This window comes from Rosa chinensis, chromosome 5 (genome assembly GCF_002994745.2).
Source record: "Rosa chinensis cultivar Old Blush chromosome 5, RchiOBHm-V2, whole genome shotgun sequence".
NCBI classification, from domain to species: Eukaryota; Viridiplantae; Streptophyta; class Magnoliopsida; order Rosales; family Rosaceae; genus Rosa; species Rosa chinensis.
The window spans coordinates 70,816,861-70,886,521 of record NC_037092.1 but is presented as its reverse complement, the minus strand read 5'-3'; the positions used below and the strand labels follow the sequence as shown (position 1 = coordinate 70,886,521).

The 69,661-nt window shown below is 38.8% G+C and overlaps 7 protein-coding genes, 1 long non-coding RNA gene and 1 other non-coding gene across 14 annotated transcripts; 5 read left to right on the top strand and 4 right to left on the bottom strand.

The window, feature by feature from the left end:
* The first annotated feature begins 7,619 nt into the window (after positions 1-7,619).
* On the top strand, positions 7,620-10,783 carry LOC112202014 (serine/threonine-protein kinase PCRK1). Of its 4 annotated transcripts, none has more exons than XR_002937066.2 (5): positions 7,620-8,103; positions 8,468-8,728; positions 8,987-9,109; positions 9,414-10,262; positions 10,512-10,783. XR_002937066.2 is itself a non-coding variant. In XM_024342919.2 (4 exons), exons 1-4 carry the CDS (start codon positions 7,708-7,710, stop codon positions 9,981-9,983), a joined length of 1,350 nt encoding a protein of 449 aa, XP_024198687.1. In that variant the 5' UTR covers positions 7,620-7,707; the 3' UTR covers positions 9,984-10,406. The 4 variants fall into 4 exon arrangements, 1 of the variants encoding a protein (XP_024198687.1); XR_002937065.2 differs by having other exon boundaries at positions 10,509-10,783; XR_002937064.2 differs by having other exon boundaries at positions 10,459-10,783.
* A 183-nt stretch (positions 10,784-10,966) lies between these two features.
* LOC112202015 (probable serine/threonine-protein kinase PBL9) lies at positions 10,967-14,453 on the bottom strand. Of its 3 annotated transcripts, XM_024342922.2 has the most exons (8): positions 14,019-14,452; positions 13,652-13,751; positions 12,780-13,087; positions 12,378-12,513; positions 12,144-12,286; positions 11,918-12,041; positions 11,338-11,716; positions 10,967-11,271 (listed from the first exon to the last, which is right to left on the bottom strand). In XM_024342922.2, the coding sequence occupies exons 2-8, from the start codon at positions 13,701-13,703 to the stop codon at positions 11,190-11,192; spliced, it is 1,224 nt and encodes a 407-aa protein (XP_024198690.1). In that variant the 5' UTR covers positions 13,704-13,751; positions 14,019-14,452; the 3' UTR covers positions 10,967-11,189. The 3 variants fall into 3 exon arrangements, with proteins under 3 accessions (XP_024198690.1, XP_024198689.1, XP_024198688.1); XM_024342921.2 differs by having other exon boundaries at positions 10,967-11,716; positions 13,856-14,453; XM_024342920.2 differs by having other exon boundaries at positions 10,967-11,716; positions 14,019-14,453.
* Positions 14,454-22,369: 7,916 nt separating this feature from the next.
* LOC112166323 (triosephosphate isomerase, cytosolic) lies at positions 22,370-25,634 on the bottom strand. The gene is made up of 9 exons (XM_024303142.2): positions 25,481-25,634; positions 25,224-25,299; positions 24,965-25,088; positions 24,789-24,873; positions 24,548-24,680; positions 24,292-24,386; positions 23,328-23,406; positions 22,710-22,792; positions 22,370-22,616 (listed from the first exon to the last, which is right to left on the bottom strand). Exons 1-9 carry the CDS (start codon positions 25,517-25,519, stop codon positions 22,566-22,568), a joined length of 765 nt encoding a protein of 254 aa, XP_024158910.1. The 5' UTR covers positions 25,520-25,634; the 3' UTR covers positions 22,370-22,565.
* Positions 25,635-27,965: 2,331 nt separating this feature from the next.
* Positions 27,966-29,464, bottom strand: LOC112167642 (putative inactive glutathione hydrolase 4). Its single transcript, XM_040507321.1, is given in 7 exon segments — positions 27,966-28,156; positions 28,159-28,264; positions 28,363-28,445; positions 28,448-28,493; positions 28,581-28,845; positions 28,954-29,169; positions 29,291-29,464. Coding segments are annotated over 7 exon segments (945 nt in total). The 5' UTR covers positions 29,356-29,464; the 3' UTR covers positions 27,966-27,992.
* A 5,013-nt stretch (positions 29,465-34,477) lies between these two features.
* Positions 34,478-35,762, top strand: LOC112167612. Its single transcript, XR_002923863.2, has 3 exons — positions 34,478-34,650; positions 34,760-35,083; positions 35,472-35,762. It is a non-coding gene; the product is annotated as an uncharacterized LOC112167612 (long non-coding RNA).
* A 6,123-nt stretch (positions 35,763-41,885) lies between these two features.
* On the bottom strand, positions 41,886-45,612 carry LOC112201974 (methyl-CpG-binding domain-containing protein 5). Its single transcript, XM_024342901.2, has 3 exons — positions 45,052-45,612; positions 42,640-42,744; positions 41,886-42,544 (listed from the first exon to the last, which is right to left on the bottom strand). Exons 1-3 carry the CDS (start codon positions 45,418-45,420, stop codon positions 42,311-42,313), a joined length of 708 nt encoding a protein of 235 aa, XP_024198669.1. The 5' UTR covers positions 45,421-45,612; the 3' UTR covers positions 41,886-42,310.
* A 647-nt stretch (positions 45,613-46,259) lies between these two features.
* Positions 46,260-46,413, top strand: LOC112168570. Its single transcript, XR_002924331.1, has one exon. It is a non-coding gene; the product is annotated as a small nucleolar RNA snoR135 (small nucleolar RNA).
* A 3,077-nt stretch (positions 46,414-49,490) lies between these two features.
* On the top strand, positions 49,491-52,405 carry LOC112167506 (pentatricopeptide repeat-containing protein At4g11690). The gene is made up of 2 exons (XM_024304526.2): positions 49,491-51,451; positions 51,788-52,405. Exon 1 carries the CDS (start codon positions 49,597-49,599, stop codon positions 51,301-51,303), a length of 1,707 nt encoding a protein of 568 aa, XP_024160294.1. The 5' UTR covers positions 49,491-49,596; the 3' UTR covers positions 51,304-51,451; positions 51,788-52,405.
* A 585-nt stretch (positions 52,406-52,990) lies between these two features.
* Positions 52,991-54,611, top strand: LOC112167507 (glucan endo-1,3-beta-glucosidase). The gene has a single exon (XM_024304527.2). The coding sequence runs from the start codon at positions 53,075-53,077 to the stop codon at positions 54,200-54,202; it is 1,128 nt and encodes a 375-aa protein (XP_024160295.1). The 5' UTR covers positions 52,991-53,074; the 3' UTR covers positions 54,203-54,611.
* The last annotated feature ends 15,050 nt before the right edge of the window (positions 54,612-69,661 follow it).

Sequence of the window (69,661 nt, the reverse complement as noted above, 5' to 3'; positions counted from 1 at the left end):
AATCAATTGTGATAGGAAGGAGAGAGGATCAGATTGGGAAAGGGGGAGGGAGGGAGAGAGAGAGAGAGAGAGAGAGAGAGAGAGAGAGAGAGAGATCTGTTTTTTCTTTTCTTTTCTTTTTTTAAATTAATTAGTATAGAAAGACAATTTTACCTTTGATAAAAATATCACATGGGACCCACGTGCTTGCCACATCAGCAAACAGACGGCGCCGTTAGAGATTTTTTTACATAAGTATCACGTTGATGTCAAAATATGTCTTTGGATATCACATTGATACTTTTGAGAGTTCGGGTATCAAATTGACCTTAGCAACATAGTTTGGAGACGGTAGCTGGATTTTTCTCTTATTCTATTGTATAGCAGTCTTTCTTAACTCTTAAGGAGATATGGTTGGACTAGTTCAACATCCCTCCAAGTTCAAAGTATTGCTATTATGTACTGCCAAGTTTAAGTACAGAGGAACTATATTTGTATGTTGTCTGGCGGTATTGAGATACGATGTAATAGAAGGCGAAATTGAAGTTGGCTATGAGAACTTATTGTCACTCTCAAGATTCGTTTTCTCACAATGTAGTCTGAGTAATTTGTCGACTTTAAGTGGTAGAGATTGGCTAAAATGAGGATTTGAATTTTAAAGTGTTGAAGAAAAAGGGAAGAGTGGAATAAGTGGTTCTCCTGGCGCAACGGCCCTGGTGGCTGCTGCCCTAATTATATGTTTTTGTTTGCTGTCCTAGTTACTTAGGCCCCATTTGGGATTGCTTCGCTTTGAAAAAAAAATCAGCATTTGTTCAAAATTTTAGATTTTATTGTGTTTGGTAAATAAATAAAAAAACAGCTCAATTAATCATTGGCAGCAGATTTTAGAAGCAGCCCAGAGGTTGCTTTTAGAAGCTACTGTAGATCAAAACACACTCTGCAGTTGTTTTATGTACTGACAACACTTTTAAAAATATTATTTACCAAACACGAAACTGTTTTAATTCACAGCTGATTATTCTTACAATACAGCAGCATCAGTTTTTTTTAAAAGTCACAGCAATCACAAACTAGTCTTTAATAATATACTAATATTGATGCTTGAAAAGTAAAAGAAAAAGAAAAAATCTTCTGTCCAACCATCTTAAGATGGCTTGCAAATATGGGTAGTAAGAGTGCGGGACTTGAATTCCATAATCGTTGTTGTCAACATCGTCGGCATCAATTATGCTCATCATCATCTTACGCTTTAATAGTCAGCCATATTTAATATTTATCTCTCATGTAATTTGCTCAATAATTAAATTAAACTATAGGTGGCTGTCTTATGTATATTTTTCTCTAACATGTGTTATACAGTAACATAAAAGAGCTGAGTACCTTTCTTTTCTTTCTTTTACATGGATTGATTAATTATAGTACTTGGCAGGAGACAGCATTATGATATGGCACTCCATTTTGAGGTGAATCGATGGGGGTAGTTGCTTGTAATATGGGGAAGATGGAAGAGTGGCGTCAATTTGGTTTGTTTCTGTCCTTGGTTTTTGGGGGACATCGATCGATAAGTCGTGTTTTGTTGGTTTTGGTTTAGACAAATTGTTGCTTACGAAGTTACCTTGTCCCTCTTTAAGTTACCTTGTTTAAAATTCTTAGAAAGTGTGTGAGTTACGATGAGATTGTTATGTTTTGGAGAAATTATTATCTAAAGAATACACATTTTTTTGATAATTTTTTTATCCTCATTAATGCTTTTGATTTATTATTAAGAGAATATGTTTTGTTAGTTAAAACTGAATTTTTTTTACAGATTTAACCTTAAAAGATTAAAAAACTTTGAAAATAAATTAAATCACAAGCTGGCTCAAGAGGCCAAGTTGGCCCTGTTTTCATCAGATTTTTTTCTTGTACCTCCTCCAAGTGTGGTGGAGAACATAAATCGTGATTGTAATGGCCATTAAGTCAATGAAATTCGTTTCATTCCCCTAATATATATATATATATATATATATATATATATATATATATATAACACATGCAGAGCATGTATGAAGAAAGCTAGTTATTATTAAGAGGAGGCTTTGTTAGCCAAAATAAAAAAATTTGACAATTTAAAAAATTGGGTTTTTGTCAATTTACCCAATTTCTAGGGATTTTGTTTCCCACTTACCTCATTAAGTTTTTTTAATTACCCCTTACCCAAAACACTCTAAGGAGGTCTTCCCTAATACCCCATTAAGTTTTTTTTTTAAGATTATTTTACCCTCACCCCTTTGTTATTTAGAGAGAAAGAAAAAATTGAAGAGAGAGAAACCATAAGAGACTTCGCTGGAGCCCGATTACCAGCAGCAGGATTTCAGTCACTAGTCGCTGGATTCCGGTCACTTGCCGCCGCCCACCGAACTTTTCTGAAAACCTCACCGGAGGTTGTCAAAGAGGTTGTCGGAGATTTCATAGGTCGCCGGAAAGATTTATTGTCCCCCAATAGACTTATATTGCTCTCAATAGTCTATTGCATCCCAATAGACATTTGTTGCCTCCTAATGTAACTTTCGGTAGCCGGAATGAAAACTAATCTCCCTAAATTTAGACAAATTAACTTTGATTAAAAAAAAAGAGGAGATTACATCAATTCAAAACTTCTATTGGTCCCCAATAAAAGTCTATTGCCCTCCAATAGAACTTTCAGTCACCAGAATGGGAACTAATCTCCCTAAATTTAAACAAATAAAACTTTGATTAAAGAAAAAAAAACAAGGAGATTAAATCAATTCAAAACGTCTATTGCCCCCAATAAACTTTTAACAGGCCTTTATTGCCCCAATAGAACTTCTTCTTTTTTCATTTTTCTTTTATTTTGGCCCTCTGCCCCAATTTACCCCAAAAAAAAAAAGAATTTGATTTGGGCACCCAGAGAAAAGCTCTGGGCACCAAATCCTAGTTCTCCTCCGCCACCGGCATACCATATCAACGTTCTCCTCTGCCACAGGCCTGTGTCGAGCGTCGTAGAGCTTGGGTCGAGCACCGGAGGTCGAGCTTGAGCGCCAAATCTCGCCGGAGATGAGCTCCTGTTTTGATTTCGTGATCGGCGAAGCCAAGTAATTGGTGACTTCCGTCTTCAACACCAACTCGCCACGGTGATGGATGGCGAGAACTCCGAGTTCGCTGCACGAACCGAAACTCTGACCTAGCTGCACGGAGGTGATGTAAAGGAACTCCGAGCTCGCTACACGAACTCCCCGCCGGCTATACTATCGATGGCACCGGCTGCATGAACTCGCCGCCGTCTTCTAGGCTCTACAAACTAGCCGCCGGCTGCACATTCACAGTTGTGTGTGTGTGTGTGTGTGTGTGTGTGTGTGTGTGTGTGTGTGTGAGAGAGAGAGAGAGAGAGAGAGAGAGAGAGAGAGAGAGAGTCAGATCAGAGGGGAGAGAGAGCTCGATGGCATATGGTGTAGTTTATTAATTTGGCTGAGGGTAAAATTATCTTTTTAAGTTAAATTGGGTAGTTGGCAATAAAAATCTGTTGTTGGGATAAGTGGGATAATTTTATTTCATTTTCGTGCTTTTGATCAAGAACCCTAAAAAATTTTGAGAATTAATTAAATCACATGGGCGATTATGACAATTATAAATTATATTTCTATCAAGAAAAATAAAACAAAATAAATCTCACAACCCATTTTTCTCTCCCACTATTTTTTTTTTTTTTGAAATAGGACGTCAAGCCTTTCATATAACCAAAAGTAGGAAATTACACAACATGACTTACCCCCGCAAGGGTCACGTAATATCAAGCTATGCAGGCCACCCTAAAGCAACCTACTGAAATCACCATAGTAAGAGCCCCAGAAGTAACCAAAAACTAGACAATGTTAGGGATAGAAAGAGAAAAGAAAAAAAGAAAGAAAAAAAACTAACTTGTTCTACAAACCCGGGACCTCCTTACGCAGAAGAGGCTTCCTCGGGTTCAATTATGAAATAGACCCGACTATCAGTAAAAAGGACCCGAGGCTTAGAGACAAACCCAAGACCCAAACCAGCCTTCATCATTAGCAAAGCCCGAAGCCTGGCCTAAGAGCTTGAGGAAGAAATCCCCAACCCAAAGCCAGAAGCCCTAGCTCCGCCTTACAACTCCTAACTCCTACAATCCTCTCAATCAGATCTCCACCACCGCCAGCTTTCCAATATGGCAAGCCCAAATCCACAACATTGTCAATGGCCCCCAGTACCCGCAACGCCACCATCACCAACCGTGCCCCTAATGAAAGAGCGTCTGCCACCATCACCGTCATCAGCGCCCTTGATCTGGCCCGACTCAACCATCAGATCGAACAGACCCATCTGCATCCTTGAGAGGACCTACGAGCCGAACCTGTGTTGAACCCCCATCACCACAAAACGTGGTAACAGAGCTCAGATAGAAAGTTCAACAAAAACAGAAGAGAAGGCAGGAGCCAACCAGTGACGCCAAGCGGAGGCGATGCCGGACAAGGCGACCCAAGAGGCCGGCAATCCCAAATCCATACGCGATCAATTTTACAGCTAGGCAAAACCATAGCAGAGCAAAAAGACGCAAACCCATTCCAGTACTAGCCTAATGGCTCTTTTTATCTCAAATTAGCCAAAGGGAAAGAGCTTTTCTCTCCCACTAACTTCTTTAAGCAATAACTGTTTTCTTCCATTATCTTTTCTTTTTTATCTTCTGAAAATATAATATTTACACATATAGAGTATGTTTGGAGGAATACTAGTTAATTATTTAAGTCATGTAAAAAAAAATACATGTAATCACTTTAGGTAAAAAAAAAATTTTGATCAAATAAGAACTTCATTAATAATGAAACTGCATACAATGAGTTATAGGCGACACCTCTTACTCAGAAATTGCCTCTAGACTTCACACTGAAAATCTATTATGACTGACTCTAAACTTGCACTACAACTGTGGAACAGACAAAAGCGCAGGAGCAGTGAATCCTTGACATCTCACCTCTCGTCCAGCCAGTAAGAACTCTAAACTAGACAACTTACTTGTGTCGACACTAAACTCTCCCACCAGAGTCCTCCTGACCAGCATTGGATCGACCAAGCCAACACTCATTGTGACCTAAACTCGACCAAAAATGTTGCCAGACAATCAGACCTGGGACTAAAAAACTCAACACCATCACCACCCTCTTGTCAACACCATCCATCCACCACTGCTCCAAATCGCCATCGCCTTCGACCCGATCTCAGACAGGAAGGACCCACTAGACGGCCAAGGATGATTGTCTATAGCCAGACATTTTCGCCACCGCTGCTGACCAAACTACAGAACAGGAATGACCTCTCGACCGGCGAAGAGAAGATTGTCTATACCAAAAATTGCAGTGCGACCCAACAGCTAAAACTAAAAAAACCTACAAAAGACTTATTGATGAAAATCAAATAAAGAAGCCAAACAGCAAAAACTCTCAGCAGGCCGCCACACCCACCACCACCTGCAAACACCACCACCTGCATCTGAACTCCCCAACCTGCATCAGATCGCCCTCGCCTGCATCGATCTCCCACCTGCCGACGACCACCTCTTTCAGCGCCCCGCCAACCTGATTGTCCCAAAGCCCAGCTACTCCGGCCACCCTATCCCAACCAGATCCGGAAGCAATACCCACAACCCCAATCCAAGAAAACCTGATCCCCCAACCCCGACCCCGACCCAATAAGGTTGGAGCGACTACCACCTGGCCGGCGCTACAACATGAAGAAGACGGAACCCCAGAACCGCAGATCGACGCCGTAGCAGCAACCACGCTAAACCTCCATCTCATCCCTCCAAACCCCCTGTCCCCATCCATCCCTTGCCAAGCACTGCTGCCAAATCGGCCATCCAACATACTCGACCTAAATTCAGATCTGAACCGCTCGGGAGCGAGTGGTTCGATCTCAACAGCGTCCCAATCTCGGCCACCACCATCCTCGCCCTCAGAGAGAAGCATCACCACGAAGGACAGATCCCGTCCGGCTGCACGCGCCATGCGTCAACGAGGCCAGAAGCCCCCGCCGGACGAGGAAAAGTTTTTTTAACAAGGAAACCCTAGGTCGAGAGAGAAAAGTTAAAAACCTTAGGTACCTAAATGCTTAAGTTGATTTACTTTAGGTAAAATTGAAATTGCTAGAGTTCGCATCATTCATTTATTATGTATACACCTATAAAAAATTTATTACGTTAAATGTGCAAAAAGTACTGTTGTTATTATTTTTTAATTCATCGTATAAGTGTAACAGTTAATGATAAGTGTATTTATAACTCTAAAAACTTTTCTGGTACTATGAATTGAAATGTTCACCGTATATGTTACGTAATTAAAAAAAAAAAAAAACCCTATAACTATCGACCAAAAAGAAGAACTAACTAGATTTTATATGTTTTGGAAAGGAAACTATGGGATGCTCATTGGTTCGCATGCATTTCTAGAAGATGTGACAAAATTGTGGATATTGACATGGTTAGGCTTCCAGGTGACCAATCATTTTGACCTTTTCAAACCATATAAAATTCCCCTTAAGCCCCTGTGCGAAGGGGCCCCACCCTCAGCCGTACTAACTAAGCAACAAAAATTTGCAGTCGCGCTCGTGATCCACTCCGACTCCTTCTCATATAACGACAATAGGCTCTCGATGGGCCTTCCCCATTCCAAAACGCATGAATACAACATAATCGCACCAAAAATATTAATATTAAACCAACCCCACTATTTTTGCAAAATACTATAGAGCTCGAGAGCATCATAGTAGCCTCGTTTTAATGAGTTATGTCTAGATGAGACGCCTTTTATTATTTATTATATTTTTTATGAGAATAATTGTAATAATTTTTATGTAATACGTGATTTAGGTTATATGTTTTTCTTGACATAGTAATGTTTATTTGAGCATTGAAATTTTAGAATTAAAAGTTAAGATTAGTTTATAGGGAGGCCAATTTTGTTACAGATAAATTTGCTATGGGTCATGATCTGTCCAATACTCTAATACTTCAGCTTGGTTCAACAGTCTTTCCCTCTGTGTGTCCCCAGCGTACGGTTGGATCAACTGGGAAGGGGCTGTGTTGTAGTTTTATTTTTTGTATAAAAAAAAGGTCGAATTAGTTATTTTCTATTGTAGTACTTTTCTTTTTTTTCTTTTTTTTGAAGTAAAAATTCATTGTTTTAGATGACCAACCAAAAAAATCAGAATCTACAGACACTTAAAAGACAGAAAGACAAGCTCTTATCTTAGCACTGCAAACTCATTACAAGTCAAGTTGAGCCTGCTAATAAAGCGAACCCATAAACAAAAAACAACTCCGTGTCTTTTGAGGAAAAATCATCTTCTAGCCTTACTTCCGCCAGACACGTAATCGTAGTACGAATAAAAACCTACTTCCATCCGCCGATTGTTGTACTTATCTATCGACTCATAATTTAAAATTTTTAATATTTTAGAGCATTCTAATACCCTGCTATTATTTATTAAAAATTATATCATAAAACAATACGAAGCTAAATTGATAATTTTAATATTTGAGACACTATACAACACGCCGTTATTATTCTATACAATTCTCGCAACAAATATGGCCGCCTAATTTTTCCAAATTCGTCACATTTAAATCAAAATTTCAACTCTTAACACCCAATCAGTTCCTCATTCTTGACCCTCTCTCTCTCTTTCTCATTCTCTCCGCAAAAACTTTTGGATGCGATGAAGTGTTTCCATTTCACCAACGGCGAGAGGCGCGACGACGACGACACCGAGCCCGGCGTCGTTTCTCGCGCGCCGTCCAAGGTCTCCTGGGCGCGCTCCCTCAGCGTCGCCTCCAGCAGCTACGACAACACCAACTACAATCGCCGCTCCGAGTTCGACTCCGACTCCCGGGACATGTCCGACTCCGCGGCCTTCTACGACTTGCTGAGTCAGCGCCGGGCCAATGATCTGAGGGTGTTCGCCTTCTCCGAGCTCAAATCGGCCAGCCGCGGGTTCAGTCGGGCCTTGCTGATCGGCGAGGGAGGGTTTGGGTGCGTTTACCGAGGGATCGTTAAAGACGACGAAGCTCAAATGGACGTCGCTATCAAACAGTTGAATCGTAATGGCTTCCAGGCATGCCCTTTAATCCCTTTGTTCTTCATTTTTTTTGGACTCTGTTTTGGTCAACCTTTTTATTTGATTCAACCTTTTCCGTTTTTCTGGGTGATATTTTTAGAGCTTTATAGCACTGTAGTTTCATTTATGAAATCCATTTGTAATTTTTGTGAATTATTCTTTATTTTATTTTATTTTTCTGTAAATTTTTGAAGTATGTACCTGATTAGTTGTGATTAAGACTGTTTTTAATTTCTTTTTCAGGGTAGTAATAGTTTTGTTAGTTTTTTTTTTTTTTTTTGTGAAAAGATAGTTTTGTTAGTTTAGAGGCTATGGAATTGGAATGTTGGTCTAAAAAGTATTTTGACATTCTAGTATTCAGGGGCATAAGGAGTGGATTAATGAGGTAAACTTTTTGGGGGTTGTCAAGCACCCAAATCTTGTGAAGCTAGTAGGATACTGTGCAGAAGATGATGAAAGGGGGATCCAACGTCTTTTGGTTTACGAACTTATGCATAATAGAAGCCTTGAGGACCATCTGTTGGTTCGATGCCCATCGCCCCTCCCATGGATGACGAGATTAAAAATTGCTCAGGATGCAGCACGCGGATTGGCATACCTGCATGAAGAAATGGATTTCCAGGTACATTGTTATGTTTGAATCAAAATTACCATTGTTTTTGGTGCGTTTGAAACTTTGAATAAATACTTGTGCTCATCTTTTCGTTATTCTAGTCTTTTGTCTTGTACTTTGTGTGTGTCTTTTCAAATGGCGATTGATATCTGGAAGTAGATACCTCCCACCACTTATCTCATATGCTCTGGCATATGTTTTTGTTTATGTTACTTGCTCAACTGCTTGATAGTCAAAATGATTTGGATCTGCTTTATATTGCTGCAGCTTATATTCCGCGATTTTAAACCGTCAAATGTTCTGCTAGATGAGGACTACAATGCAAAGCTTTCAGACTTTGGACTCGCAAGGCAAGGACCTCTCCAGGGAATGACTCATGTATCAACCGCAGTAAGTTTTATTATCTTTTAAGCACGAATCCTTCTTTTAAAATATATTGAGTTAGGCATATCAACGCCTTCAATTATTTGTATTGAATCGTTGGCTTTACTAGGGAAATATTAATAGCAAAAGTACAGCTTATCTGAACATTTTAGGCCTCTGGCGAGTTTGAAAATTTCTAAGAGTTAATTCATTGCCATTTATTTTGACATGCAACCTAGTATATATGTCATCTAACTTCTTTGCTTGTTGCTGTGAACCTTTTAACTGCTGTTACCTGGAATATATTACTTACAATGAACATGTTTCTTAGGTTGTTGGGACGGTAGGGTATGCAGCTCCAGAATATGTACAGACAGGGAAACTTACCGCTAAAAGTGATGTCTGGAGCTTTGGAGTGGTTCTCTACGAGCTCATCACAGGAAGGAGGGCGATGGAGAGAAATCTGCCCCGGAGTGAGCAAAAACTTTTGGAATGGGTCAGACCTTATGCTTCAGACTCGAAGAAATTCCACCTTATTGTAGACCCACGACTTGAAGGACAGTATTGCATCAAATCAGCTCAGAAGCTGGCATCGTTAGCTAACAGGTGTCTATCAAAACAACCAAAGTCTCGCCCGAAAATGAGTGACGTGGTTGGGATTTTGGGAACCATCATCGATGAGCAAACATCTCAAGATGAAGTTGTCCCTCAACCTGTTATCGAAACTGACGAGGCGAGGGAAGAAACTTTGGAGGTGGCTGAGATTGAATCTACAACCAAACAAGGAACCAAGAATCTGAAAAAGGTTTTCGATATAAGAGATATGGTAAACTTTAGAAACAAATCTATCGGGAAGTTAGATTGGAGAAACTGGACCCCTGGGTTGATACGAACTTGGTGATAAATTGGCCAGCTCGCGGCAGAAAGAAAGTGTAGAGGAGGCTGAGACTGAATCTAGCAAACAAGAAAACAGATATCGAAAGAGGGTTTTCTATACTAAAGCAATGGCAAACTTTAGAATCAGATCTATTAAATTGGCTTGGTTCATAAAGCTATCGGCCAGCTTGTGGTAGAGAACGTCCGTGTGCTTGGCTCCTTCGAGGAAATGGAACATGGACGCATATCTACCTTCGAATTGAAGACAGTATAGATTACTTGTCGTTCTTCAAGAGTTATGGAGGTACGGGGCTTTTCCCTTTTTTCTTTTTTGCTTGATGACTGTAAATAATTATGGACTGGGAAGCTGCACATTGGAGGCATGCATCCCTTCTGTTGAATACACAAAATATGACGCACAAATTCATTTTCTCCATGTATGTAACTAGTATCAGTCTTGTCAAAATGTGTTCCATTATTTGGTGGTTTACAAATTGCAGAGCACTTACAAATGTCAAATGACGAGCAAAATTGATGTTTATGCTTACAGCAGAAAGTTGTGCTCCATATTTGCTTTGGAAGTTTGGGTGATGATGCTTATCCTAGTTCTTGGTGGCGCTCATAGTGCATGGTGCTGATGCACTATATCAATTTTCGTCTCTTCTGCTGGGTCAATTTCTGGATCTGGGCTGCAGTAATTAAGACCTTAAGATTATTTTTAGATTTCACAAGGCATGTACAGTATTGAATTTTCACATTAGAGTTTTGCCGGGAAACCTGTGGAGAAAAAAGAACAGAAAGGCTTAGCAGTGCCACAGATTCAAACTACTTCCTTCTCATAGATTCAACACACAATCAGGCTTCACCAGGAGCACCAAAAGAAAAACGAAACAGAGCCCTAACAGATAATCTCAAAAAGCATAGTACAGCAAACCTATACTGATTAAGGAAGCCAAAGAACCCCACTTTATAAAGAAGTGAAAAAATGAAAAAAAAAACAACCCCATGCAAGAGAAAAATGGATGGCCAATCAGTCGTACAGAACCACTTTGCATCCTACTGTTACAATTTGGTGGTTTAGAAAACACAACATTCTGGGCATCGCTCATTTTACAAGCTCCGCTAGTAATTTGTCAAGAGAGGGTTGAATACATCAGCCAGAATAAACTATACAGTCACTGGATAAACAGTGGTATACTTCAGCTCTTGCTATTTTGTTCAACAAAACAGCTCAAGCATATAGGGGCGAAGCAGATGGCCGAGGATAAGCAACAGTATTCCTTGCTTTGTTAGCTTCTTCTATAGATGCACGCCTTGCTTTGCTAGCTTCTTCTATAGATGCACGCCTTGCTTTGCTAGCTTCTTCTATAGATGCACGCCTTGCTTTGCTAGCGTCATCTGCACTTCGCCTGCGCATCCTGTGTGCATGGATTTGATTGCTGGTGGGGACATTAGAATCCTGCAGTTGCTCCAGTGCTTTGACGACCTCATCCATGGTTGGCCTGAGCTTGGATTCTGTGGACAGGCATCGTAATGCGAGGGTAGCTGCCTTATAAGCTCCATCCATTGAATACTGGCCTTCTAGACGGTTGTCTATGACGCGAAAGATCTTGCGCTTGTTCGCCAGGAAGGGTTTAGCCCACTCAACTAGATTGTGTTCCCCAGATGGTCGATTCTTGTCAACTGCTCTCCGGCCAGATAACATCTCCAATAAGACAACTCCAAAACTATAGATATCACTCTTGGCAGTAAGATGACCTTCAGATAGTGAAAAGTGGAGCCATTAAGAGATAGAGGCATCAATTCTGATATATGGTAATCAAGAATAAAGAGCGAAGGCAAAGGGTAAGACTCTTAAATTTAATGGTCAAAAGCAACTGGGAAAAGAAATGTTAAAAAGATAACCGGAGATTCCAAACAAGCTTGAGCAATAGAATTCAAAGTAAAGTAAAATTATACCTGTGGCTAGATATTCAGGGGCTGCATATCCATATGTGCCCATCACCCTAGTAGAGACGTGGCTTTTATCACCTGTTGGCCCATCCTTGGCCAAGCCAAAATCTGACAGCTTTGCATTGTAGTTCTGGATGATACAAAAGGAATTCTCAGAATAGCTAACATGGAAGTCAGACAATCCCCTGAATCCTTTGAATAATTTAAAATAACAACATTGGTAGATTCATACCGAATCAAGCAGGATATTAGACGTCTTGAAGTCTCGATATATCACCCTTGTTTCAGCACTATGCAAAAAGGCAAGCCCCTTTGCAGCACCAAGGGCAACCTTCATCCGGAGGGTCCAAGAAAGAGGTTGAAAATAAGAACCTCCTGGTACAACAGTTTAAAATTGTTAATAACATTACATAATCAAAGCCATTCTGCTTCAAAGGTATCCAGAGATATCTCTCAAAGAACTTACTCCTGAACAAATGATTTTCCAGGCTGCCTCGAGGCATGAATTCATATACCAAAAGGCGCTGCTCATCTTCCAAGCAATAGCCAATTAGTGTCACAAGATTAGGATGATGGAACTGCCCCAAATAATTCACTTCTGCCTATCAAACACAAACGAAAACACATTATATGTCAATCATGAACTGAAGAGTAATTGCAGTTTACATGAAAATGCTAAACTTAGATTTGCCAGAAGCAAATGCCAAAATGAAAGTACCATCTTAGAAGACTTGTTGAAACTTAAGCACCAATGCCTTGATGTGGGCGTAACTCTACCTTAACCAACTATTAAGAGGTTCTCCATGAAAACAGAGATAAACAATCAAGTACAACAATGAGCTTGATGTATTAGCAGAAAAGAACTTACCAACCACTCCCTATGACCCTGGAAACTTTCTTGGTTAAGCCGTTTCACAGCCAAAACTATGCCAGTCCCAGGCTTTGCAGCTGTAAATGAATTTTCATCAATCCACCCTTTAAAAACAGAACCAAAGCCGCCTTCTCCTAACACACTATCAGGACGGAAATTCCTGGTGGCCAATTTGAGGTCAGAGAAACTGAAGCTCCTCAAATTGGTTGACTGCAAGATCTCACCCTCCGTCCGAGGAGTTGGAGGTGCTGAAAATGATGAGACCTTGCTGCTTGTACTGCCATCAGTACTAACAAACTTTGAACCTGCACAAGTATATGCATAATGTACATAAATTTTACAGTCACCACCAATGTATGGATCTAAGAATCCTCATGCGGGCCTAACTCAATCCCTCGTACCAGATTTGATAAAAAAAAGAAAAAATTTATTGAGAAGTGAAAGGATGCTAACATTTCCTCTTTTTATTTTTCTGTCTTTAAAGAACAGCAAAATCATCAGAGCAAAGGCAAAGGAAAGCAAACGAAACCCTTTTACAATTTGTATAACTGAACCTAGTAGCAACTAAACAGAGAAAGAGGTAATTATGAAACAAACAAAAAAAATTTCAAGTTTGGGGGCAATAATTTCCAAAACAGGGTAGGAATGAAAATGATGCTACTATTCTCAAAAGACCACACCCACCCAGTAAAAGTAGTAAACAAATAAACAAATTATAACTGAAATTGCCATAATTAGATAGAATCCAAAAATTCCCAAAAACTCATTCCCACCCAAAAGAGAAAAGCCATAAAGATCCATGAAATCAATTCATACTAATGGCCAGAGATATAAAAACAGAATGATCAGAAGCTGTGAAGTTTATTTACCTGTGTTTAACGGGCTCTCAGCTTTGATCTGGGCGCTCCAGCAGACCCCCATGAACACAAGAAAAGTAGAAACCAACAACCCTTTCTCTGAAATCTCTGCCTGCAGATCATAGATTGCCGCAGGTCACCAAGCTTGAAAAGTACTCACAAATTGAACAGTGAAACTTCAAACCAAAACAGATCTAGACCAATAAAAGCTCAAACCTTTCTAGCAAAACCCAACAAAAGTTGGGTATCATCCACAAAAGATGAGTCTTTCAAGTGAATCGGTTCCAATAAAGAAAGAAAAAGAAGTTGATTTTTATATCTAAACAAAGAATAAGCAGAAACCCATGAACGAGAGAACACAAAGAAATCGACAACCGACCTCTTTTTTCTGGTCGAATCAGAGAGAGACACAGGAGAGTGAGGTGGGTTTGTGCTTTTGGAGTTGGTCTAATAATGGCTGCTCACAATAAGCTTAAAGAGAAACAGAGCAAGTTGACTTAAAAGCTTTTGATTTGAGTTTGATACGTAAAAGATGGATAGGTTGGAGAGTTGGGTTATTGGAAAGGCAGAGAAGGAAGGTGGGAAAGAGAGTAGTGCATTAATGGCGGGTTGGTCCCGCTCTTGAGCTCAACGATTTCACTAAAACAACACTGTTTACGGTTGTGTTCTCTTTCTCTCTCTCTCTCTACAATTCTCAGTTAAGAGAGAGAGAGAGAGACGGAGCAGATAAGCCTCCTCACGTTGTCTGCTATTATCTCATTGGAGCCGTTGGATTTGCTTCCAAAAGAAACCCATATTCTTCTATGCATGATTATCAGTATCGGGGTAATGGCTTGGCTTAGCAGCTTGGGAAATCTCTCTCAACTCTGATATTTCTTTTTTTTCTCCGCCTTTTCTCTTCTTTCTTATTCGGGGATTAGTCATCTATGCACACGTACGACCTAGAATTATATAACTTTATCTTTAAAGAAAAAAAGTGTCATGCAAAAGCATGAAAATTTGGGTTTGTCAATCATATGACTAAAGTATTGACACAATAAATCAATTCGATATAGTGAGTAGTGACAGATTAGTTTTATAACAAATTAGTTCAAGATTATTCAAATTAGCCTACAATTACGAAATACTAATTTAGTAAGAGTAAGAATTGATCTGAATGTACTTTTGAAAGAAAAAAAATTATGAGAGAAATCAAATTATATATGGCTACTAGGGAACAAAGAGATGAGCTTTATTATAGTCTTTTTATCACATACAAAAGTACAGATAGTCCATAAATTCATATATATATATATATATATATATATATATATATATATACATGTATAATAGAACATGTGCAAATTCTTTCAGCAATAATTAAAAAACTCTTATTACTTGGTTTTAGTGGCCAAGCACACAATTCCTTAAGAGTTGTAGCTCAATGTGCAACTTCTAGAATTGCTTTGTACATCTTTTGTTTAAATTCCACACAACGGATCTAGGTAAAGTTCTTTTTTCCAGTAATTAATCACATACAATGAATGTATGTTAAAAAATTATTAAAAAATAGTTGTAATAATAACATGTGAGAAATGATATTACATATATCCGTCGAACAATGGAAATTTATTATAGGAAATGAGTCAATGACCAAACAAAAATAGGAAATTACTTCATTAAGACAAAACTCACAAAAGGATGCAGAAAACATTGCTGTCAAATATTCACAGGTACAATGACCCAAGCAAATGGAAAATTACTTGCATGGCTGTGATGAAAAGTGATGAAAATCATCCAAATTACGTGACTACATGTAGTTATCACATTTCAACTTTGTTTTTCAGAGATGGGAGCAATAAAGTTTCTTGTCTAGATGCTAGGGTTCAATTCCATTTTCCTATAAGGCTAGAAGAGAAGAGCTAGCTAGGGTTTCATTTCCAAAGTGTTCTTCTACAGGTCAATAACTAAATGAGTGGAGTCCGTCAGTTATATAGTTAAATTTTGTGGTTTGTAACCATTTTTAAGGGGTAGTTGATTTTTTTTTTTTGGTAGATCTCAGTTTTAATTTGTTTGAAAAGTTTTTGTCAATATTATCACTGTATGTATACAATTCAAGCACATTTGGAGAGACAAACTTTATTGCGGGTGCAATAACAATTATATAGGCCAAAATATGGGAATGTCAATTTAGAATAACTCTTTACCGTTATCAACTTATCAAGCCTATATAATTAGCTTACTATAGATTTTGAATGGAAAGACTCTTAATTTTACGTTCCTTTTCTTGTAATCAAAGGGAAAAAAAAAAATTTATTTTATTAAAAATAAAATTTCATTATCTTTTTTTAAATACCTAATGTCTTGTAAAAAAAAAAAAAAGAGGAGACTTTTGAAAATTCAAGCAATAACAATTCAGACATTCCTTCCATATAATTTTCATCTTATTAATTCTTCTGACCCGGACTTACAAAAGTTATACTATATATAGTTGGTCATAGGTTAATAACAGTCCATCAAATTTACACAAACATGTTGGTGTCAGTCTATCGGAAATTTAGACAAAAAAAAAAACAGTCTATCAGAAAGAAAAAAAAAATCAGCTCGATCTTTCTTATCTTGGATAAAAAGTATGTTAGTACAATAAGATTCATTCATGGTGATCATGCCTGCATATATTACTATCATCATTATTAATTGACTCATATGAAACCCACTCTACATTTTCGACTGATGGACTGGAATGACTAGGTCATCGCTATCTTTGGAAAGCAAGAAATAATTCCCAACCATGCAATCACTTCCCGTGAAACCCTAGCCTTTGACCACCATTTACTGCGCGCTTAATTAAATCCAAATTTTCACTTTTTCTCCTCCTGCCCTTGATGACGCACTACCGTTTGTGTGGCTTACGTCATCGCTCTTTGTCCGGCAACCGAATCACGGCCGTTGAATATGTTGACTTTTTCTTTTGACCTCATCTCACATGTTCCGTGCCCCCGGCAAATCTTAGCTGTGACCTTCAGCCCGCCACCCACCCTCTTCCAGACTTTGGGTCCACAAACTCTCGGGGATGGGACCCACCGGCCCCGCGCAAGGCATGTTTGCCAAGTGGCGTGCCACCACCGATTCTAATGTGAAGAAGTTGGCTCGGCTGTGAGGGGGAGTGAGCCGTTTCAGCCGGCTGTTGGAAACCCTAACAAGTAACAAGAAAAGAAGGGATCTCGCCCTCGCCTGTATCCAGTAGCTAATAGAGTTAGAGCAAGTTCACCGGTAGTCAATAAAAGACAAAGTCGAAAAGTCAAGAATTTGACCAGTTAAGTTACTATTCACTGTCACTGGACATTGGTTTCAACCCATTTTTTTTCTTGACCGGTCAAGACTGTTCATCATTTTCACTGTTTAATTGGGATTCTCTTCTTAATTGAAACCAAGGGCTGGGATTAATTGATCGTTGCTTTCATCTTTACTGTTCACCCCACGGCTTCTGCCACGCGTCCTCTCTGCAGCTTCTAACACAGCCGCTAGGCGACAAACTTTCCAACACAGCCGGTCAGCAAATGCCGCTGCTGCTCTCTCATTCGTGCGTCTCCTCCACGCGCAAAGCCCTCCTCGTCTCTCTCTGCTTTTCTGTCGCTGATGTCAACCAACTTGCATGCTTTCCTGAGGTGGCAGCCCAGTATGCTGGGTCAAGCTTTTAGTCAAGCTGTTGCCTTTTTTTTTTGCCTCAGTCAAGAAAAGCCAACAATTGGCTGGGCAAAGCAAGACCGGTGGAAGGCCAAAATTCCCTGTGGCTGGTCACCACATCACTTTTCCTTGCTGGAGCCTGGGCAAAGCAAGACCGTTGGACTTGCTCTTAGGGTTCATCTCTTCATTGTCATTCTAGAGTAAAATATTAGGTTAGTTATTGGGAAAATCAGAGGTAGTTGGCATGTCCTGATTTTCAAAGTTTTTTTACACATACAACTCTAATCCAAGTATGTCATTTCACTTCATCTTATTTTATAATGGATAATAGTTGATTGAGTGTATCCAGTCAGTAACTTCTAACCAACCATGACGGGTCTCTCCCATAGCTTAATATGTGTTTTTTTTTTCTTTCCAAATTCCTTCTCTTTCTCTGTGGGTATGGAAGCGTTGCAAAGTGAGATGTAAATTTCAAGTCTTATGACACGTTTACTTACTTGGAATGAAAATAATCATTAATCGGAGACAACTAGAATGAGAGAAGAAAAGAATTAGTATTGATTCCAGAAGAGTTGATTCCTAAACTCATCTCCCCCCATCGGAATCAAATTCCTGAGTATTCAGGAATCGATTCCTTATAAAGAGGTGAGACCTACACCCATTCCAATTCCTTCATGTGTTAGTAAACGAAGGAATACTTTTACCCGAAATCATTCTAATTCCTTTATGTGTTAGTAAACGCAGGAATAAATTTACCCCGTAATTATTCCCTCTCATTCCAAGTAAGTAAACATGCCCTTAATGCTTTATCAATCTTTGAATAAAATAAACAATAATTAAAAGCCGCGAATGCTAGATTTATTGAGAACTTTGTAATGAACTGAGCTACTAACATCTATCTCGCAATTATAGCAGATAGACACAAATTCACATGTTGTGTTGTTATAGGAAACTCTTGTGAGTTTGTAAGTTGGCTGGATTTTTCTCGTTAGGCGGAGGAGGTGGTTGGAGCAGTCACAATCTATAAAATCGGAATCATAATCAACATGAATCAAGTGAAATTCCGCCAAAAATGTTTTGGTACAAGAATGAAGACAACAAATGCCATTCAAAGAAAAAGGGATATGTGTTTAGTTTTGGGAGAGACACGATAGGCATAATTAGAAATGGTTTACCATTTCTGGTAACTAAGTATTATCATTTTATTATATAAGCAATCGTAATTCAAATGTTAATTTTTCAACATCATCAAATTAATTCATGTAGTGGGCACTTTGTGAAACGGGAAGGCAATGGCATTGCTCACCGATTAGCAAAGGAAGCCTTGAGAATTAGTTAGCCTTTTATTTGTTTGGAGTCGGGGCCTGAGTGGCTCCATCAGTGCGTCAATATGGACTTTCAGTGTGAAGTCTAGTTTGGGAAGTTTTTAAGCAATCTTCACTTGTTGGTGATTGATTGCTGAAAGCGTTTCCATAACTCGTTGTAATTGATTCATGTTCAATGAAGTTCTTCTTTGATAAAAAAAAATAAAATAAAAAATTGCAACAAATCTCAAATTTCAGTACAAAATCTAAAACCAATTTTTTTTTGTTGGAAAAGGTTGGTGAGGCTTACAAATTCTAATTTATGTGATACACACATTAAACTTGCCGATATCCTCTATAATTTAGCTATTGATTTGCAAACAACATGGCATTACAAACCTCATAATAATCTAAACCACTTCTCCAACGGGGTTGGGGAGTTCAAAAATAATTTCATTTTCAATGGAGGGAGTGAGTTCCTTTTTTTTTTTTCCTTTGATTCTGGACCGCAGTTTTTTTTCCCACCTCACTTCTAATGTCAGTGGTGAGATTTGAACTCATGACCTTCACGATGTTAATTAAGTTTGCTAACTAAAAGGCCACAGCTCAGCAACAGCAAGTGAGAGCGAGTTAGTTGAGAGAGAAGAAAATAAGAAAAGGAGTTAGAAGTAAAAAAGGGAGTTTGATGAAAGGTACATCTTGTAAGGTGAGGATGGATGGGGAATGCGAGGAACTTGTCATAAGTTTGTAGTACTCGTAAACGAGATTGACGGGGTAGTATAGCTATAGAGTCAAGATTCGGTACATTCTCACAATATATTTGAACTCCACTATGTTTGTCCCTATATGCTGCTAATCTTATTATATATTAGATAGTTATATATTTCGTAGTGGTTTTTATGGTTTGAATCTTCGATTGTTGCCAACCGCCACCGGCCCACCGCCATCAGATCTGATCACCGTCGGATTTTCCTCCTGTTATCCATAGCAATCAACTTGAATCAAATTTGGAACCAATTGAAACAGTTCCCAGTTCTTCTACCCAACAAATAAGTCACGCAATTCCCAATTTTAGATTTCCAATTGACACCCTCACCCCTTGATCTCTCGCTAATTCCTTCAGGAATGTACTTTCGACAACGATTTGAAGTTCTGGCAATCACTCTCCATTCATACTTTCAATCTAAATTTGAACCGTTTTGATTTATCTTTAATATGAGTTCAAGCTTGATAATTAATGTCATTTGAATGATAAGGAAAAAAATAAAAATAAAAAGATGTATGAATAGTTACACTAACCATATACACCGAAATTAATGTCAAAATATGCTTTTTTAATTGTTACTTTTAAGCCTGACAAAGGTACTTAGAAAAGGACTACGTACCCAACTTTTTATTTTATTAAATTAATATTAATGCTCAACTGTTTATACAAATAAGAAGACGAAGAAAAAGAAGCTTCCCTCTTTGACATCTAGTGAGCTAGGCTATCCAGCTGCCCTTTCATTGTTACATGTAGGCATAACTTAGTGATTAGCCCCCCAAAAGAATTGTTATGGAGGTATAGAGCTATAGGATCTAGTACTACCAAGTGGAACAAACCCTTTAAACTGCATGTGCTTTGAGTTGCTATTTCTGTTGGCCTAATTAAGCAGACAGAGGAGACCACTATCCACTTGGTGTTTGTTTGTGCTATTATTAGTAGTGTACTACTACTCTACTAGGACATTGACATTAGACCAAGGAGTTTCCCGCTTACTGTTGATGAGTTATTGATAAAAGTTATAATTGCCATCTCGATCTCCTTGTTTTCCTTGAACTTCAATTTCAATCTCAATCATGTTTGAAGTTCCGTAATTTTTTTTATTTCTACTCAGGAGTAATGAAGTCTAGCTATTTAGTTCAATGATTAGTTGTATGAGGTATGCTTAAAATATTAATGGTAATTTAAAATATTCATCTGACAATTAATTTGAAAGTTTGTTTTTATTTTAAAATTCTTATTGGAGAGAGTTCTTTTAACCAATTTTTGCGAACTTGATCATTAATTTATTGAGAATAATAAATCCTTAAAAATCATACATCTCAATGTGAGATGGATGTTCAAATGTCTAGAATTGACGATTGTATACCTACCATACCCCGCCAACAGTGCCGTCGATCATCAATCGCACCATTACTTGACCTAAATTTTTCATTATCATCTTCCATTTGGTTCAACTCCTCTCAAATCGAACAACCAATTTTCAATTAAATCTGACTAGATGTAACTTATTTAATCCAAGAGGCCCAAACAGTTTGAACCTCGTAAGGAATGTGATGAGTGGAACAGCCAATTATTCATAGAAGGAAGTGCGGAAAAAGTCATAGCAGATAGGTGATGAAGAAGTCACTTATTGGTGCCATGACGCACCCCAAAGACCTTTGTTTTAGACTTTAGTCTTCCATGGAAATTAATCTTTTGAGACCGTACTCAACCAGGTACTACTATATACATGGATTTTTGTCTATAAATGAATGAATGCTGGAGATGACTATACAAGTCAACCCACAAAATGCCCCCAAGTCATTAAATCAATGGTTTTGTTATCAAGCAATACAAACAAAAGAAACAAACAGTGTACCATTTCCCTAGCAACTCATGTTATTTTCTATCATCGAAAAACCTCATTTTATTTTCAAGAAAAGTAAATTTGGTAAATAGAGTTGCTTCATTTGTTCATGTTTCCAAACCAATTATTTAAGTAGACTTGTAATCTCCAAAAATAAAATAAAAATTCATGTAGGGTTGCTGTGAAACTCATATAACGAATAATCATTTGGAGATATGTGACTGAGATCCATATCAAGCAATGAACAACTAGACGATCATGAGCACCTGCATTGAGAAAATTAGATAACCCACTGACAGCGTGTGTGTGACCATGAGTCTGACTATATCAAAATATCAAATCTATGAACGACTTGAAATTGTCGGTATGACTAGCACTTTGTCTTTACTACAGTCACAATTATCATGATTGCATGCTCTAGTTGTCTCTTGGATCGTACTAATATATTGGAAAGTTGTAATGAGTGAAAAGTTTGCTGGAGACTCTAGAGTTCAATCTGTAAAGCGGACTTTGAATTTAGGGGCAAAAAAGAGTCGCATAAAGCTTATTTTACCTGAAAATTTCCATATAAAAGCTTACCTGCAAATGTGGAAGGAATATGGTGTCGGTAGAAGACAACCTGGAGAGGAAAAGAAAACGTGCATGTTCATTGTGCTTCTGCTTTTGCTTTACTGGTTTGGGTTGGATTGTGGGAACTGGCAGCAATTTATATATTTAGCTCAAATTGGATATTATGGTCAAGGGGGTCACTCCATCATCAAGAATTTCTGAAACTTTAGGGTTGAAATGTTAAATGCTACTCGGAAGAACCAAGAGCGCTAAATTACAAAACTGCAACGGCCTATGGTTCAATGTGATGGGAGGAATATTATGAATATGCAAAATATGCCATACCTCTGCTGGATTGGCCCATGCCCATGTCAATGAGGTATACAATACAATATTTCTCCTGCCCGCAGAGTAGGGGAGCAATGGATTCTATTCTTCATTACACAAGAATCATATCCCAATTTTTTTTAAAAAAATATACAAAATCAAGATATACACATAATTGGGGATAGGTCTCAGAAACACAACTGGAAGTAGAATCAGATATGTACATAATCAATTTTTATTTATTTATTTATTTTATAATTTTTCAGTGTCCATACCAAATCGTTTTCCTCATACAAGTTCCCAGTCTAGGAATTCTTACAGGCACAAGCGCTTTTTCTTTGCAGTTCTTACATTGAATGCGCTGGACAACCACACGTTTCTTTCTTTCTTGGCAGTCATATAATCGACAAATTCATTACAATTACAAGTTTATTGAAGCTAGACAAACACAAATGAGCATTTCTGACCTCAATCATCTTTCTTCACTGTAGCAGAATTGATAATGTCAATGAACTCCGGCTAATCAAAGAAAACGTGCATCAAAAAATCAGTACCAGCTTGAAGGGAAACCAAACAGACAACTAAGACAAGGAACAGAGAAAAAACAACCACCTTAAGGGAAGCTCCGCCAACCAAAAACCCATCAACGTCTGGCTGTGTTGCCAATTCTTTGCAGTTTGCTCCATTTACAGAACCTGAAGATGGCATGCTGTTAAAGTAGAATATTACACAACTAACAGGTAATTATGTAGGATGATTCTCTCTCCTCTAGAATTGGTTTCATTGTGTATATTTGGGGTTAACACATTTGACGAACTGCCTTCATTCATTTTCCATGTAGACAGAGAGAAGTTTAAGCACCCCAACTTGCAGAGGGTGTATCATTTTTGGGTGTCTCAGACCAAAAGTTGAAGCAACCAGTCAACTAAAGTTGGTTCCTGGTATGTTCTTGGATCGTACATGTTTTCGAGTTCAGAAATCAACATATTTCAGATTCGACAGGTGACTCAACAATCCACATAGACAACCGACTTGTGGTAGAAACTAGAAACCACTGAATAAAAACCAGCCACACACACACTATTCTTCTCAATCAGAACAAGATCACCCTTGAAGGCTCTACACTTATATTGTTCTGATGATTAGTTAGTAATTTAATACACTTACAATCAAACACACCTAGAGGGAGGATGTTTATGGATAGCGTCAAGGCTTATAGATGAAGAGTACCTCCGTAAATAATTCTGGTTGATGCAGCGACTTCAGCACCAACATTGACTTGAAGCCATTTCCTCAATTCAAAATGGACCTGATAAGAAAAAGCACTCTTTAATGAACTTAACTTCATATTGTATCACGTTATGAATAAAATCAATCAAAGTTGATCTTTTGGATGCAAGAGGCTAGCTAAACAGTAAGGCTTTCCCTCCCTTTATCCCTTTACAGCATGTACTCTCATATCTTTGACTAAACGTAAGTACTGAAAATACTGAATACATATAAGTTAAATAGCTAGATAAATAGTGAGCTAAATTACTTGAGAGTACATAGGAAAGAGCAAGACACCTAAAAACTGTTAGGTAATATATAAAACCTTGATAAATATATAAAAGAAGGCCACAGTGTTGCAGATTCTTTACAAACCTATACAAAGGATTTTCAAAATGAGTTCCACATAGAAATACAGCTACTGTAACACTGCTGTTGCACCATACCATGAAACATGTGTACAAATGTAACATCGTTAGGAGGATATTGAACATCCAATGTTTTAAGACTGTTGATTATACAATGTTAACGTACTATTTCTTGCTACCGTAACAGTTCTACCTACCATAAAAGAATGCATAAAGTAGCAATGAAAATGCATATAGACTGAGCTAATTACTCATAAGATTGCTCAAAATGTAAATCTGTACATTAATCATTTGAGATTAAGCACAAGACACATTTTTCTCTATAGATGAGGCTTCAGGTTCAATTTCATCTCCTCAAATTTTGTTAGCTGATAGTCTGATACAAAAAAACAAAAAAACAAAAAAACAAAAGGGAAAAAAAATAATAATAAAAAAAAAATTACACGAGCAGGGCATATACCAGTGGAAAGTGAACAAAAGCTAGTTGCAAGAATAAGGAAACCAAGGACACAACAAAACACAAAAGATGGGATAACGTCTGACCCAACAATACTTACTTGCTGTGCCTGATCAGGGGTTGCAACCTTCCCAGTGCCAATGGCCCAAACTGGCTCATATGCCAAAACAATGTTCTCCCAGCTTGATACTTTATCTGGAAGAGAAGAAGGGTGAATCAGCTGGTAACATATTCAAATTTGTTAGAGCAGTGTGGAATAAATGAAAGGGGAAAAGTTAGACCTACTAAACCAAAGACAACAAAGAAGAGTACATAATGAACATGAGAATCTGGCTGCTTAAAGAGTACCACTGTACCTGCTATTGCTTTTGTTTGTGCAGCAACAACAGCCACTGTAGATCCTGATTCTCGCTGCTCAAGAGTCTCTCCAATACAGGCAATAACTTTCAGGCCTTGAGAAAGTGCATATCCAACTTTGTCCCCAACAAACTGCACGGACAAGGAGAATCACAAGATCAATAATTGATTGTGTAAAGTTGCAATGCACCACATGCTAGAAAAGCAAAGATACAAAGGTCAAATTGCACCCCTTATTACCTCATTGGATTCATTTAGAATCTGTCTTCTCTCAGAATGGCCGATAATGACCCAGGGAATCCCCAAATTGACCAGCATCTCAGCACTGAGAAAACAAGAAACTGATCAGTTTGTGACATATTACTTGCTGTATAAGCTGCACACCCCTAGAAGGTTAACATTAGAAACAAACACACCTAATCTCTCCAGTCAACGCACCACCTCTCCGAACCCAACAGTTCTGTGCCGCAACATGGAAATCAGACCGCAACAAACTTTTCACATAAGCAAGAAACACAAAGGGAGGGCTCACAACAACGTCTGCAATAAAAAGAAAAGCACAGCTCCATCAAACATTGAAGAACCGGACAGTACTCTACAAGTTCATTCTTTTACTTTGATGTGAACTAACACAAATGACAAAATCAAACTAGCAGAGCAAAAATCAAAACTTACCCACAACATCTTCTGAAGGGACTTCAGCTTCATTCAATGTGGTGACAATCTTCTTCACCTCTGAAGTTGTCCCATTCTGCAAAAAACAATAGACCCAAAACTACTTATCAGATAATCACAAACTCAATTCCAAAAACCACTGCTTCCATGCTATCGATCAAGACTCACCAAATGAAATCAAGTGTCTATAACATTTCCAAATGGAAACAAAAGTTGAAAAACAAAAGCAAGAAGGGAGCGTAGAGTAAGAGACATACGCATTTCCAGTTGCCACCGACGAAGAATTTCCTGCCCATTTTTGTGTTTAGTTGATGAAAAGGTAAAAGTCGAGGTTTTGTGGAGATAGACTAGAGGGTTTAACTGTGCGAGTCTAGAGTGACCGAGAAGAGAAGATCCACCTAACACAAGTTGGGTCGGGTTGAGCCTGTCCTGATTTTGCCCAGTCCATATATACGTTCTACATTTGCATATTACGGCCCGGTCAATGGTTTTCTGATTAGATTAGACTTTTAGGATAATACCCTAATTTTCACTTCCTATTTGCACATAATGTTAAGAGTATATTTGAAAAATTAAATTGTTTTTAGTCATCTAATTGTTTTAAATAATTTTTAGAATTTACAATATTATTGATGAACTTTACATTTATTTTCCGTGATGATGATGATGATGATGATAATAATAAAATTTCTACTTCGATAATTTATTTACGATGATGAATTCAAATACGTACAGTTTGGATTGTTGATGTATGAATGTGTATATATGATGGAAACATACATTTGATGTACAGTTTGTATTGTTTAGATACTTTGTTTCTATCACTAATGGGTATTTTGATTAAGTTTCTCCAAAACTTCTGGGATTGACGGTAAGTGCCTCTATCACTAACGGTGCGTTTGGATGAGAAAATTATAAAATCCGTAGGAATTTATAAATAATGGAATCTTTAATTCCATTAATCTAAAATTTCATTAATTGCAATTTCTATTGTTTGGTTGCATCTATTTAGAATTTGAAATGTGTAATAAATTAAAAAAGTTTAAAACAAATAAAAAGATAAAATAGAAAAAAGTCATGTTTTGGAAATAAAAATTGAATACTGCAAAAGAATTCGTAAATGACACCTATTTTAGTGGAAATTGAAGTGAGGAATTTAAATAACGAATTCTTTCGTTTTTTTCCACAGAGAAATTGAAAATTACCAATCTGATAATGCCAAACGAGGGAATTGACTTTTAGGAATTATGAAATCCTGACTTTCAATTAAATTCGATCATTTTTTTCCTCATCCAAACACACTCTAATTGAATTTCAATTACGTTTCTTCAAAACTTCTGGGCTTGATAGCAATTGCCTTCCTTCTGGGCTAATGAAAGTCTGTTCATAGAAAATTGAACAACATCAAACATTCAAATGTACGTAGTTGAAAATTTATGCATTTTTTTAACATACTAATACTAAATAAATGAACAATTTCTAGTATATAATAATATATGTAAAGGTTTCAAAAAGGAATCCCTAAAATTGAAATATTCAAATACCTGGTAAACCTGACCGATGTTGTTAGGATTATCCAATCTTTTGGCAAATGGCAACCAGTTTGGCCAATCATTATTGATGCTTCATGTCTTTCTTGACCAACCAGTATTGGTACTGTTGCGCTCAAGCTTGTAGTTTTCCTTGGCCACGCTTTGGTTTACTAACATGCTATATAGGTTGGTCTGATCAGGAATGGACAGAGCGTTTCGTACTCGTTCAGCTTCTGGTTGAATATACTGCAGCTCCCTCGGCTCCTGAATATGGGTTTGTTACTATGCTAGCTGCAAAAAAAAGCTAAGGTACAAAAGTGCATCACATGTTAGATATGATCAATATGCATTTTCTGATTTTCTCCATCGACCAAAGGTGATGGAAAATACACAGACACACATAATTGATTCAGGACAAACATTCTGAGACAATCAGTAGCAATTTTTATATTGATTAACCTGAATTTTACTGTGTTATGGTACTGGTACTGCTAGACGCAAGTTGGTTAGCTTTCTTAGGTCTTCATTTTCTACGCTTCAGTTGACTAGCGAGCTGAGAGTTTGCTTGATTAGAAATGAATGTAGGGTTCGCTAATTGCTCTACTATCGGTTGAACAGAAAATACAGCATCCTGTGCTACCGCTGTTACCTCAGCTCTTACTGTACTGCTCAACATTGGTACATTGTTATCTACAAAATCAAAACCGTTATTCATCACCTGGTAGATATCGTAAATATGTATTTTCTGATTTTTTCCAACATATATAATATGAACAAATTATTAATCAATTAGGGACCAATATTTTCAGATAATGAATGGCAATTTTACTACTAAACCTACCGATAAAGTTGATAGGATTCCAAACCTCACTCTTATTAGTTATGGCCATTAACAAAAAAGTTACTAATTAAACAAAACAATGATATTCATGTGTTAGATATATTAGGAAATAAATTTGTGGGAAAATTTCGCAAACAGTACACCAAGTAAAGGCCACTAATAATTCTTATATATAAAGTTCCAAACCAAGCATTTCGGTACACGAAATCTGAAATTCGACCCATTATCAGTACCCAACGTCAATGACGCCGTTAATTTGACACCAAAATGTCTATTATGCCCTCATTTTTTTTTTTTTAAAATAATTTTTTTTTCTGTTCTTTTTTTTTTTTCCTTCGTTTTTATCTCTTTCTTCTTCCTTCTTCCAGCTCCACGAAACCCACCTTTGCAATATTATCATACAGCTGCAGGCCTTCCATCTTTTCTAGGGTCACTTACAGCAGTGAGTATACCATGGAAAACGTTTTCATTTGAACTTCTACCACATTTCCTGCCCATCTGAATAGGGTTTCCAAGTCTTTGAACAATGAGCTGAGTGATGGCTCCCCCGGCTTTAGCTGCAATTCATGACCCTGCTCCTGCAAGAAGAGCTTTCTTTCGTCTGAAAGCTCAATATGATTTCCATCGCTTACAGTCCAGTTTTCATAGGACACTATGTTTGGTATTAGCTGCATTATCGAAGAGAAAAGAATCAGCAAACAAATATAGAGGTGAGAGGTCCTTAATGTGTATCATGACAAAGAATTAAAAAAAGTTAAACAATTACCCTGTGGTAGACCCTTGGACTTTGAACTGCGGCTAAAGGTTCCATCCCCAATATGAAATAATTGATAAACACCTGAGTTACATAATGTTCAAACCACCACTACCTCCAAGCACACCAACCAATTGATTATCCTGCAACGACCAACAATGTTGCTTGTCAAATTGGCACTAAGCTTTTCTCGATAACACCTCAAGTACATAAGCAATATTTTCTTATACCTTTGTGACTATAATAGGAGTCATGGAAGATAAAGGTCTTTTGATTGGTTCAATGAAATTTGACGGAGCAGGAGGGAGATGGTCTGGCGATATGTCAGTGGGAATTGAGAAGTCACCCATCTCATTGTTGAGCACAATTGCAGTAGAAGGAGAGAGTACTCCACCTCCAAAAGGATAGTTTACAGTGGTTGTCATTGATACCGCATTTCTGTCTGCATCTACTATGCAGAAATGACTTGTTCCGTGATCTCTGAGCTGACTCCACCTGTTAAGTTATGAGCTGAATAGCTTTTAGAATAATGACTTAGACGTCAAAAATTTATGTCGAGAAAGGAAGCTCTAATTTAGACTATAAAATGTTGGGTGATCATGCCTGTATGAATAGTACTCTGGTGGGAAAGTTGTGTTGTCAAATATCTTCTGCTGAATTTCCTTAGCAAAGGATGGAGAAAGCATATCAGATGCATATTCATGGGTATCTACAAAAGCAGGATCACCCAAGTTCATTCGGATTGCAAACATGTGTTTCAATGCTTCAATCAGACGATGCAGACCAAGATCTCCGTTTGCTGCATCTGAATTTCCATAGCTGTTGAAGATGTTCAGAATATGTTATTACCAAAGTGTAAACAGTTCACATGGTCAAGGTGACATCAATAAAGCTACAGAACAGAATGGTAAACAAGGAAATAGGAAAAGATAGCACCCACCATAGAAAGCCCCAAAGTTCCAGCTGAAGGAGGTGGCATTCCTGATATAGTATATCCCAACACATTTGCAGTCATGGCATCCGTAACATTCACTTTATAATTCCTCAAATCCTCCATTGTCAAAATCCCACCAGCCTCTCTCACATCTTTTACAATTTTTTCACCAAGACTACTGTTGCAAAGGAATCGAATAGATGAAGAACAGAGGTGGGTTTCGTGGAGCCGGAAGAAGGAAGAAGGAAGAAGGAAGAGATAAAAACGAAGGAAAAAAAAAATTATTAAAAAAAAAAAAGAACTGAAGGCATAATAGATATTTTAGTGTCAAATTAACGGCGTCATTGACGTCGTGTATTGATAGTGGGTCGAATTTCAGATTTCATGTACCGAAATGCTTGGTTTGGAACTTTATGTATAAGAATTATTAGTGACATTTACTTGGTGTACTGTTTGCGAAATTTTCCCTAAATTTGTTTACAACCTACAACCTAGGGCTGTCAATTCCAACACGACCCGATAACACGACTCGAAACGCACACGAAATAAAGCGGGTTGAACCCGCACGATTAAAAAGCCGGTCGGCGGTGGGTCAACCCGCCATGACCAATTTAATAAATGGGTCGGCCACGGGTCAACCTGCTAACACGAAATGAACCCGTCTAACTCGATTGTGCTATGTTTTTTCTTGAAATTTTGGACGTTCGGAGTATTTGATCATAATATTAGACAATTTGAAATATTTCGCTTTTTAATTATTGGATTTAATTATTTATGAATTATATATAATTATTTATATTCTTCGTTTTGTGGAGTTTTTAGTGAATTTAATTAATTTATGCATTTTTTAGTTAAATGGATTTCATTGTTAAACCTTAAATGAGTCATTTTGTCTAACAAGGCACGACTTATTTATTAAATGGTTTAAGCGGGTTGAAAACGGGTAACCCGTTTAATAAACAAGTTGGGTTTGAGTTTAAATTTTTGACACAATTATTAAATGGGTTGAGTTTGAGTTTATATCTTGTGACAACAAATACCTTGACCCGACACGAACCCAACCCTACACGACCCATTAACAGCCCTACTACAACCACCCTTATATGGTATTACCAACTATATATATATATATATATTTTTTTTTCAAAGAAAAGAAAATGCATTAATATTGGATAATATATAACCAAATATAGTTGTATAATAGATGGAAAATTGATTTCATATCGATTATTCTTTGAAAATTATTTTATTAGTAACTGCTAAGGGTCACATGTTTTATCTTCAACTAATCTTCGATGCTTCTGCATTGCTCCATGTACTCCTTAGTTTTTTTTTTTTTTTTGAAAGGATGTACTCCTTAGTTTTCATTTAATATAGTTTGTCGTCTTTCCTTAAAAAAAAAAAAAAAACTAATCTTATTGGTTTATTTTAAAATTACACTTTGTTCTTAGTTTCTCATCTCTTAACCAAAGAAAAAATAGTACACATTATTTTTTGCCCCCACCCCCCCCCCCCCCCCCCCCTCTAAAAAAAAATCACTTGGGCTAACCCTCCCTCGGGATAATGCTATCTCAATAGTCTTATTGCAAACCAGAAAAATGAACGGTGTTAGAAAAGAAATCTATGAAGTATCAAAATAATTAATAAAATTATACCTCTGGTAAATCATTAATTCGATGAATAAGGAACTGCTAGACGAACTAATCTTAGCATCATCTTCCTCTTCATCTTGATCTTCAAAAACTTTTGTCACTCTCTATCAGTAAATACACAATTGGAGAAGATAAATGGATTATGCACAAACTAAATTTTCAGGTTATTTTTGTAGGCAATCTTGGTAGGTTCTAGAATGAGCGGTTTTAGGAAAAAAAAAAAAAAACAGGGGGCTATAATGTTGGTTTATTAAAAACAACGGGTTGTAAAATCAAATATGTCTATTACTTTTGGAAACCCAATTATGTTTTTCATGGGAAATCGCAATTAAACTTTATAAGTTTCATATTTATAGAATGACTAGTTTTTAATAAAACAAGGGGCTATATTGTTAGTTTATAAAAAACAATGGTCTGTATCAAATCTGTCTAATTTTGGAAACCCAGTTATATATCTTTCTCATGGGAGAAAATCTCAATTAACATTCATAAATATAAAGAATCAGGAACATCAAAGTTGAGGTCTCCCTAAAGGGGTTTGAGAGAACGCCGCCCTCATGGGTGGCCGTTTCTGCAACTTTCTCCATCTCCGATGGAGATCAATGTCGGCACATCCCTTGCTGTCGTATATCTCAAGTGCGGTGCATACCGTCTATTCTTTTTTTCTGGTTTTCTTTTCAAAGGAGTGGTCTACGACTCCTCTTGCGGCGGCGGATCGTGATGTGTTCCCTTTCTCTTGGGTCTTTACAACCTGGGATTCAAGGCGGCGCTCGATTTGGGCAAGTGGTCGGCGACCCTTCGCTGAGACATCGGGTTTGTTGGGTCAGATCCGGATCTGGGTTCCAGGGACTATGACGTCTTCTTAGAATTTTGGCCGTGAGGTTGGGTGGCGGGGGCATCTGGCCGCACGCCTCACTTTTGAGGCTTCTCGTCCGACTTTGCATCATCATCTCCGGCGGCGGCGCTGGTTGCAACGGATTCTGCGATCGGGATCTTGGGCGACAGAAGGTTGGAGCGCTTGGGTCAATGGATTGCGATGGGTGTCTCCTTCCAGGGTCGGCCTGGCCTTGTCGACGATGCAACGATGCGGCTCAGTTGGGCGGCGGTGCAGCTCGGGAAGGGTGGCCGAACGTCAGGCTGAAGCATGGGTCCCCAAATGCTTGGGTGCCCAGATCAGTTTCAGATGGGCCTGGGCCTTTGTCAAGTTTGACCTGTCAGATTTGACTTTGGATTTGGGCTGGATTTGGATCCGTATTTGGGACCCGGGTCGCATTCAACTCCGGATCTTGGATCCGAGATAGCTGCTCATATTGATCTGACATTTGTTCAAGTTCTTGGGAGTTCGTTTGCTAATTTTCGAGTTTTTGACACCCTTGGTTACTTTCGAACTCCCGGTGAGCGAATCACCTTTCCTAGGTGATCATATCACCGGTTACGGTTACTCCTATATTTACACTGCTCTCGTGACATATGAAGTGCAGCGATGTCGTCCGACATCAAGTCACATGGTTACCTTTAATTTTAGATGCGTCTGCGCGTCTTGCTATCCTTTATTATTTTCCTACTTTATAGATGCGTTTGTGCATCTTGTTATGCTTTATTGTTTTTCTTTCAATGTTTTTGCATCGCTGTATGAACTTTTCAATTCCACTTAATATAGTTTGTCGTCTTTCCCTTCAAAAAAAAAAAAACATTCATAAATTTACATAATGAAAAACATTGTGTCTTACTAAGCTACATCATTGCAAATGAATCTACCCGAATCTTTGTCCAGCAAAGTAAATATGCACACATAATACTACACTACTACATGTGATCGCGTATAGAAATATAGAAAAATAAACCAGTGCAGAGTAGAATTAATAAAAGGTAGAGGCCATCTCCTTAATTCCTCTGTAGTTACTGAAACAGTCCTCAATTAAGTAGAGGCCACCTCCTTAGGAGCAGGAGCAACCCCTTGACTCCTTGAGTTACATGAGTGATAAAAACAATTAATATGTGGGCTCCAAGTCCAAGTCCAGCACCAAAATAAATAAAATTAGAGGAGAAGGAGAAACCTTAACCACTCTAACCATCAATCAACAACCGTTGCCTTTGTTGAAGTCGTCACCAGCAACCAAATCCCTACCTTTGTTCTTGACGCTATCGCTGCTATATTCTCAGATACTGAACCTTTGATGTCAAGATCTAGGCTCGAACTCATAACCAAACACATAATTGGGTTTGACTGTAACACCTAAATCCAGATAAAACGAAAGAGTGATTAAACACATTCGTTCTAAATCTACACTTTTAGTGAGTCTCTTATTGTTATTATTACATTTCTTTATTATCTAAACGTCAATAGAAAACGGATTTAATGGCAATGCAAGAGGGAGAGAGAATTTAGTGACAGTGCGTAATTCTTGATTTTTCAAAGCCTAAAATGGACATTTTGCTCTTAAATTGGATAAGTATGAATAAAAATCTCTTGGGGGTCGTGACTAGTTACCCAAATTAGGCCAAACAGGAACCCAAACACTCCACCAAGAGATATTTGTGCCCACTTACCCAAACTAATAGTGCAATGACGCTCTTGGGCTCCAAAAAAAAAAATTACAAATCGTGCCACTCCCCCTACCCACTAACAGCACGACTCAATTCTCTCTCTCTCTCTCTCTCTCTCTCTAACTTTGGATAAACGACCACGATACTCACCGAACACCGGCGATTAAGATTCAAGGTCTGGCAGCGGTTGTATTTTCTCCGGCTTTGGAAATATCGAAAGAGGTAAAAATTGAATTACCGATTCGTTTTTCAGATTTTCAGGTTTTCAGCGAAATCGATTACATAAATCTTCAATTTAAGCTTGTTGATAGCTTAAATTTGGTTCATATCTGTGAAATCAGAAATAGACTTTGCATGTGCAAAAAGTTGTGAAATATAGGGTTTCTAGTTCATATGTGAGAAATACTGTTGTGAATGTTGTTTTTTTATTATAAACTGTTAATTTAGTAAAATGGAGATTCACTGAAAGCCTATTGTAGAGTCGAAACACACAAAAAAAAAAAAAAAGATTATTGCCCCCCAATAATATGTCTATTAGAGGCAATAATCATTAGGGCTGGCAAATTCTCCCGAACCAAACCGTACCAACCGCATCCGAGCCGAGCCAAGTGAATTAGTAGCCGAAAAGTCGGTAACCGAAGTCTTGGTACGGTACAACCGTACCGACTCCACATACACGGTACGGTAGTGGTTTTGATTTTCATATATACATGGTATACCGTACCGTACCGAACTTATGTATAATACTCATATTTTTTTAATATTTTATTCTTCTCTTCTTTCTGACGTCTTCACTCTTCTCTTTCTTCTTTCTTCTTTTTCTTTCTTTTGCCATCTCTTTCTGTCTCTTCTTGTCTCCTTCTTTTTATTTTTTTATTCTTCTCTCTTCTCTTTCTTCTTTTTTATTCTTCTCTCTTCTCTTTCTTCTTTCCCCGTCTCTTCTGTCTCTCTTCTTCTTCTTGAAAAATTCTCTCTTCTCTTTCTTCTTTTTTATTCTTCTCTCTTCTCTTTCTTCTTTCTTCTTACTTCTTACTTCTTCTTCTTTCTTTCCCCGTCTCTTCTGTCTCTCTTCTTCTTCTTGAAAAATAGCAACCTGTAAAGTTCTTCTCTCTGCTCTCTTCCCAGAATCTGAATCAAACTCGGCCTTGGATCTCTCTTTTACTTCAAGTAAGTTTCTTTTCTTGCTTATGTTGATTTTCTTTACTGGGAAGAAAAATCTGGTTTTGGGTGTAGTTGGTGTTGAATAAAGTCTGAAACTTCTGTTTGATTTTAGCAGAGGTTGCAGATCCGAGGTTGCTTCTTGCTTCACCACAATCACTCTTCCATCACTGTGTGTGGTATGGAGACCGGAGAGATCCATAACCATGTGGGTCGAAAAGTTCTCAAAAGGAGAAAACATAAGAAGAAGGGATCGGTGATGTACTGGTGACTGGTTTGTGGCCCAATGTCAAACTCGGTTACAAGCCCAACCGTACCGAACCGACCGATTAAATCGGTATACCGACTTCTCGGTATACCGGATTTTGTGGCCGGTAGTGGTATAGTTTTTTGCATACCAGTATAAGTTGGTACGGTACATGGTATCGGCCCGTAAGCTTCGGTACCGAACCGAACCCAGCCCTAATAATCATTGCACTATTTATTAAAGTACACTAATCTGTTATTGATTGAAAATTGAGTGTATTTTTAGTGGTCTATTGGGGGGCAATAGATAGATTATTGCCACCCAATAATATCTTAACTGTTAATCACTGAAATTAGGGCTTTGTAAAGTCTTATGTTGCTTTGTGTTTATTAACGTACACTAATATGTTATTGATTGAAAATGGAGTTTATTTGGTGGTCTATTGGGGGCCAATAGACAGCTGGCCCCCAATAATATCTTTATTGGAGGTCAATAATGTTAGAAACTTTGATTTTGAAAGTCTAAAATGGTTTATTGAGGGAAAATACACAGAAAAAATCATTTTGGTTTTGTTTGCGCGCAGAATGGCAAGACCAAGATTCAACCAATTGAGCGATTTTGAAGAGGAACCAAGCAAGGAAGTTGGGCATAGCATGAGGAAAAGAATTCTAGAGAGAATCATGACTCTTGATGAATCAAGCAAGGAAGTGAAGATTGAAATCCTGAACATGATATCTAACTTCTAATGTACTGTAAAGTAGGATCTTGATTTTAAAAGTAGGAATTTAACTTAGAAATTCCAAAAGTAGGGATTGTACATTCTCGTATTGAACTTATTTTTCAATTATGGTGAAATGACATGATTTGGATGATATGATATGCTTCTGTTGCCTTCAAATTATTACAGGTCCTTTTCAAAAAGTTGTTGATAGATTCATTCCTCAAAATAATCATGTTTATTGGGTGGTCACAAAAAGTTTATTGTCCCCCAATAATCTTTATAAAGATGATCAGAAGTAACTCATTTGGGTTTTAATTAGTTTACAACATGATGGATATATGAACTCCACTCATTAGACAAATAAGCTGTCCACTGAACAAGTTTTGCTGCAACTTCTATCAATCTTTGAAATAGAATCTCAACACAATCTAACTTATATACCCTAGCACCACAAAACAGCATCTGGAAATCACGATTGGAATGAAGAAAACAAACTTCACAACCAGGAACTGAATACTGAAGCTCAATAACATCACTTGATAAAAAATGGAACCTATGGAAAATGTCTTCATACAAGTTAGAATAGCTCATACATTGATTCAGAGGAACTATATAACCTTTGCCAGAATAAATGCACCTAGAAACCAAAGGATCACCCATATTACTGCAAAAAATAACAAAACAAAGATATTATTGGCCCCCAATAAACATATCATTGCCCCCCAATAATATGATCAGAACTACCAAAACACATCACAGCAGTACCAAATTACTCTGAACACAAAGGAAAAGATCACTGAACATCAATTATAGAGACTTCATAACACTTAAGACACATTACTGCCCCCCAATAAACAGAACCCCCCCCCCCCCCCCCCAAATAATGTAGTTAAAACTACCAAAACATTTTAGAAACTATAACAAATTGCTCTAAACACAAAGTAAAAGATCACTAAATATTATAGAGACTGAATAACAATTAAAACACATTATTGCCCCCAATAATATAGTCAAAACTACATAAACACTTCACAATCAACTCAAAGTTAACACGAATCTTAGTTTCACCAAAATCAGTTCGAAGTTAACACAGAAATTCAAAACTAACACAATGTACAGAAAAAGACCTAGAAATTCAAATCAGAACTACAAAAACACTTCACAACCAATTCAAACTTAACACGAAGCTCAGATTCACCAAAATCAGTTCGAAGTTAACACAACAATTCAAAACTAACACAATGTACACAAAAAGACCTAGAAATTCAAATCAAACTGATTAAACCGAGCTAAAATCAAACAATTAGAGATCGATGAAGAAAAGAAGCAAACCGCGATGAAGGAGCACAAACAAGAGCTCGATTTCGGTCCATGCTGTTAATCACAGTAGAGCTTCTCTCACTAGAAATCGCAGAGCTTCTCACTCTAGAAATTGCATAGCTCCTCTCTTTAAAAATCGCACAGCTCTTCTCTCTCTCTCTAAAATGGCAGAGGTTCTCTCTAAAAAATGGAGAGTTTCTCTCTCTAGAAATCATGCCGATCTTCTCTCTCTATAAAATCGGGAGCTTCTCTCTCTAAAATCGGGGGCTTCTCTCTCTATATCTCATTTTGTTAAAGAGTTGAATTTTAACAGTTACAAAAGGGAAAAACTATCAAAAATTTTGAAGAAAACAAGTCTACAGAGAAAGAGTTGGGCAATTGGGTTTAAAAAATGTAACTGTTGTTTAAGTGGTCATACTCTTAAAGTGTTTGGCTAAGTGGAGTTAATTAACCCTAAATTTGGGTAAATGATCATTTCTCCAATTTTAAAAACAACCCAAAGTAGGCCTGGGAATTGCTTACCGAAAAACCGAATCTGAACCCGACCGATCCGACCCGATACCGATCGGGTCGGGCTGAAACTTTAATTCCACATAATACCGATCCGACCCGAACCGAATAACATGAAAATGGGTCGGCCTCGGTATGGGTCAAATACATACCGTTTTGACCGACCCGACCCGATGTTCTAATATTGCGCACGACATGTCGTTTGATTTCAGCCCTAAACCCGCGTTCTGCCGTTCGAGCCTCATTTCATCAGTTCTCCACTTCTCCTCCCAATTCGCAAACCCTAAATCGAGCCGCTCTCAGTCTCTCCTCCTCCATCGAACACTCCCAATTCGCAAACCCTAAATCGAGCCTCTCTCCTCCTCCATCGAAGACTCCCAGAGTCCCAGGCCCCAGCCTCTCAACCTCGCACTCGTCTCTGCTCTCCTCCATCGAAGACGCTCAAGTCTCAACCTCTCACTCCTCCATCGAACACTCCCAGAGTCACAGGCCCCAGCCTCTCAACCTCGCAAACCCTAAATCGAGCCTCTCTCCTCCTCCATCGAAGACTCCCAGAGTCCCAGGCTCAAGTCTCAACCTCTCACTCCTCCATCGAACACTCCCAGCCTCCCAGGCCCCAGCCTCTCAACCTCGTCTCAGCCTCATCGAAGATCCGAGACCGAAACAACAGCTCAACCTACTCGATCCAAGTCTCCTCCATCGAAGACTCGAAGACTCGAAGGCTCCTCTACTCCATCGAAGATCGGAAGCTGTCGCTCTTCGCTCACTCCTCTCTGCCCTCCTCGAAGATTCGAAGGCTCTCGATGGGAAAACTGGGAGTAAGTCTCTCAGTTTCTCCTTTCTTTTTCTGTTTTCATGATTGTGTAGCTTGATTTGAATTTGGGATTGTGTAGCAGCATGATTGTGTAGCTTGATTTGAATTTGGGATTGTGTAGCTTGATTTGAATTTGGTCTTCTGCCCAGCATGATTGTGTAGGTTGATTTGAATTTGGGGTTGATTTGAAATTGGGATTCTGTAGATTTGAAATTGGGATTCTGTTGATTTGAAATTGACAATGATAAGATGGTCTTAGTTATTGATTATGCCTCATTTGTGGTTGTCTGCGGGTCACAAGGTCACAAATGGTTTGTAGAAAAAGCCAAAGTCTTTGAGGCTCTTTCCTTTTTGTTTTCGTGTTCATAACTTCATAAGCTGCATTGCATATGAATAACCTGACTGTTGTGTAATCGAGTAACCTGACTGTTGTGTAATATACTTGTTTCAGTTTAAAAGCGGTAAGAAGAAAGCTCAGGTAGAGAAAGGAGGAGATTCTAGTCTAGTTGTTTCTTCAACTGGTACCTCTCCCTCAATCCCTGACAGAGCTGGAGATGTCACGGATGGAGGAGCTCCAGCTTCCTCATCTGACAAGGTTAGTAACAATCCTCGAGCTGATAGAAAACGTAGTTGGGTGTGGGAGCACTTTAAGGAATATAAGGATGTAAAAGTCACTAAAGTAAAGGGTCAAGTAGATATTGTAGAGGAATTTAGGAGGGCTAAGTGTATATATTGTCCTAAGGGTCCTCTAGGAGACTATGCTTGTGATCCCTACAAAAATGGGACTCAAGGGATGATTAGGCACATAAACAAATCATGTAAGTATTATCCCGGAAGGAGAGCGATAGATAAAAATCAGAAAGTGCTTGCTGGTGATAAAAGTAAGGGTAATTCTATGAAAATGGTAGCATTTAATCCTCTTGAAGTTATGAAAGCATGTGTTGAAATGGTTGTAGTTGATGAGCTTCCTTTTAGCTTCGTTGAAAAGCAAGGGTTTAGGCATTTTTGTCATGTTGCAGTGCCAATGTTTAAGGTCCCTTGTAGGAAAACTTTGGTTAAAAATTTTCTTACATTGTATGATAAGACAAAGAAGAAGTTGAAAACTGATTTAGCACACTATAGGGTCTGCCTAACCACTGACACTTGGACAAGTGTTCAAAATTTCAACTACATGGTGCTAACTGCACACTTTATTGATGATAAGTGGGAAATGCATAAGAGGATAATAAATTTTTGCACTATTTGTAATCATAGTGGGAATTCCATAGGTCTTTTGATTGAGTCATGTTTGCTTCAGTGGGGGATTAGCAAGGTTTTAACCATTACAGTAGATAATGCAGCAGCCAATAAGTGTGCTATTGAGTTTGTTAGGTCCAAACTTAACAAAAGAGAAAAACCAGAATCAATCTTAGAGGGTAAGTTCATGCATGTTAGGTGTACTGCCCATATTTGTAATTTGATTGTTGGTAGTGGGTTGAAGAGACTAAATAGATCAGTGTTGGCCATTAGAAATGCGGTGAAGTTTGTTAGGTCTTCACCAGCAAGGTTAGATAGTTTTAAGGCATGTGTAGAACTGGAACAGATCCCTTGCAGAGGATTGGTTGTTATGGATGTTCCCACGAGGTGGAATTCAACATTCTTAATGTTGGAAGCTGCCTTGAAGTTCAAAGCAGCCTTTGCAAGGATGGAGGAGCAACCGGACAGCGGCTTTTCAGCCTATTTCAAAGAGCCTGACGAAGAGTATGATGAGGATGGGAATTTGGTTCCAAGTAAAAGCAAGAGGCCTAGAGTGGGGCCTCCATCCGAGGATGAATGGGATAAGGCGGAAGTGTTTGTGCAGTTTCTTAGGGTATTTTATGAAGTAACTCTAAGAGTTAGTGCAAGTAATAGGCCCACAATCCATACCACTTTTCATGATGTGTTGTCAATCGAATCGGAGATTAGCAAGCTCTTCATAGAACCTGAAATTGCAACTGGTTTGGACACCCAGAAGGTTTTGAGTGATATGGCAGAAAATATGAGGTCCAAATTCATAAAGTATTATGGTGGCTTTCGGGATTTGAATCCCTTGGTGTTTATGGGGCTGATCCTTGATCCTAGATTCAAGTTAAGGCATGTAACTCATCTTTTGACAAATGAAGGGTTTGAATTGGAAGATGTGCGGACTAAAACAACGGAGTTACGTGATGTGTTGATGTCCTTGTATGAAGAGTATGCACCAAAGGAGGCCCCTGCACAAAAGAGAGGTCAAACAGAGGTTGAAAGCTCATCTTCACAAAGCACTGTAACAAGCACCGGCAGCAGAGGAAGACAATCTTACATCAATGATTGGAGGAAAGTAGTTTCTGAGCTTGATGTGGCTGTGGTTTCACATGAAGTAGACAAATACTTGTTGGACCCTCTTGAATTCACAAATGAGAAGGAAGGGTTCGAGTTCCCAATTCTGTTATGGTGGAAGATCAATGGAGCCAAGTACCCTATACTTCAAGCAATAGCCAAAGATGTGTTGGCTGTTCAAGTTTCGACAGTTGTATCGGAGTCCGCTTTTAGCACCGGAGGGAGAGTAATCGACAATTTTAGGAGTTCATTGACTCCTAAATCTGTCGAAGCATTGATTTGTCTACAAAGTTGGTTGAGGGGGAATGATATTAGCTGCATAGAAGATGAACCATGCATCAAAGATTATGAGTTCTATGAAAAGTGTGAGAAAGGTGCAGATTTTTAACTTTGTGTGTTTGTTTTTTTAGTTTTCAGTTTTTACATTTCAGTTTCTGCATTTATTTTTTACATTCTGACTATAGTTTCTTGTGTTTTGTACTTTGGTATATAGATCATGTAACCTCAGCCTCTTCAACCTCTTGTCCTCCTCCAAAAGCTAAGGGAAAGAATGGTATTGGAACTAATGATGAAGTTGTTCAACTTAGTGAAGATGACTCCGAGGATGAAATGGTGTCTGATGATTCAGAAAACAATTGATGCCTTCATGTGATCAGTTTCTGACTTTTTGGTTTATGCTGCAAAGGATGGACTCTTTCATATTTTCATGAACTTATTTCAATTGCTAGTTTGCTACTGTGGTTAACTGGTTTCTGAACATTTCCATGTAATATTAAGCTGATAGGCTTAGAACATGTAATATTAAGTTCTATATTAAGCAAAACTTGCTACTGTGGTTTAACTTGTAGTTCCAAGTTCTGCTTTGATATGCATTTTGGACATAAATGTGCATGAAGTTCATTGGAGAACTAATTAGAGATGTTTGCAAATTTACAATGCTGCATTTTATCAGGTTTCTGGAAATTTTTCTATGCAAAGCAGGTGGTACCGAACCGATTGGATTCGGGCCTAATCGGTATGGCAGCTGATTTTCCGGTGTCCCGAACCGAACCGAGCCGACTATAAAATCGGTATCGGTATCGGTATAGGCATGTTACCGAGCCGAGCCAAACCGATCCCAGGCCTAACCCAAAGTCTACTTTTAAAAATTGTTGTGAATAAAAACACATGGTAGTTCAGACTCAAACAAAAAAAAACCGATAAAAAAAAAAGGCATACATTTAGTTTTTTTTTTCGAAGCAAATTACAACCACTGTTCGCTAAATATATGAAGTCTAATGGAGTCCTACTGCATATACTGTTGAACGCAAAAATTGAAGGAGCATATACAGACTAGGCATGTATTTGTACTCCAGAACAAACATCTTACATCCCTCCTGTAAGCTCATACATTGAGTACGAGAGGATTCCTTTGGACTAAAACTATCATGGGTCCAAAAACTAATAAAATGACACTGAATACAGCGCAAACAAGGTATGAACAGCCCTGTAACCCAAAATGGTCAAAAACCAAAATGCAAACTTCCAGAGCCTGCTTGTCACATGATAGGATTCATATGACCCGAAAGAGTTACCGTGAGGGCATATATATCTTTTGATTGACGGCATATGCAAATGCCAGGATAACATTGGTCAGTGACTCTGTATAGGTCTGTTGGCAAAGAATAATTGTCGTTGGTGGGTGCAACCTCATGATGCACAAGGGTGGTTCAATGTGTCTTCATTGAGTGTGGCCACTATTGCTGGATGTGAAAACTGTGAATGCAGTAGCCCATTCTTTGGCAGTGGACTCGGGCACCCTTTGGTCACCGATAAAGGGTGTCCAGGTCCACTGAGAGGAGTCTGTGAGAACCCATTCCACCTTCGCAGGCACATCAAAAAAATCAAAGTTCACAGCAGGTCTGGGCTTTGTACTAGACTTCCTTTGCTTTTTGCTCGCAGAACCTTCCACGGACTGCCAGAAAGAAGATAGATGACAAAACATGGTTAAGAAGACTATAAAGCAAAACTTAGTCACCTTCGACCATTAAGCTTTTGATTCTAACTTACCGTTTTGTCAGAACTAGCGTTCTTCTTGAGCGTTCCTGTTTCCAGAAAGTGAAGGACTTCTTTCTTTGACCGAAATCGACGACCTGAGACTGGATCGTGGTAATACTGCACAAGACAAATCATTTAAGCCTTCTTCATACTTTGATCATGCTAAAATGCAATCTTTGATGGTTTAATAGTAGCATTTAAATTGTGGAAATGGAACTCTCGCATACAATGGAAGTTGCTAAGGAAATAAAAAGATCACCTAGCAATAAGAATTACAGGCGCTCATGCCACTTGGGACAAATTTTTCAAAAGAAAATCAAGTACAATCTCATAGTATAAAGTCCACCAATGAAGTCTTTCCCACTTCGTTGTAGGAATAGAATTGCACAGAGATGAACTAAACCACAGGCCAGAAGTATACTTCTCCCTTTTTTTCTGGTTACCCCTCTTTTGTGTTTCCTAATAGTAACATGAAGCTCACCAATATATTGATGGTTTATTCACAAACCATGCAAACAGCAAGAGAGTTAATGCTGCGTGCAAACTACTGATGGGCAAAAGTTCAACTACGAATTGGATTTTTTGCTCTCTAATCATAGTTTACTTAAAACAGTGCGCATTAGGGGGATCCCTGGCAGTACTGGTTTAGTTAACATCAGTTGGATGTACCCTCCACTTTTTATCAAATTTTGATTTTTTTGATCCAACTCTTGTAAGAATGCCCTCCATGTATGTTAAAAGTTAAGGATAACTCCCACCCCCAAACACACACACAAAAACTATTTCAAGTCGATCAATATCTCTAACCACTCCATCTAATACAGACCAAAAGAAAAAGATTTTATCTATAATACTGTATTATGTTTAGTACTTTTCTCAAACACATTAATACTAAAAAGGAAAAGGTAGACCTTTTCCATTGAAAAATTGTCCCTATTGAATCAACTTGAGATTTTGTGGATTATAAGAATGATGAGAACTTTCTAAAGATTATCAGGGAAAAGGAAAATCGATAAATAGTTGTAAAGAGGTTTCATTATGCAACATGATACCAGTGACTGAGAATGGCTGACTTATTGCATTCCTGTTCTACATTGCCTACCCTCAGTGGTACACTTTAACCTTAACGTGGTGGTGGGATCACTTATCTTTTACACTGGTGCCAATTAATTCTACCCCCTTCTTTAAATATTTATATTTGTTTATGCAAGAAATTGTAAGTCACCACCTAGATAAACAAATCTCACCAAGGCTACAAATAATATGGCTTCTGTGGGTGTCATGACTAAAATGAAATCACAAGATCTTGGGCAAGAAAAACTAAAGAGCACGTTTAACTGTCCACTTAAGACATGATCCTAAGCATAGCCAAAAGATTCAATCATAACAAGAGTAATTAAACAGTATAAGAATGTATTCGATGGTATGTGAGGCAAGAAATGCTATCAACATTGTATCAATTTCGTTCATCCATTACACTAGCAAACAAAGCCACCAGGGGTCTGATCAGAAAACTACCTTGTAAATTGATGTCTTTGATCTATAACGGTGAACAATTATGTCATGAAAGCTCAAATTGTACTCAAGTAGTAGACAGCTCAATAATAAGTTCTTGTTCCCCTAAACGCAGTGTTAGCAGAGAAAAGTTCCACACACCCCCCCAACCCCAAAAACACCAAACCCCCACACCACCACCACATCATAATGACATTTTGGTATCAGGTTCAACTCATAAGCAGAACATTTCTACGAAACAGGTGCTTTTCAGGAAACCAAACCTCCCAACGATAGAAAATGCCTGAGAAGATTTCTTTAAATCAAGGCAATGAAACCCAAAGCAGGATTATACTAATGTTTATAACCTTTTATGACTTCTGGACGTCTTTTAAAAGCAAAAACAAAAAACAAAAAAAACGACACGGTAGAAAACAGAAAATTTTCCTTGCTCATTAATACTCGAGTATGGCTTAAAACTATGTGCGTGTACCACATGTACATACCTAGAAGGCTAGAAACATATTTGGAATAGCAACCAGTCGAAAGTCAACAAGTTCATTACTAACTCTCAATCTTTGAAACAATATGTTAGTATCTTCAAAGCATCTATCATAAAGAAACATTGAACAAAGCATTAGCCAGTTTCTAAATAACAACCTTTCCAACTTTCCATAATCCTCATTTCCAGGACTTGTTTACTTCAGCCTTTCCTAAAATGATCACCTTCAACTCCAAACATAGATAACCAACCCATAAACCCCTAAACTCTATAAAGCTTTCCATTTACAAGCTAATATAGAAACTAAATAACTACTCATCCTAGTTTGCACACTAACACTACTGTTCCCATAAACCCTAAATCAATGAAGTTTTCCATTTCTGAGCTAATAGGAAATAGAAGAACAAGTAATAAACCCAAAAGCTTACCCTATCTGTACTTCCAGCTGTAGCACCGGAGCTCCGCACTTTATACTCCACTCTCCAACCGGCCGGCAACCAATCCATAGCCTGAGGATCCGACCCTTTCGCCTTAGCCCGGCCCGCCGACCCGTCTGCAGTGACATTACTCGTGCCCGGCGTCACTGAGTCCACACCGTTCGGTTGGGCCTTCCCGGTTTCTTCCATATCTGAGGTGGGGGTGGTGGTGGGGTCGATGAAGGCCCCCGATTGGAGGAGGGGATCGGCGCCGTCGAGGGTTCCGTCAGGTGGAGGATTCAGGTGGTGTTGATGAGGTGGACTCGGAGTCGGATTCGGGTTCGGGTTCAGATCTTTACCAGAAGCTGCAGAGGCTGACATGCGGGACTGTCTGAGTTTTCTGTTGGAGTAGGACCGGTTTGACTCTCATTTAGTTAGTTGGTGCTGTTTATTGTGAGGCAAAGGTGTTACAGTGGGCCGGGTTTTCCAGTCGGATTCAAGTTCGGCCGAGAAACTTCTAAAAAGGATCAGGAAAAAGATGAAGTGTGATTATTGATTCTAAGTTGACTTAATCTTGGTTCAAATGCTTAATTTGGTATGAGTGAAAAAAATGGAAAAGAATAGTTTCTATTTTTGCGTATTAAAGAGTTGTAATCGAAGAAACTAACTAATAAGAAATTATCGTTTAAATAATAATTTTATTCATGCATATACTTGCTCATTTATATAGATTGAAGTATTCTTTATTTAAAAAATGAGTCAATGTGTTGTTTGCAAAGAAAATTCTTTTTAGTTTTTTTTTTTATACACGCATCACAAATTTTTTGTTAATCTTTTTTCCTGAACTTCCTCTTATGCCCTATTCATAACATATGGGGGAAAAAAATAAGGTGATGAGTTTGCTTGACGGTGAAGGAGGTTGCAACGTTTGCAAAGTTGATGAAGGTTGGCTAGTGTTTTTTGATGAAGGCTGGGGTCCTAGAGAGATTAGAGATTCACGCCCATGATAATTAGATTGAACAACGAGTTCTTGTAGTGTAGCTATGTTTCATGATTCAGCTGGATTGTATTATATTTGTTTTGGACAGTCTAATATATGATTCTCAATGTCTCATTAATCTTCTCTTCTAGTCTCTTTTCTATGCCCTGGTCTCTGAGTTTATTTATTTATTTTTTTCGTATGTGAAAATTTATGTTTCAATTCTTTATTTGTATTTATAACAACATTGATTATGTGTATGGGTGTAGTGCTATAAGCAGTGAACATTAATCCCAGAGAATTCAATGCAATACTGATTTGGGGAAGATGTGTGCAGTTAATTTATTTCATCTTAACCTATCAAAAATTGTCAACAATCATACATTCATTCTTTTCTCATTGTCCATCTCCTTTTACCATTTTTATCTAACTTATTCATTTGATTATAAAATAGCAAATAGTAATATACTGAAAAATGATAAATTTCACACCTCTTAACAATTGTGGTCTAGTGGCATAAGTATTTCCTTTGTAAGTGAGAGGTCGTGAGTCGAACTCACAAAAAGACTAGTTGTTGATATGATAAAAAAAAAAAAAAAAAAACAATTGTGGTCCCTATCTAAGTATTTTTTTTTTCTTCTTCTTCTTCCTAGATTAATCTTTGGTTTCGAAGGTAAAGATGTATTAAATTCAGGTTTTGGAGATTCTAAAGGATGAAAGTTCTTTCTTCATATAGTCCCCGTCTCCCTGCGATGTAACCAAAGTGGGAAGAATTGTAATTTGAGCCAAAAAAAAAAAAATAGCAAGTTAGCAACAAACGAGTTAGGTCCCCAGGGTGGGCACAACAACACAAGGCAGAAGGTCTTCAGTAAAGAAGAGAGAGTTCTAGCCGCCGCAATAGGAAAAGTCTAGGCAAAACATTAAATAACACAAAAGCAAACAACAAGAGAAGATATTCATAGTGAAAGTACCAAATACAATGGGGAGGGGGACACATGGACTTAAACTTTATAAGAGCATCTCCAACAGTGATACTTATATTCATAGTTAAAAGTAAAATATAGATAGTTAACTATTGAGTTATGCTCCATCAGAATACTTAAATCTTAAGTGTTTTTTTTTTTTTTTTTTTTTTTTAGGGGAAAGACGTCAAACTTTGATAAATGGAATCAATTCATACAATGGTTAGCAACATAGTTGCTGATGCTAGAGGGAATTTGACCACTCCAAGCGAAATCTAGACTAGAATTAAGAGCTAACTTAGCTAACATATGCGCAGCTGAATTTGACTCTCTAAAGACATGAGTAAAGTAAGAACTCGGTAAAGAAGCTTGGAAAAAAGAAATATCTTCCACAATCCTCCCATACCCAGAAGCATCCTCCTCATCGGACATGATATCCTTAACCAATTTTTGGCAATCAGTTTCAAAAGTAATGGGAGCCAAGCTATTACTCACAGCAAACTGACAAGCCAATCTAGCAGCAAACGCTTCCACCATAGCAGGGGTTGTGACATTAGACACTTTCCTGCAATAACCTCCCATAATTAAACCTAAAGAGTCACGAATTATCACTCCAATGCCCCCACAATTAGTGTAATGATCAAAAGCACCATCTAGGTTAGCCTTCACCCACCCAATTGGAGGAGGTGACCACGGCCTAGCCTCTCAAGCTACCTTCCGGCGCTGCCCTTTACCAATAGAATTAAACAAAACATGTTGGGAGCAGAAACCGTATCTCAGCTGAATAGGAATAGACACCTTCCCTTGCCAAACTCTTTTATTTCTTTCTTTCCATATCGACCAGATTCCCCATAGCAATAGGGAAAATAAATCCCTAGAAAGCATACCATTACAAAATTACAGCCAATCCAAATAAGAAGCAACATTGTGATTGGAAAAAATACCTTCAAGGCCCGGGCATAGACATAGAGTCTCTTTGACAAAAGAGCAATCTCTACTAACATGTTCAATCGTCTCATCTTCCGCATTACAGAAGTGACATCCCTCATCAGTAAACACTTGTTTCTTTTATAACTGTGATACTGTAGGAAGAATAGAAGAGCAAACTCTCCAAATATGAACCTTCACCTTACCTAGAACATTAGCTGCCCAAATACTTTTCCAAATAATAGATACCTCTGAACCACTTCATGCAGAAGCAAGAGAATGTAGCCATTCAATAGCCTGGACATAAGTAGATCTAGTAGTAAAGACTCCCTTAGCATCAAAGTGCCAAACAAGTCCATTTAGAACAGATCTTGAGCTCAAAGGAATAGCCAAAATTAATTCGGCATCCACATGGTCAAACAAATGATTAACAGTGTCAATATCCCAATGAGAAGCAGTAATTAGCTCACTAACCCTAAGTTAAATTTAGGTTTTAGTTAAATTCTCTCTCATCTCTAGCTAAATATAGCTAGAAAATTTAGCGTTTAGGTATTCTGCTGGAGTAGAATTTTAGTCTAAAATTAGCTAAATATTCAATTTATCTTGAAATAAGTAGTGTGTTGGAGATGCCCTAAGAGCATCTTTAGCAATGATAGCTATTTTTTAGTCAAATTTTAGCTAAAGTAGCTAAAAAGTCATTTTAGCTAGTTTTGAATTTATATTATTTTTTAAATAAATATTAAATAGTTTAAATGTATTTATAAATTACATAAAATAACTTAAAAGGAATGTTTTAAATTATAGAGAGCCTCATCCCGCTCTTTATATTTAAGAGCGAGATAGCTAAAAGTTATAATAGAAAGTCTCTTAGGAGTCTGGTGCAGCTGCTAAAATAGATAAAAAGCTAAACATGCTCTCCAAAATAGCTAAGGAGTCACAATAGAGAGTGTGTTAAAGGTGCTCTAACACAACAAAAAAGAGCGAGTTCCAAATAATAGCATGAGCATCCCATTTATGCAAACATACACTAATTAATAAAGAATTTTATACTAATTGCACTATTGTTTATTTATAATAATGATCATATATCGAGAAAATAACCTTTACTAAAAGTCATAAACAATTGATTCAACTTTTTCAATATGTTGTTGACCGTATATAAGCAATTACAACCACAATAAGTGGTTCAATGAATGTGCTAGGTGTCTCCATGGGAACGTTCAAGATATGAAACCTCATATTTTGTGTTCGAAGCAGATGCAAATTTTTTTTTTTTTAGTAGTGCGAGTTGTAACCCTTGTTCTTCAGATACTAGGGCATCTTTGTTTAGTCTCCAATATAGTTTGTCAAGCACATTGTTTTAGACCTTTAGCACCTTTGCAAGTTGTACCTCTATTCCTTTCGTTTTGTGACAAACATTCGCCCCATATTTTTTCAGTTACCATAGATCATTTATCATACCAGTATTTCAAAAAACTAGTATGTAGCAATTGCACTTGTTTCTTTATGTCCATCGCCGCATATTTGCATGATCTGCGGAGGCCTAGTAGGGAGATGTTCTAATCCGGCGATACCAACTGGATCCAGACCTTAAAAACTCGACCCGGCCCATTAACAAGAAGTCAAGCAGCTAGGAAAATCGAATGCCGCGCTTTGCCAGAATAGAACGAACTCGAGCAACAACCAAAAATGTCACCAACGAACGAAGCTCTTGTCCTCATCCAAAAAATGGTGAAAAGCTCGCCACTCAAAGCCTTGTCAATCTTCAACTCCTCAACTCTCCAAGGCTTCCACCACACCCACCACTCCATCTCCTTCATTCTTCACAATCTCATCTCCTCCAATATGCCAATGCACGCCCAGTCTCTCATTCTTCAACTCCTCTCCGGTCGAATCTCATCCCCATTCTTCACTCCCTCGTCTCTCCTCCACGATTTAACTCAACCCAAGTTGAGCTCAGTCCCCACCTCTGGTCATCTATACGAAGCAATCATCAACGCCCACGTTCAAACTCAGTTGCCAGAGCAAGCCCTTTACTATTTGAACAAAATGGTTGATCAAGGCCTCGTTCCCAGATCAAACACTTTCAATAACGTATTGGGTTTCCTTGTTAAGTCGAGAGATTTTGAAAAGGCTTGGTGGGTGTTCAATGAGTTTAAAGGTAAGGTGGGATTGGATTTGTATAGTTTTGGGATAGTTTTAAAAAGTTGCTGCGAGGGTGGTGAATTGGATAGGGGGTTTGGGGTTTTTGATGAGATGGAGGAAATGAGTTGGTCTCCAAATGTGGTTATATATACTACATTGATTGATGGGTGTTGCAAGAATGGTGATTTAGAGAGGGCAGAGAAGATGTTTTGTAAAATGGGGGAGCTTGGTTTGGTTGCTAATCAGTTTACATATACTGTGTTGATTGATGGGCTTTTCAAGAAAGGTCGGAATAAAGAAGGGTTTGAGTTGTATGAGAAGATGAAGATTAATGGGGTTGTTCCTAACATGCGTACTTATACTTGTTTGATCAGTGGGTGCTGCAACGATGGAAAAATGAATAGTGCCTTGAACCTGTTCGATGAAATGCGTGAGAGAGGAATGGCCTGCAATGTGGTCACATATAACATCCTAATTGGTGGGTTGTGTCGAGAAATGAGGGTTTGGGAAGCTGAGAAGTTTGTGAATGAGATGAAGAGGGATGGTATTAGTCCAAGTATAGTTACTTTCAACACTCTGATTGATGGGTTTTGTGGTCTTGGAAAGTTAGACAAGGCGTTGAGTTTGTTTGATCAGTTGAAGTCGAATGGACAATCTCCGTCTCTGGTGACTTACAATGTTCTGATTCAAGGCTTTACCAAAGCTCGAAACTCTGCTGGAGTTATTGATTTGGTGAGAGAGATGGAGAACAGAGGCATGTCTCCTTCTAAAGTGACGTATACAATTGTAATTGATGCCTTGGTTCGATCTGATGACATGGAAAGAGCATTTCATGTGTTCTCCTCCATGGGGAAGGCTGGTCTGGTGCCTGATGTCTACACCTATGGGGTCTTAATACATGGATTATGCATGAAAGGTAATATGATTGAAGCATCAAAGCTGTTACAATCAATGAGCGATTCACATTTGGAGCCAAGTGATGTCATATTTAATATAATGATTCATGGCTACTGCAAAGAGGGTAGCTCTTACAGGGCACTGAGGTTGCTCAAAGAAATGAGAAAGAAAGGAATGGTTCCGAATGTGGCTAGTTATAGTTCGACCATTGGAGTTCTTTGTAATGATGGGAAATGGGAAGAAGCTGAAATACTACTTAAAGAAATGACGGACTCAGATTCGAAACCATCAGTTTCTTTGTATAATATAGTCTCTAGAGTGAAAGATGATACACCGGTGAAGTTATCAACCTAAACCTATGATATTGTCAGTACAGCACAAATGCGGCGGAAAGAAAGTATTACCATTGCCTCTTGAAGCTTGTTGGCGGACCACACAGTACTAGCTGGACATGCTTCAGTTAGTTAAAATTGATGAGCCTCCCTAAAAACTTCCCCCACAAGTAAGCTTCCCAGTCAAAGAACTTCTTTTCATTCCTTTCAAATTTTTCCTTATTATAAACTGCACAAGCCTCAGTTTACAAACTTGACTATTATATAATGAAATTATTTTTGCTTTCTTTGAATTGCTCGAGAGTTGTGTGCATATGTCAATAATATTGAAGGAGGAACAGAGCTAAGATTCTTTCAGCTAGGAATTAATCTGAGGTGCAAGTAGTAGTTGGATGGAAGCTGTAGACTTGTGCGATAAAATTAGGATTCGAATACCATCATGTTCCAATTACCATTGAACTCTTTTTGTTTGCTACTGACATAATGCAAAACTCTTTTGTGCACAGGGGTTATCAGAAACGGATGAAAAAGAAACACTTGTAGCTTTCTTTGAGGATGAGGTTGCTCATGGTTCTCGGGATATATGGGAGACTTAGGTTCGATATCATGAGCTAGATTGGAAAGTCACTGAATCAGAGATGACCTCATATATATATTCCCAAAGAAGCAGCTCCAACAACAACATAACTCTGTTGATCAAGCTCCCAAGTCTGACCAAGTTGCTGCCACTGCAAAAACAAAGCCGGATGCCGCTGGAGCCTTCACTTCTGCAAGAGAAAGCTGCGGTTTCGACCCCACGGAATGTGTTATTTGCTTGAAGAAGTTCATGGATGGGGAAGTGTCTCAGATTGACTCGATTCCATCTCGAGTGTAAGCATACGTTTGATCAAGTATGTATTACCAAGCCACTGTCCCCATTGTCGTGAAGAGGTCTATTTTAATTAATAGATGCAGAAAAAATTACATTAACTAACCCTTATTTTACAGCGGGAGTTGCATCATCAACTAATCTTCTTTTATTTCTACACGTTGGGAGTTGCATCAACCACAACTTGTAGTGTCTACACGCACTACTGAGCTTGGCAGATCATACAAATATGTTGTGATAAACAAGAAGAACATGTGCATTTCTACATACTAATCCGCTAATAGACACAAGAAATAGAGATGCCAATAAACATTGCATTAGTAATGGAAGAATCATCCTACTACGATTTATCGATTTCCTTCTTTCAAATCCGCCAGAAAGCATTTTTTCAATTAAAGCGAACGCAAGTAAAGAAAGTCACTCCACAAGCTTCTTTAATTCAAACTCAGAATACTAAATTTCCAAGCATCCCTGGCTAGATTTGAACTTTATACCTTTACTCATTTACGTCAAAAAGAACAACCAAGTTTACCCAGATTTTGAGCATACAAAAAAGTCACCAACGGTCGGTATAATTGATGCTGAAGCATCTTACCCTCACACAGTTCATTTCCACAAAATATCAATGTATCGCTTTCCGTCCAAAAAAACGATAACATAAACCGAAAGTAACATATGTACGCTTTGAAAAAAAAAAAAAAAAAAAAACAGAACACGCAAACGACTCACTTCGCCACGTCTGCCCACTCCGTCAACTAAACCGACCAAAAGCAACACGAAAAGTACCAATCAAAGCCTCACCAAGCGGGTCCCACTCCCCCCTTCAGATCACACACACACTAAACCTTTCAAAATGAACATATGCTTGCTTCCCAGGTAGTACCACTCAACAGTATTCTTTTACTTTCCTTCTTTCACAAAAGCCATGGAACCCAAGAAGCTCCTCCTCCTCTTCCTCTTCTTTCTTTTCCACTCCGCCTGCCACGTCATCCTCACAGCCGCCATCGGCGTCAACTACGGCACAGTAGCCGACAACCTCCCGCCCCCGTCCCAGGTCGCCACCTTCCTCAAGACCAAGACCACCATCGACCGCGTCAAGATCTTCGACACCAACCCCGACGTCCTCCGCGCATTCGCCAACACCGGCATCGCCGTCACCGTCACCGTCGGTAACGGCGACTTCCCGCCCCTCGCCAAGCTCCCCGCCGCCCAGTCCTGGGTGGCCGACAACATCCTCCCCTTCTATCCCCGCACCAACATCAACCGAATCGCCGTCGGGAACGAAATCCTCGCCACGTCGGACAAGGACCTCATCGCGCATCTCCTGCCGGCTATGAAGGCGCTCCACTCGGCTCTCAACCTCGCCAACATCACCGCCATTCAGGTCTCGACACCTCACTCGCTCGGCATACTCGCCCCCAACACGGGCCCACCGAGCCAAGGACAGTTCCGGACCGGCTACGACAAGATCTTGGAGTACCATCGCCAGACCAAATCGCCGTTCCTCGTCAACCCGTACCCGTTTTTTGGTCTCTCACCCGATACGCTCAACTACGCGACTTTCAGGCCAAACGGCGGCGTTTTCGACAATGCCACCGGCATGAACTACACCAACATGTTCGACGCCCAGATGGACGCGGTTTTCTCCGCGATGAAGAAGGTCGGGCATGAAGACGTGGATCTAGTAGTCGCCGAAACCGGGTGGCCCTCCGCGGGTGACCCGAACCAACTCGGTGTCAGCTTGGAAAACGCGGTGTCGTACAACGGGAACCTCATCCGCCACGTTAGATCCGGGAAGGGCACGCCGTTGATGCCGAACAGGACGTTCGAGACTTACATTTTCGCGCTGTTCAATGAGAACCTGAAGCCCACGCTGTCGGAGCAGAATTACGGGCTGTTCAAACCCGACCTCGACCCGGTTTACGACGTCGTGCTCTGCGTCTCTGACACACTGCGTCCCAGCTTTTTCAAAAATGAGTCGGTGCTTACGACAAAGCTTTTACGCGTCGTTGTCGTTTTGTGTGTATTGACCGTGCGTTTCATATTTATCTAATTAGGCACAGGGCCCCACATCCGGCCCGGCATCAGGCTCATCAGCGAGTACAGCAACAGGCCCAGCAGCGATGGGTCCCACGCGCGATGTAGTTGCGCAACCACCGTCGTCGACGGGTAAGAGGTGGTGCGTGCCGAAACCGAACGCTACCGAGGCGACGCTGCAGAAGAACATAGACTACGTTTGCAGCAGCGGAGTGGACTGCAAGCCCATACAGAATGGTGGGCTACATTTGTAGTGGGGACTATAATTCTAGAGGTGGCGATTGTTGGCCATTTTTTGGGTGCTAGGGCATGAGATTTGAAGCTCATAGCTAGTAATTATCTAGGGTTTGCACCATTAAGATGTTATTTAAGGTGCACTGAATTTTTCACATATATAATAACGAGTTTTATGTCTGTGCCTGTAACGTGCTGCTTTTGTTGATTTCTAGTCAATTTTAGGGTTATTGCAGAAGGGACCTAGCTTTGGTTGACCAGGCATTCCAGTCTTGTTAAGGATGCTAGAAAACACCTATGGTTCAAGGTTTGAAAACAAAATTAGAGCAAAAATCAAAACAAGTTGAAATTGGTTTGAAGTCGTGGGACATGATGGCCATGTTCTTAGTGGTGTTAATTCGATATCATGAGCAGGGCTGGGCATCCAAAATTGAAGGCCCGGTATCGTCCCAAAACCATCCCGAAAACCGCCGGTACGAGTCGGTATCAAAATCTGAAATTCACTGTTTAAGCTCAAGCTCGTCCAGTCCTGTTTTGAGAAAACGGGCCCGGTACCGGTACTAGCCCTATAGATACTGGTTGGTCCCATCCTGTTCCGTTTAAATTAATTAAATTAAATCTTTAATTTTTTTATATTACTTGACTTGAGTTTGATTGGATAGTTTAGTCAAACATATGGGAACACAGAGGAATGACCACACCTGATCACTAAGTGACTAAACTTTTAACCTAAACGGCACTCGATCCCCAATTCACTAACATCTGTTTTGAGCTCTCTTCTCCACTCTCTACTTCTCCAGATATTCTTTTGTTCTTCATCTAAATCCCAGATCCCCAATCTCTTTCCAATTTCCCTTCATACAGCAAGCATGATGAGATGAGCAAATGGTAGAGTTGAAGTAGCCTCAACCTTCTGTTCTTCATCTAAATCCCAGATCCCCAATCTCTTTCCAAGAACCGTCGATTGAGGGCATTGGGTAAAAGGGGGAATGGGCGATCGATGGAAGAAATCTACTCCTCAGTCTGATAGCGGTCAGGTCTTATGGCTGTCGGCTAATTGTTCCTAGGCCGTTGAACGTACCGGTAGTCAATTAAGAGTTCTCCCGACAACACTTGGTCTATTTTAAATCGTCTTACATCAGAGTTCTCCTAAACAGCACTTGGTCATCCTCCTTAGTAATTGCATTAGTAATCTCACTAAGGTTTGGGATTGCTTTGTTTTTAAAAAAAAAAAATCAGCTTTTGTTTAAAATTTTAGATTTTATTGTGTTTGGTAAATAAATAAATAAAAGATTTAATTGAAAGTTATTGGTCACTGGCAGCAGATTTTAGAAGCAGCCCAGATGTTGTTTTTAGAAACTGTTGTGGATTAAAACACGCTCTGAAGTTGTTTTATGTGCTAACAGCACTTTTAAAAATATTATTTACCAAAAACGATTTTTTTTTAATTCACAGCTGATTATTCTCACAACACAGCCGCAACAATTTTTTTTTTAAGTCACATCAATCCCAAACTAGCCCTAACCTTACCCTGTAGTAGTGCTTCTTTCTACATCAATGAATGGTTTTGTCAATATGCCCAGTTTTTGAGTTGCAAGTTCTGTCTTTAATTGTAGATTACTAAATTAGTGACATGGAAGAGTTTCTTTTGATCTGTGATCTTTTTACTTTGCTTGAATGATTAAAATCTGGAAATTTTGGATACCTGTTAAGTACTTTGTACTAAAGTGTAGGGGAAAAAAAAAAGAATTGGGTATCCTGAATTGGACCCGGGCTTGACCTGATCCCGATCGGTTTCGGTACCAACTTTGAAAAAAACTTAGCCCCGTCCCGAATAATATTTTTGGTACCGGGCTCGGTATCAGTCAGTAACAGGCCCGTCCTGGCCTGTGCCCAGCCCTAATCTTGAGCCCATTGGCGGTAGAAAACTAGCAATGATCTACCTTGCTTAGAATGCACGTTGGGGAGGAGGAGACAATTCCCTTATCAATGAATTATGAAACAAAATGACTGCAGAAAAGTAATCTTGTTGAGGGCTTATTTCAGTTACATTTTACAAGATCAACAAAAGTGAATTTACTTATAAATTCTTATTTAAGATAAACTCAGACTGTAAGAGTTGTAATACACGAATATGGCTAATGGGGAAAATCAATGAAAGAGTCTTTCTAAATGTACCCAGATTAGACGTCCAATCTCTTACAGTATCACGATGAATCTCTAGAACAATTGAGAGGGGCAGTGGAGAATGGTCCTAGAGTAGACTTCACTATAAGAAGGGATGGAGCTTTGATGTTCGGGAATAGAATTTGTGTACCAGACCAAGATGATCTTAAACAGGAAATACTTGAGGAGGCCCATAGTTCTGCTTATGCCATGCATCCTGGCGGAACTAAAATGTACCGGACTTTGAAGGAATACTATTGGTGGCCTAACATGAAGAGGGAAATTGCAGCTTACGTAAGCAAGTGTCTAGTGTGTCAACAAGTGAAAGCAGAAAGACAAAAGCCCTCGGGTTTGTTACAACCGTTACCAATACCAGAATGGAAATTGGGGCACCTCACTATGGACTTCGTGTCAGGATTACCACGTACTTGTAATGGTCATGACGGCATTTGGGTAATTGTGGACCGACTTACCAAATCTGCACACTTCCTGCCCGTCAAGAAGACTTATAAGATGGATAAATATGAGGAGTTGTACATGAATGAGATAATGAAACTCCACGGCACACCTGTCTCTATTACTTCTGATCAAGATCCTCGTTTCACTTGAAAATTTTGGCATGAGTTAATGGAGGCTTTGGGCACTCAATCTCAGTTCAGCACTACATTTCACCCGCAAACAGATGGACAAATGGAGATAACTATTCAAACTCTAGAAGACATGTTGAGAGCTTGTGTTTTGCAATTCAAGGGAAATTGGGATAATCACGTGGCCTTGATAGAGTTTGCGTATAATAACAGTTATCATTCTAGCATTGGCATGGCTCCCTATGAGGCCCTTTAGGGCAAACAGTGTCGTACTCCTCTATGTTGGAATGATGTAGGAGAAAGAAAACTCATTGGTCCAGAGATGATGCAAATTACGACTGAAAAAGTTAAGGTGATCAAGGAGAAACTTAAAGTGGCCCAGAGTAGACAAAAGAGTTATGCAGATAACCGGAGGAAAGATCTGGAGTTTCAGATAGGTGATTGGGTATTCTTGAAGTTATCTCCTTGGAAAGGTATTGCAAGATTCGGAAAACCCGGAAAACTTAGCCCCAGATGCATCGGACAGTATCAAATCATGGAGCAGATTGGTTTAGTTGCTTATCGACTAGTACTACCTCCAAGATTATCCAAAGTACATGATGTCTTCCATGTCTCCATGCTCCGCAAGTACATTGTTGATCCTTCTCATGTTCTTCAAGAGCAGCCTATCAGATTGCGGGAAGATTTAACGTATGAGGAAAAACCAATTCAAATACTTGATAGAACGGAGCAGGTACTTAGAAACAAAACGATATCCATAGTGAAGGTACTTTGGAGTAACCATATGGTGGAAGAAGCTACTTGGGAACCGGAAGAGCAAATGAGACACTAGTACCCCCACCTTTTCTAGCAGTTATGTTAATTTCGAGGACGAAAAAAGGGGGGAGATTGTTACGTCCCAAACCTAGATTTATCAGTTTACTAACCATTTAGACGGTAAATGTCGTTTACTTTTAATTTTTACTTCATACCGATACTTTAGTGGCCCTAAAATGTTGACTTTTGTTTGGGTTAGTTTTTGAGAAAATTTTCTTCATGAAAGTTGTAGAGGACTGAGCGCGTGTATATGTGGTACGTAAAAATTGGAGTTCGTATGTGAAAGTTATAAGAGAAATACAAAGTTACTATTCATGGTAAAAATGAGGTAAAAATAAGAGATTTTACTGTGGTAGGTTTCCAAAAACCGGAAACCCACCTCTCCCTCTCTCCTCTCCCCCGAACTCTCTCCTTTCCCTTTCGGGTTCTTCTTCCTCCCTTCGATTCCATGCCATCCGGCCACCACAGGAGCGCCTTCCTCCCCCCTACACCCTAGTAGCCTTAGGTTGTGGTGATTTGGCTGAGAAACCTCGAATCGAAGCAAGAATCATCACAGCTGCAGTTTGGCTTCTTTCGGCACTTCCTCCATTTCCGGCCATCTCCGACCGCCAAACCTAGTCTATTAGGGGCGCCTCGAGCCGGTGATTGTTTGCCCTCAAGCTTCTAGCTCCAATTTACAGTGTGGAGGACGAATTGAAGGAAATTTCAAACCTAGGGTTTGAAATTTATGGGTTTTTCTTCGCCGGCCGGTTTCGACTGTTTCAAGGTAAAATTGGGATGTGTTGTAGTTGAGAAAAATGATCAGTGTGTCGAGTTGTTGTTGTACCTAAAATTTGGCAGCTGGTGGTGGACGTTGTTACCGGCGAGTGTGGAATGGTGTAGAGCAGGTTTTTAATGTTTCTTGTTTAGCTAGATAATCCCTTGTACATTGTAGTTCCCATAATTGCGTCTTTGGGTAGAATTGGAGATGTTTGATTATGGATTTCAATATTTTTCCTAAGGGTGGAATTTGTTAATTGAATTACAAGGAATCTATCCATAGGATTTCCTTGATTATGCCCTAAGCCCTTAAATTAAGGGAATGAAGTTAGTGGAGAAGATTGAGAGGTTTAGGCGTATAAAGACAATGTTAGGGTTCCTTTTTTATTTAGCGTAAATTAAATTTTCAACCCCGTAATTATTGGTTTACGAACGTTATATTGTACAGGACGTGAGGAGGATTCCCACGAGGGTTCGGATCGACGGCAGGCTTAGCCGTACACTGTGAGTGGACGTTTGATTTTAAATAATGCATGCAATTAAATTTTTCTAAATTTATTTAAATTATCCTTTTAATTATTGAGCAGATTATCCGATTTTTAAATATGGAATTATTTGTTGTTTGGATTTCGGGTTGGAAGTTGTTAAACTCAATATTTGGAATAATTTTTGATGCATTGTTTTCCGAGGTGATTTCTTGAATTGAAAGCAAAATTTATCAGTCGATTTTGAGTTTCCCAAGAAATCTTTGAAAATGGGATTTTCGTTGAGATTTATGGATGTACTTTAAACTCACATATTGGTTTGTGAATTGAGAATATTTTTGGGTGTGCGGGGTCACTCCATTAACTTCTATATTCTCCTTGTGAAGTATTGGGGAAGCCCTTCTATTTTTTATTTTTCGTGGTTTTAACCCACCATACCTGGGTCGCTATATTGTATTGCTAGCTAGCCTATTAGTACTCCTCCCCACTTACTATGTGTTTGTGGGTGAGTAGAGCAGAGCATGTGATGCTCAAGAGTGTGGGACACTCCGACTCGAGTCTGGGAGGCTCCCTTTTATTCGTATGGTGAAAACGCTTTCCCCATACTCTTTATTTATCTTTGACTAGCGGGACTAGTCCAGTTTTCACTTATACCAGCGGGGCTGGCTTGGTTTTACGAGATGCTTGTTTTTAAAGATAATTGTCTTTACTCTCATTGCATGCATTGTTTTTAAATGAAATAAATGTGGGAAAGTATAACTCCTTTTATTTTACAATTTCTTAGTTTTGTCCACTCACTCTAACTTTTTTTTTATTTACTTTCCCCTGGGCCCTTTGGTTTCAAATGCCCAGTTCGCAGTGTTGCTGTCTGGCGTAGGAGTTGAGTCTTAGCACCATCATTGCCACCTATCCTCTGTAGGTTATTTATTAACCTACCTTATGTATTACATTTTATTTTCCATAGATTGCTCTGATGACCTTGGGAGACTTATACAAATATTTGTATAATTATGGGTTGTGTCAGAGTTTGTGTAATTTCGAGGAAGTGGAAAGATTGGAGCTATTGGGTTGTAATATATAAGTCCTTGTGATTATACACTTAGACTTTTATGCTTGGTAAATTGTGGGTTGTTTGTTGGGAAGCAAGGTGGCTTCAGGATTAGGAATTGAGTTAAACCTAGAAGTGTTTTATCTTTGTGTCCTTACAACAGGTTTGGGTTGTCCACTTTTAGGGGAAGTTCTGTCGAATTTTCTGAAAAGTGGGCCCCGCATATCCATCTTGGAGTTTAGGGGGAAATTTCGGGATGGGTCCTGACAGCAAGGCTCTTACTCTTGAGAACCCAAAAGATGTAATCAATCCTCTAGTGGTGAAGAACAAGTTTCATACAAACACAAATAGTGCTGCACTCGCCTACAAACACTAGACTAACTAGATGAGGTGTTTGTCTTGATTCATCTCAACCTTCTTCACTTGAACGTTCTTCAATGATCACTTTTCTTGCACAACTGACTTCTCTACTGATCTTGAGAGAAACATGCAATTGAATGAATGAATGATGAAATACTTTGACAAGAAACAAGTGTTTCAAGAATGCATATCAGACTCTCTCTAAACAAACAAGATGCGCATAAATCTTGAATGAAAAAGCCACACAACTGAACGATTGACTCCTATTAGGAAAAGTCTTTTATAAAAAGATTGTCAATTAAAATAGACTGATCCTAAACCAATTAGGAATTAAATGGTACGAAATAAATAGGTGAAAAATATTTTTGCAAAATAATATTTGAAAAACAGAAAGTTACTTTCCGAAAATGAACTTCTTAAAACCTAGGACTGACTCAGGGATTCCAACACATGTTGCAATCCCAGTGCATATGCAGAACCATTAGATGCATTTACCTGAAACTTCTCTGAGATCAGTATTGAAGTCCTTTTTCCAACTTCTAAGGATGAAATGGGATAAAGTGTTTCACTTGCTTTTGTATGGGAATGCCAACACTCAATACATACAAAATTTTGTACTTACAATGTCCCCCTTTGGCATTCCTGTACAAAACACATCTAATCTACTCAAGCTTCCCCTCAACAAGTAGAGGAGAGTCATCACAATTCATCATCCATTCTTTTCCTGAAACACTTATCACACACGTTAGTGAAAAACACAAGATAGGATATTTTTACCAATGTTTAAACAAAGCAAGGAAATCCAACAGATAACAAGAAGTCTAGAACCAAAATAAAAACACAAGTTCCGATCATAATAAGGAACTCGAAACAACAACATATCACATTATTGTCCCCCTTTTTGAATAGGAACGACAAAGGCAAATAAAAAAAAGAAGCGGAAGCTGTGCAGAAGGAGGATCACCAGTAAATGTTGCTCAATAGACACCAGACGAAGAAGAATCAATCAGAGGAAGGTAGTCTAAGTATCAATACTGATAGGATCCGCCCCGAATTTCACCCTGAAATCTGAGGTGACCCTGTGGGGCCCACCTCAGGAATAATTCTACCCAAAATTCGGCAGAGTCACCCCTAAAATGGACTACCCAAAAACCTGTAAAAACACATTCATACTTCTAAACAACCCTCCAAAAACTCCTGGAGCCACCCTGCTACCCAAAACTGAACAACTCCACAATTTACAACTAAAATCTGGTACAATACAACATAAACCAAAAACACAAGTGAAACTCCCAAACTTTACAACATTTGTCCCACAGGTTATCAGAGCAATCTAAAGGAGGAAAAAAATTCATAATACAAGTAGGTTCAACGATTAACCTACAATATGAAAACAACTGCAGCAGATGCTATGCCTCGAATCCTACTATGCCGAACTAGCTACTCTGCAGACTGGGCATTTGAAACCGAAGGGCCCAGGGGAAAAGTATATAAAAACGTTAGCGTGAGTGGAAAAAAAAAAGTAATTGCAAAATAAAAGGAATTATACTTTCCCACATTTATCCCTTTGAAAATTCAATGCATGCAATAAGGGTAAAGGAAATTATCTTAAAATCAAGGATCTTGTGATACCAAACCAGCCCCGCTGGATAAGTCAAAACCGGACTAGCCGCGCTAATCAAAGATAAATAAAGAGTATGGGGAAAACGTTATCACCATACGATAAAAAGGGGGTCAGAGTGTCAAACACTCTTAAGCATCCCCCTCACCCACAAACACATAGTAAGCGGGGAGGAGTACTAATAGGCTAGCTAGCAATAAATATGACGACCTAGGTATGGTGGGTTAAAATCACGAAAATCAAAAACAGATGGGCTTCCCCAATATCTCAAAAGAAGAAACTATAATAGCCAATGGTGTGACCCAGCACACCCAAAAATATTCTCAATTCACAAACCAAATGTGAGGTTAAAGTGAATCCATAAATCCCAACGAAAATCCAATTTTTGAAGATTTCTTGGGAAACTCAAAATCGACTAATAAAATTTTCTTTCAATTCCGGAAATCACCTATGAAAACAATTCATCGAAAATCATTCTAAATGATGAGTTTAAAATGGAACATAACAATTGCTAATCCGAAGTCCAATCGACAAATAATTCTGTATTTAAAAGGATCACCAAGACTGTGACACTGACTTGTCACATTCAGAAGACTAGCATGAAAGTCATCTAGTGATTCATCCTCCCTCATTTGCATGTTCTCAAACTCCAAGACAAGTCTCTGAAGTTTCTGGCCTCTAACCTTTTGGTTGCCTTCATATGTGACCTGAAAAAGATCCCATGCTTATTTAGCAGTGTCACAGTGGCTAATTCTCACCCTTTCCTTGGATAAAACTGTGAATAAGGAATTCCGTGCCTTGAAATCACAACTTCTGTCCCAAACCTCTTCTTGTGTCCACTCTTGCCCAGGCTTAAGAACTCTTGTAGATGTCCCTTCTTCGTTCTTTGAGTCTTCAGGTTTGGTTGGGTGTTCCCATCCAATCTCAACGATGTTCCACATATTTTCATCCTGAGAATAGATAAATGCCCTCATCATGATCTTCCATTGTGAGTAATCTTCACCATCAAACAAAGGGGGGTAATTTATCAAACTAGAGGCTTTTTCACATTCACGTTCCATCCTACCCTCGGATCTACTAAAAAACTTTAGAACCCGCTCTGATGCCAATTCAAAATGCTAGGATGAACCTGCTTCTGAATATCAGGGATTGATAGCTATGTTACAATCCCTACTGGGCAGATAACCAAAATTCACACAGAAAACACGAATTTGGTTACGCAGTGAAAATCTCAATTTGAGATTAAAAACATTGCGGGGCCCTTACTCTTGAGAACCCAAAAGATGTAATCAATCCACTAGTGGTGAAGAACAAGTTTCATACAAACACAACACAAATAGCGCTACACTAGGCTACAACACTAGACTAACCAGATGAGGTGTTTGTCTTGATTCTTCATAACCTTCTTCGTACAACCAAGTTACCTAAGGTGTATTACTCCCAGGTGACTTGCACAATCTGAAAGAAAAAGGGCCACAATAGGAGGACCTGCCAAGCAAGGAATCAGGTATGGTTTGAGGATATGGTAACTGTTGAAATGAATTGATTTGGATTTGTATTGTTGTGTGTACTGTTGAATTGAATTGATGTTCATTTGACTTGATAGTGAAGTTATATTGATTTGTATTTTGGGATCTCAGGGAGGAAATAATGTCCAGCAGGAGGAACAGGTGAATGTGCAAGAACAGGGTGTAGAGAATGTGCAGCATGGGGAGGCTGTGCATGTGGAAGAAGAGGGTAAAGTGAATGTGACACAACATGAAGCTCACATTGCACAATAGCAAGAGTCCCAGCCTGCATTTTTTCCCACTCAGCAGTCCTAGACCAGTAGTTCTCAAGAAGGTTCATCTATGCCCAAATTTAAGCATAGGAGGTTCAAATCACTTGCACAAAGAAATCCCAAGCCAAAGAATGCCCCTCCATCACCAACTACTTTAGATGAGTAGAGAATAGTTTTGGGATGAGAATGGATTTCTTTTGCTTTATTTCAGTTTCTTGTCTTGTTCACATAGTGCACATCTGTTTTTGTATGTTGCTGTTCCAAATTTGATGTCATTTGTGCCTTTTGAGACAACAATTGTCTTTGAAACTTTGTGGCAATGCAAGCTTTATTTCCGGTCATGTTGTTTTTATCAGTTTGGTTGTATAATTTGTGCCATAGTGCCATAGTGTGATAAACAGAGCTTCAAAACTGAGTGGCACTTCTTTTGGTCGGGGTCAAAATATGAGGTACCAAACTGATATATACTTTAGTTCTTTGATGGAGGGAATAACCATTCTATTCCAAATTGGAGGCAAATAGGTCAAAGGAAACCATTGACTTCAAAATTGGCAGCAAATTGGTCAAAGGAAAAAAAGGAGGGAATGTATATGTCATTGAAATGATGGCACTGTAACGTAGCTAAAGGCTCCAGATACCAAAATTGGGTTGGGGTGATAACCTCGTATACCAACCTGATAGTTTTAGAAGGTGAGCTGGTGGGGTACGAAAGTTTAGAATGGCAAAAAGGTGATACGCTATTTGGGCCATTTTCCCTTCTATATATGACTAGGTAGTTATCTCAAGTCAAAACATAAAACAATGGGGAAGTAGTAGTTAATGCATGCTAACTCATGATTCTTTGAATCCCATCCAGAGAAATTAGCCACATTTCTCAAGGCTACTCTCCACTTCTCCACCTTCTTTATATCATCACTGAACTTTTCTTTGTGCTTAGCAAGGCTTCAGCAAAGGTCCTCCCTTGATTCCGTACATCGGACGGATCCACATCAAAGAAAACTGGTAAAACTGTGTTACCCCTTGTTTCCATGGATTCCAAATTTTTTGCAAGTTCATCCATGCACCAGGTGGAAAAGGCAAAGTTTGGTAAGAGAACAACGATGGCAATATGTGATTCTTTGATTGCATTGCCGAGCTTTAAAGAGATAATTTCTCCTATATCAAGATCTCGGTTGTCCTTGAAAGTATAAATTGCTTGCCAGTGTTGCACTTCCGAGTGTCTTCACCCTTGAAACTCAAGAACACATCATGCTTCCATGGATGAGCCGATTTAGCTAAAGGCCGATTTAGTTGAAGGAGAAGGTGTTGAGGTTCTTTGGGTGGTCAACGCCATTGACTTCCAACGAAGAAGAAAACAAAGCCTCAAGTAAGACTAAGGAAACTACTTTGAAAATCAATGGCTAGGGAGAACAGATTATATGAAAGGAAATAATTGAAGAGAATTAAAGGGAATGTTTGGAAACAAAGGAATGCTTGATTAGCTAAGTTGCTAAAGGAAGGCTAGTAGTAGAAGACTCTTACTTTTCTTCTGATCACCTTCGCTGACTTTTGGGCGCTGGCATGTACTCTCTTCCAATGTTTGAATAAACCAGTAAATCAAATAAACAAGGGCTAAATACTAGTTACTACGCCGTGGTTTAGGTCCAAAATCAATTCAATCATTGGACTTCTAATTTCATCAAAAACACCCCTACACTTTCAATTTTGATCTAATAGGTCCAATTCGTTAATATTCTGTTATGAGTTCAAGTTATAGTTGGATTATTTGTTAAAAAACTATTTATTTTATAGTATGACTCACTCCTAAATTGACTATGCAGACTGTAATGCCCCGTACCTACTAGTTACTTTTTACCATGGTTGACCGAGGAGTGACTTTTTCTTTAGTCCGGTAAATTAGGAAATTTATTTGAGATTGTCATAGAATACGAAAAATCGAGTTCGTGGACACGAAGTTTGTTTCGATGGGAGTTTTTACGGGGAAGTTGTGATTTAAGTGTTTAAGGTATTTTTTTCCTTTAAAATTATTGGTTTTGTTTAAAGAAAAGGGAAATAGGATTATTAAAAAGGAGAGGGAGAGAGAGAGAGAGAGAGAGAGAGAGAGAGAGAGAGAGAGAGAGAGAGAGAGAGAGAGAGAGAGAGAGAGAGAGAGAGAGAGAGAGAGAGAGAGAGAGAGATCGGGAGAACCCGATATCGACTCCCCCTGTTTTTTCTTTCTCTTCTTTCCGTCTCTGCGCACCCGGAACCAAATTCCGGCTGATTCCCCACCTTCGGACGTCGTTGGGCTCATCTCCGGCCACCACAGCCTCCTCTCCTCATCCTCTGTCATCTCAGGTAAGTGCTTTTTACTGGGTAGCCTGGATTTGTTGGATTTTGGGGGAGGGGTGACATCGGGTTTGATAACTCCGGTTGGGTTTCCGATTTCCGGCGGTCTCCGGCCGGAAATCCTTGTGCTTTTGGGTCGCTGGGAAGGATGGAACGCTTTATCAACCTCCTTGTAGCTTGATTTGGCCGGAGGAGGTGGTAGGGTTGATGAACAGTGGCGGTCGGGTTTTATTTTCCGATTTGGGTTGAATTTTCGACCCATTCTGCCTAGTTTCAGCTATTGTTGCAGGGTTGAAGATTGTTGAATTGTTTTTAAGCTAGTTAACTGTTTGAGAGGGTTGTTTTTGTTGGAAATTGTCTACTGTTGCAGGTTTAGAAATGGTTGTGTGTGTTATGGAGTTGATTTTGGATTAAATAGGTTGATTGGAATTGAATTTAATCTTTGAGTTTGTGTTTAACTTGAGGTTTGTTGGATATTGAGTTTTCTTTGGTTTGTGATGTTGAACATGGTTGATGGATTTGTCATGTTTGTAGTGTTGGGTGAAAACTCTTGGAAAAAGGGCTATTATGAATTGTTGTTAGGAAGTAGAGAGAAGTTGAGATTGTTGGAGTTGAAATTGTGAACTTGAAAAGGAGAAAAATTAAGAATGAATGTGGGAATTTTTTTGGAAAGGATTTATATTATAAATTGGTGGTAATTTGTGATGAAGGAAGTGAGATTAAATTGATTAAGTTATCGAACGGTTCTTGTGAAGATTTAGATTAAGTGAAGTCTTTGAACGATTGAGAAATCGAATTAAAAATCGGTTGAGTAGTATGAATTAGACGGCATTGAGATTGTAAGGAATTATAGAATTTAATCCTAAGTTTAAGTGAGGGAGTTTCATGACAATTTGTGATTAACGGATGCTTATTCCGAGGGGAATGGGTTGTTTTGAGAGTATTTCATTATATGGTTAATTATATCCTATTCTATTGTGACAGGACGTACTGAGCCCTCGAGTGAGGAAGACACAGGCAGGCAGCAAGGTTAGCTGCGGGATTCACTTGTGAGTGGACCTTTATTTTATTTAAATAATGCTTGCAGCATGGTATTAAACTTGGAAATGTGTTTTTTTTTTGGAAAGAAAAAGATTAAAAATGAAACAGTTGACAAGGAGGCCAGTTTTGGCACATGCGTATCTTACCTAGTTGGCAGTCCCTTCTAGGTAATAGTCTGGTCGGCAGTCCCGTCCAGACTACAGCTCGGTTGGCAGTTCCATCCGACGCATCTGGTTGGCAGTCCCTTCCAGATGACTTGAGGTAGTTAGTCGGCAGTCCCATCTACTACCTGTGGCTAGTTAGCAGTCCCAACTAATCACCGCCTCCTACTCCGGTTGGCAGTCCCTTCCGATGCGTCATCGGGTGGCAGTCCCTCCCCGATGGCATGAGATGCCTAGGAAGCAGTCATTCCTAGTCATCAAATGAGTTTCTTGGAAAAGGATTGAGTTGGAACTTCATAAGGTTTAGCTGCATGATGGTTTTGTTAAAAAGAGAAATGGGGAAGCATACCATAAATTGTTTTGATTCTCGTTGCGGTTTTGTCCACTCACTCTAATGGATTTTATATGTTTTCCCCTGGGCCCTTCGTTTTCAAATGCCCAGATTTCAGATTAGCAGAGATTGCGTCCAAGCTCAAGGACTTGGAAATCAGCGCTTCCGTTTTTGTCCGTAGGTTAATACTTAACCTACCTTGTATGATATCGGCTTAGTTTAGTATTGCTCTGATAAACCTTTTCTTTTAAGTTTGATGGATGTTGTTGTTTGGGTTGTTGTTGCTTACGGAGGATTATGTTGGGATTTGAACTTTCTGGATGTAATATATGTGCTTGGATTGTAAATTTGATATTGTACGTTGAGTAAAAGATATAGTTGTAATCATGTCCAGGTTTGTGAAATTTTGGGTAGCCCATATTTAGGGGAGGTTCTGCCGAATTTTCGGTAGGATTTCGCTTAACGTGGGCCCCGCAGGTTCCTATCCAGGTAATTGGGGTGATTTCTGGATCGGGTCCTGTCACAGACCACCTCGACACCACATTATAAAACATAGGCCATATATGAGCCACGTTAACAAGTTAAATAACTTCAATTATTGAAAAACTAACAAATTGGACCTATTATATAAAAAATGAAATTACAGGGGTGTTTTTGATGAAATTAGAAGTTCAGGGACTGAATCGATTTTGGACCCAAACTACAGGGTAGTAATCAGTATTTAGCCCAATAAACAAAGTAGTTGTGATAGCTAAGGATGGGCGCGGTGAGAGGCGATGCAAATTAAGGATGAATCTGGAACCGGAACTGCACCACTTCTATTGGACTGGCCATTTTGCAAACTGCAACTGCATTTCAAATATGGTAAACCAATTAATCCGGTTACCACATTTTTCGGTGTGGTGCGATTCGGTTTCGAGTTGAACCCGTGTAAGTATATTGGGCAATTACCATGCAATACATGATTTCCCATTATCACAAGGAAACCGGAGCTTCAAGGGAACAAAGAGGAAGATACGTTCAAGCAGAGTTGTTCCATTGATCTTGAGTTTAATATATTCGTTCCAAATCATGTTACATATTTTAAATTGATTTACATGTCTATTAAATTGATTTGGTGCATTTTGCATTAAAGACTTTTTTCATGCAAAACAAATAAGTTTTGATATCCTTCTATATCTATCTTATTTGGTGTTTAAAGAAAAGATTTGTTTGAGGGGGAGTTTTCCTCTTGTATAAAAGGCTTCGAAACTAATACATGTTTAGGGTTTTCATTTGCAGCATAAAAACGTTTGTTCATTCGTGAACCATGGTTTTCTGTCAAAAACCATTTTTCTGAAAACTCTCTTTATTTGTTTCATGCTTTGTCTTGTGTTGTCCAGTACTTTCATAGATTATTCTCAAAGATCAGTGAGACATTGAGAACAAGAAAGATAAGTGATTTGATTAGAGTTGATAGATTGAAAAACAAGTAAACGTTAGATCAGTTGTAAATCAAGTTAGCATTTGTTGCTAAGTGATTGTGTATGTTATGAACGACACAACTTGTGTACTGTAATCATATTGGATTGATCTTTCGTGTTGGCTATGTTAAAAGCCATGCAGTGAAGTTTCCTCAATGGAGAGGTTTACACTGTGTTAACAAATTCTGTGTCCCTATTGATAAAGTACTTTTGTAGTTAAGTTGTTCTTTGGATTATAACGCAATATCGTTCCATCTGGTATTTTCAACCCGATTATTGTTTTTACCCTTTTAAGTCT

What these genes read in the sequence shown, in the direction of transcription:
- LOC112202014 (XM_024342919.2), top strand. Translation starts at nt 7,708, where the DNA reads ATGAAGTGTTTCCATTTCACCAACGGCGAGAGGCGCGACGACGACGAC. An exon ending in ATGAAGAAATGGATTTCCAG is followed by an intron (nt 8,729 to 8,986) that starts GTACATTGTTAT and finishes ATATTGCTGCAG; the next exon opens with CTTATATTCCGCGATTTTAA. An exon ending in TGACTCATGTATCAACCGCA is followed by an intron (nt 9,110 to 9,413) that starts GTAAGTTTTATT and finishes CATGTTTCTTAG; the next exon opens with GTTGTTGGGACGGTAGGGTA.
- LOC112166323 (XM_024303142.2), bottom strand. Translation starts at nt 25,519, where the DNA reads ATGGGCAGGAAATTCTTCGTCGGTGGCAACTGGAAATGC. An exon ending in ACAAACAAAAGCAATAGCAG is followed by an intron (nt 24,387 to 24,547) that starts GTACAGTGGTAC and finishes CTTCTCTTCCAG; the next exon opens with ATAAAGTATCAAGCTGGGAG. An exon ending in AACCAGAATTATTTACGGAG is followed by an intron (nt 22,793 to 23,327) that starts GTACTCTTCATC and finishes TGCCATCTTCAG; the next exon opens with GTTCTGTAAATGGAGCAAAC.
- LOC112167506 (XM_024304526.2), top strand. Translation starts at nt 49,597, where the DNA reads ATGTCACCAACGAACGAAGCTCTTGTCCTCATCCAAAAAATGGTGAAA.
- LOC112202015 (XM_024342921.2), bottom strand. Translation starts at nt 13,703, where the DNA reads ATGGGGGTCTGCTGGAGCGCCCAGATCAAAGCTGAGAGCCCGTTAAAC. An exon ending in AGGGTCATAGGGAGTGGTTG is followed by an intron (nt 12,514 to 12,779) that starts GTAAGTTCTTTT and finishes TGTGTTTGATAG; the next exon opens with GCAGAAGTGAATTATTTGGG. An exon ending in CTAATATCCTGCTTGATTCG is followed by an intron (nt 12,042 to 12,143) that starts GTATGAATCTAC and finishes TGTATCATCCAG; the next exon opens with AACTACAATGCAAAGCTGTC.
- LOC112167507 (XM_024304527.2), top strand. Translation starts at nt 53,075, where the DNA reads ATGGAACCCAAGAAGCTCCTCCTCCTCTTCCTCTTCTTTCTTTTCCAC.
- LOC112201974 (XM_024342901.2), bottom strand. Translation starts at nt 45,420, where the DNA reads ATGTCAGCCTCTGCAGCTTCTGGTAAAGATCTGAACCCGAACCCGAAT. An exon ending in CAGCTGGAAGTACAGATAGG is followed by an intron (nt 42,745 to 45,051) that starts GTAAGCTTTTGG and finishes TGTCTTGTGCAG; the next exon opens with TATTACCACGATCCAGTCTC. An exon ending in ACGCTAGTTCTGACAAAACG is followed by an intron (nt 42,545 to 42,639) that starts GTAAGTTAGAAT and finishes TCTTTCTGGCAG; the next exon opens with TCCGTGGAAGGTTCTGCGAG.